General features: G+C 38.5%; 4 protein-coding genes across 8 annotated transcripts in view; 3 read left to right on the top strand and 1 right to left on the bottom strand.

Moving 5' to 3' along the window:
* Window positions 1-14284, bottom strand: part of LOC145488855 (polycystin family receptor for egg jelly-like) — a 30423-nt gene extending 16139 nt beyond the window's left edge. The window contains exons 1-3 of one of the 3 annotated variants that reach the window (XM_081467679.1): window positions 13549-13735; window positions 4745-4815; window positions 1-2056 (exon numbers count right to left, since the gene is read on the bottom strand). The exon at window positions 1-2056 is cut by the window's left edge and continues 1426 nt beyond it. In XM_081467679.1, the coding sequence (XP_081323805.1) occupies window positions 1-2043 (2043 nt within the window). In that variant the 5' untranslated portion in view covers window positions 2044-2056; window positions 4745-4815; window positions 13549-13735. Of the gene's footprint in view, window positions 4816-13548; window positions 13736-14196 lie in introns of those variants that run through there. The other 2 variants (XM_081467678.1, XM_081467677.1) reach the window with 2 other exon arrangements.
* Window positions 14285-22753: 8469 nt separating this feature from the next.
* LOC145488862 (U3 small nucleolar RNA-associated protein 6 homolog) lies at window positions 22754-48655 on the top strand. 3 transcript variants are annotated; one of them, XM_081467688.1, is made up of 23 exons: window positions 22754-23032; window positions 23529-23613; window positions 24293-24334; window positions 25039-25107; window positions 25237-25257; window positions 25889-25936; window positions 26962-27025; window positions 27905-28023; window positions 28576-28608; window positions 28778-28828; window positions 30078-30159; window positions 32303-32387; window positions 33397-33503; window positions 33662-33733; window positions 34464-34537; window positions 35155-35232; window positions 35648-35774; window positions 35977-36035; window positions 36567-36644; window positions 37691-37797; window positions 39087-39153; window positions 39667-39739; window positions 48579-48655. In XM_081467688.1, exons 1-23 carry the CDS (start codon window positions 22941-22943, stop codon window positions 48653-48655), a joined length of 1710 nt encoding a protein of 569 aa, XP_081323814.1. In that variant the 5' UTR covers window positions 22754-22940. The 3 variants fall into 3 exon arrangements, with proteins under 3 accessions (XP_081323814.1, XP_081323813.1, XP_081323815.1); XM_081467687.1 differs by lacking the exon at window positions 48579-48655 and adding an exon at window positions 45254-48562; XM_081467689.1 differs by lacking the exons at window positions 22754-23032; window positions 23529-23613; window positions 24293-24334; window positions 48579-48655 and adding exons at window positions 24376-24645; window positions 45254-48562 and having other exon boundaries at window positions 24886-25107.
* Window positions 48656-49476: 821 nt separating this feature from the next.
* LOC145488873 (noggin-2-like) lies at window positions 49477-55308 on the top strand. The gene is made up of 2 exons (XM_081467700.1): window positions 49477-50019; window positions 53077-55308. The coding sequence occupies exons 1-2, from the start codon at window positions 49477-49479 to the stop codon at window positions 53341-53343; spliced, it is 810 nt and encodes a 269-aa protein (XP_081323826.1). The 3' UTR covers window positions 53344-55308.
* An 8103-nt stretch (window positions 55309-63411) lies between these two features.
* LOC145491087 (uncharacterized) lies at window positions 63412-65426 on the top strand. Its single transcript, XM_081470221.1, has 2 exons — window positions 63412-63911; window positions 64927-65426. Exons 1-2 carry the CDS (start codon window positions 63440-63442, stop codon window positions 65421-65423), a joined length of 969 nt encoding a protein of 322 aa, XP_081326347.1. The 5' UTR covers window positions 63412-63439; the 3' UTR covers window positions 65424-65426.
* Window positions 65427-68169: the final 2743 nt, after the last annotated feature.

Here is a 68169-nt window from a genome sequence, read left to right on the forward strand (position 1 = left end):
TTCAGTTGCATTTTGCTGTACATTGGAACTGTTTTGTGGTGCCAAAGTTGTCGGTGCTAAAGTTGCATTTGGCTGTACATTGGAAGTAGTTTCCGGTGCCAAAGTTGTCGTTGCTAAAGTTGCATTTGGCTGTACATTGGAAGTACTTTCCGGTGCCAAAGTTGTGGGTTGTTCAGTTGTATTTGGCTGTACCGAGGAAGTATTTTGCGGTGTCAAAGTTGTAGGTGCCAAAGTTGCATTTGGCTGTACATTGGATGTGCCTTGTGGTGCCAAAGTTGTGGGTTGTTCAGTTGCATTTTGCTGTACATTGGAACTGTTTTGTGGTACCAAAGTTGTCGGTGCTAAAGTTGCATTTGGCTGTACACTGGAAGTACTTTCCGGTGCCAAAGTTGTGGGTTGTTCAGTTGTATTTGGCTGTACAGAGGAAGTATTTTGCGGTGTCAAAGTTGTAGGTGCCAAAGTTGCATTTGGCTGTACATTGGATGTGCCTTGTGGTGCCAAAGTTGTGGGTTGTTCAGTTGCATTTTGCTGTACATTGGAACTGTTTTGTGGTGCCAAAGTTGTCGGTGCTAAAGTTGCATTGGGCTGTACATTGGATGTGCCTTGTGGTGCCAAAGTTGTGGGTTGTTCAGTTGTATTTGGCTGTACAGAGGAAGTATTTTGCGGTGTCAAAGTTGTAGGTGCCAAAGTTGCATTTGGCTGTACATTGGATGTGTCTTGTGGTGCCAAAGTTGTGGGTTGTTCAGTTGCATTTGGCTGTACATTGGAACTGTTTTGTGGTGCCAAAGTTGTCGGTGCTAAAGTTGCATTTGGCTGTACATTGGAAGTAGTTTCCGGTGCCAAAGTTGTCGTTGCTAAAGTTGCATTTGGCTGTACATTGGAAGTAGTTTCCGGTGCCAAAGTTGTGGGTTGTTCAGTTGTATTTGGCTGTACAGAGGAAGTATTTTGCGGTGTCAAAGTTGTAGGTGCCAAAGTTGCATTTGGCTGTACATTGGATGTGCCTTGTGGTGCCAAAGTTGTGGGTTGTTCAGTTGCATTTTGCTGTACATTGGAACTGTTTTGTGGTACCAAAGTTGTCGGTGCTAAAGTTGCATTTGGCTGTACAGTGGAACTGTTTTGTGGTGCCAAAGTTGTCGTTCCTAAAGTTGCATTTGGCTGTACATTGGAAGTACTTTCCGGTGCCAAAGTTGTGGGTTGTTCAGTTGTATTTGGCTGTACCGAGGAAGTATTTTGCGGTGGCAAAGTTGTAGGTGCTACAGTTGCATTTGGTTGTACATTGGATGTGCCTTGTGGTGCCAAAGTTGTGGGTTGTTCTGTTGCATTTGGCTGTACATTGGAACTGCTTTCGGGTGCCGAAGTTGTGGTTTCTACAGTTGCATTTGGCTGTACAGTGGAAGTGTTTTGTGGTGCCAAAGTTGTCGGTGCTAAGGTTGCATTTGGCTGTAAATTGGAAGTAATTTTTGGTGCCAAAGTTGTGGGTTGTTCAGTTGCATTTGGCTGTACAGTGGAACTGTTTTGTAGTGCCAAAGTTGTTGGTGCTACAGTTGCATTTGGCTGTACATTGAATGTACTTTCTGGTGCCAATGTTGTGGGTTGTACAGTTGCATTTGGCTGTACATTGGAACTGCTTTGTGGTGCCAAAGTTGTGGGTTGTTCAGTTGTATTTGGCTGTACACTGGAACTGTTTTGTAGTGCCGATGTTGTGGGTTGTTCACTTGCATTTGTCTGTGCAGTGGAACTGTTTTGTGGTGCCAAAGTTGTGGGCTGTACAGTTGCGTTTGGCTGTACAGTGGAACTGTTTTGTAGCACCGAAGTTGTGGGTTGCACAGTTGCATTTGGCTGTAGACTGGATTCTAGATTTTGTGAAGCTAAAGTTGTCGGCTGTCCTGTTGAATTCACTTGAGCTCCACCCAAGGTTGTCGGGCCTTCTGTTGTTTGTGTTGAGAACTGCTGAAACCGTGCTAACAGGAAAATTACCACACTGACAAACTGTGCTGGCCTTGATCTGAAGCGCCCCATTGCTCTGAATGGAAGCAAATACATTGATAACAAGCTTCTGCAAAAAAGCAAGAGCACGTATATGTACTTTTTAAGACAGCTAAACTGTTTTAGACATTGTCAACTCTCGGATGATGATTCTCGAGCGATTAACGCATGAAACAAAGTGGAAATTTGTGAGCTAATATTTTTCTTGACAATTGATTAATTTTGTATATTGAAGTGATGACTTTGTTGACGAAATAAAGTAAAATTTCACGTAGGGGCCAAACCACCCCCCAAATGTTTCGTCAGTTCTTGGGTATTTCACATTATTTCGTATTACTTAAAAAGTATTGACTCTTTCTACACCAAACTTGGCAGATGAGCAGGAGACCTATTGCCAATTATATTTACGTGAAAAATGTCACTAAATGTCAAAGTTGTGACGTCACAGTGATGACGTCATGTTTTTGCCACTTTTGAAGTTTTTAATATGCCTATTTTTTACAATGTGTTCGAAAGAGCACATCAAGGGGAGTTGAAACCTGAAAAAATTTTGTCCATATCACAAAAATTGAATGAAATATGGCATTTTTAAATATGAAAAATAACTCTGCAAAATATGGGGTCCCCCCCTTGAGAAAAATCCCCAAATTGGAGCCGTAATTTTGTTCTAGCAAATGCAGCTATGTTGCACATGTGATGTGCCAGATGACTAAAGCCAAAATAAAGAAGAAAATCGGAATGAAAAATTATCCCTCTAGTGTTATTGCGTTAAAATTAGTTTTGTTACGTCATAACCTGTGACGTCACCCGTTTTTTTACTGTTAATACCATCCTAACAAAGCCGAAAATCAAATTTCCAAAACCATACGATTTTTGACAACATCAAGCTTTCTATTTTTCTAGATTATTAACCTTCCTAGAATAAAACTGAAAAAAAAATAAACCAGAGAGACTGAATTACGAAGGACAGTATGATTAAGCAAATTCCGGGGGGACAACAAAAAAATATTTACTTTACCATATCTCAAAAAATAATCATCATAGCAAAAAACGGTTTCCGGCATTTTACTCCTCAAGTCAAGGCCTTTCCAATGGCATAATCTTTTTATCAGATTTCACAAAAAATTATAGCACGTTTTGGTGACCTCATCAATTATGACGTCATAAGCTGACGTTTTGTCACAACTTCCAAATTAAAATAAACTGGAGAACAAAGAAAGCTCATCTGCCAAACTTGGTTCAGAAATATATAAACCAAGCAAATATAGCCTTCATGAAACATTAGGGGGGTGGTTTGGCCCCTACGTGTTACTGCTATAAAACATAACATTGTTGTTAAATGATTTTACTTCTCTGTTTTTCTACGTAGATCTTGCCTGTTTTAAATCCTGCTGCCTGTTTCCGTGGGCACGAAAATAACGAGTTGTTGGCGCTCTAGAGGGATTGCTGTATGAACGAGGGACCCTGGTAGATGACGCAGGGGATTTGTGAATACATTAGGCAACTACGTACAATTAGGAACAGTGAATTCACTGTTATTTTCTCTTTTCTTTCCTTCGCTTTCGCGATTTCATTCGTCTTCATTTCACTTCCTGTACGTCTCTATTTCAACTCAGTTCAACGCCTTGTCGGCCTCGGTATTTATCCAAACAGGGCCTCAAGGAAAGGTGTTTCTATTTGAGTTTCGGTAAGACATTTACCTTAGCCATCCTCAAATGATTTGAGACTTCCGATCTGCTATGCTAATAATCAGCTTCTACCTTCACTAGAGCTCCATGGAAACCATAAATTAATATCACGTAATGTGGTTTGCACTCCCTATAATTTACTGCTTCTCAACTTTGGAATTCCTTTCCTACCATTCTCACTCACTATTTCATAAAGCCCTTTAAGAACTCTATGCTCGATTGATACTTGGTTAGCCCAGCGCACAAAGAAATCCTTTTCTATCATAGCGAACTTCTTATTAATGCTGCGTGAAATTGTATTTTATTGGAATCATCCACTAGATTACCCTCAGCAGCCTCAACTTTATTATATATATTGCCTGTGTTAAATTTCTAATCTGCGTCCACGGTAAAGCGGAGCTGAGTTAAATAAATTATCTTTCTGTGACTGAAGCAGCAGCTTGTTCAGTTGGCGTACGTGAGTGACAGACAGTCGACTTTAACAACTGATTAAAGATGAGAAAATCTGAGTCAAAAATCTGCAATTCAGTCAAAATAGCACCCATGAAAAGGACAGCTAGCAAAGTACTAATCCGGCATGAAAATGTAAATTTCAATTCAGTGAAATTTAGGGTAATAGTTTCGTTCGATTCAGTCGCTTCCAACTAGAATGGCTTAGCCGTCTTTGGCTACAGTTGCCATGGAACCAAAAGCCTCTTGTGCGTGGCTTTCCCGAGAGAGGGTGCAATATTACTTCTAAATCAAGACAACGAGGATTCATATATAGAGATAGAAACACATTAATCAATCCGATAACGATGTGTCTGCGTCTATTATAAGATTAACGCCTCCAGGCAACCATCTTTACCACTCGACAGCTCGGGCTAGATAAAGTTTGCCGCGTCAATCGGTATTGTGACTTACTCAATAGCTAATAATAGCGTTGTGTCTGTTTTTCTCAGTTTTGTTGTACCCTTTGCAATATGTATGCTGGCTAATGTTAACAAGAAACCCGAAGCAATTCAAGCTATTCCCAATATTAATCACCTATCAGCTAGCTAGCACCTCAAAATGTACTGAACTATACTCACGTTATAATCGCGTCATGATCAGTGATTCATTTTTTCCATGGTGCGGACTGGTCTTCTTTCTTCGTTAGCGGCTGAAGACAGAAAATGAAAAATTGCTTCATCGGCAAAACGTTGCTTTAACTAGGCAATATTCTAATATCCTTATTTCTGACAAGAGAGCCGTATGTTTTAAAAGCCAAAAGGTAAACGACCAACGAACGTTGTCTTTGCCTTTCCTGAAGGAACCCAGGTCATTTAATCAGCCAGATAGACTTCTTGAGAAATATTAATGTACTCCGTTATAAACCCTGCTCCTTATTGTTAGAAGGTGTAGATTAAAAACCTGCCATTTATCAATTGATTACTTTTCCGTCTTTAAATTATGCTGAATGACGGCAATGGCATAATCAATTGAAGGCAAATCTCAATTAGTGCATTAAAGCTTCCTTGATTGGTTGCACTATGTCATTATTTAAACTGTGTGCGCAAATGTACTTTTTTTCCAAGCATAGGTCTTAATTGAAGCCATTAATTTTTTTGTCGGTTTTTCCTTTTAGCTCAACAGCTGGGTGTAAAGAAGGACGTATTTTAATATACATTGAAACTATTCCCTGCTTCATGTTTATTTTAGACAGAAATCATCAAGTATTCACGAAAACAAAAAATAGTCGTTAATTAACAATTGCAACGGGCCGGAGTCAGGCGTCGGATGATGGCCAGTTTAAATCAAACATACATGTACTTGTATAAACAAACAACAACAGAAATATACGATTGCAAATTGCTTTATTAGGCAGAATGCACAAACTGAGTCTTTATCTCCCGGTATCACAGTCAACATATCTTGTCTGATCGCGTAAAAGACTGCGTTCGAAAGATTAGAGCACTTTAAATTTTATTCCGTAAATGTAAAATGAACTTGAAATGATTTTAACCATGTCAAATTCAAATCAAATTGGCTTTTTAAAGCCACTGAACTTAGAAAATAGAATGTGTGTATAAACAGTGGCTATTTTGATGGCGGCGCTAAGTGATTATACTCCTGTATTGTGGGTTTCTCAGTTTCTGCCTTTGTTTTTTGGTCCCTTTTTTGATGCCAATATCAGTTATTTTCCTCACTTGCATTTACTTTCTGATGGCCTCTTCTTCTTCGGTCTAGCTTAATCATTGTTTCTTGTGACACAAGAGAGTTCTAACCCGGAAGAGGGGGAGCAGGTACTCCGTAAATCTTTGGGTAGGGGTGTGCTGACGGGACCCTGAAACGCTTACCCTATACTAGAACACGATCACCTGTTTTGCAACCCTATTCTAGACTAGGCACTAGAAACCCCCACCCTATACCAGACTAGCTATTTCAAATGCAGAAAATTTATCACTCTTGTGGCCCAACATACGATAACTAAACCAATTATCTTACAGGGTGACGTCCGAGCTTCAGTTTGTAGTATAGAACCCCGGGTGAAGAACTCTGTTCTAGACTAAAGTATTTAGACATTGCTCGCGTTTTCTGGTAAATTACACCCCATTCTAGACCAAAACTGTCTGATTTCTATACCCTATCCTAGACTTAACTGCCTGAAAACCATACTCTTCACAGCGGAACATACCCATATAACTTACATATGGGAGTAAACCCCACGGGGGGTTCTGACGCTCCATCAGTAAGGGTTGTATATCTTTGATGAGGTGTGATTAACAAACTGACGTCATTTTTTTTTTTTTTTTGCGTCTTTTTGCGTTTTTTGGTTTGAAAACTGCTTGGTCAAATTAATTTATTCTCAGGACTGAATAACAATGGCTGTTAAGACTAACAATACCTATTCAAGAAAACCTCTGGGTTGTAAGATTTTTGATAATTGCGGCGAATTTCAAAATCGATCTCCCAGCCGAGTCATTAGCCCAGAACACGCATCGAACGGGGAAGGAGAAAACGCCGGGAAGTAAATGGCGAAGCAGTTTGGAAGTGGAGAAATATTTGCGGGTCGGGAACACTGTTTGAGTTAATTAGTTCATGCGAGTAATTGCCCCTTGGCTGCTAAGGTTTTTCATGAAGTATGCCTTTATGTATTCTAAATTATAAAAGCTCGATTTAAATACTTCTTTGATAATTAACCTGCCCACTACATCAAATCAACTGTTACATTTCTTTAGTGTGGAAGAAAAAAATTAATAACCGCTTGAAATTGCTTACAGCAGACATATATATATATTTTCTTTATCATGCGTTGTGGAAACAAAACGGTTTCATTTAGGTGAATATGTATAACAGATGCAAGATCATGAATAGTTAATTGCTTGACTGTAAACACCTAAAGGTCCTAAAGGTGCTTCAAAATGAAACTGAAAACCGGCAACTTACAATGACTGAATTAACGTCTGAAGAAAGGCACTAAGAATACAGAGCGGACGCCTAACTATTTAGAAAATAAACTTTTCAAGGGAGTATTCTTTGACTAAGCATGTTTTATCTACTTTTAAGGTTTCTTTAGATAATTTTACAATATTGTTTGGAAATTCGTCGAATTTAAATCCACTATATTATGTTCAGTTAGGAAGTAAATAGGGAGGACTTGCAACTTATAGCAAAAAGCGAATTGACCTATTTGAAGGGCTAACATTCAGCCGGAGCGAAATGTCTGGAATCAAGAATTAACGATTAAATGCGGAATTCTTCATTGTACGTTCTAAATAATCTGACTAAGCAATGTCAAACAGCAGAACTGCGAAAAATATTGAGCTTTAACGCTACGTTTGCCCAGCTACTGATTAACAGTATCAACAACTTTTAGTTAACATGTACCTCTCACCTTGTTTCGGTCTATAAAGATTTTTTTTCAAAGATTCATGGTCCTGTAAAACGACTTGGAATTTTTGGAGAACACAAACTAGATGATGACACTTTACAGCCACAAATTTCAATAACAAAGAAATTGTGGTTAGGTCAAAATTTAACTTGTAGATTGAAATCATAATAATAATGACACTGTCTTCAAAAAATATTACCCCGGTAACACATTAAGCCTCCAGAAATTTTTTTCATGACACCCCATCGAATATCACAGAAGTTAATCGGTTCAAATTTCATTTAAGCATCATTTTCTATCCATGACTTATTTTTACAACTGGCTAAGCTGCGTTTATAGCCTCGACGATCTTTCGTGCTGTGTATCTTTGTCTTACAGTTTAACGTGTTGAAAATTATATTATATTTCCTATATACATGTATTTTTTTTGGAATTGGTGTGTCCAAAAACAGAGATAATTTACACAAAACGGGTGTAAGTATGTGAATGCTATGGAACTACACTCTTTTTTCATATAAGAATACTGTTATTTTATAAGAATACAGAGGCTGAAATTTGCGAAATTTTAAGAATATTTTAAGAATAAACCTGAGATCGGAATTTTGAAAAGAATATAAATTTGTGTGTTGAAAAGTTAGAAAACTGCAATTATATGTTTTTATAACATAGCGCGCGCGCTAGTCCTACCTAATTCCTATTGAGCCATCATGGACGAAATCTCTATGTACGCACGGCCGTGCGTATATAGCATGACATGTGCAGTTTCAATTTAGCTTGAAAATTTCCGTCTAGTTTAGTGCAAGTTCCTTTTGTTGTTTCGGCAGTGTGAAGATTATTCTAAACAATCCAAACCCTACTTCGAGCCTTTGACTTTTGCCAAGCTAAGATGTTTACTTAAACTTGAGTATTTTGACTTTGTTTGTCTACATTTTCATTGAGTATTTTTGACTTTGTTTACCTACATTTTCGTTATAATTAATTCGAAGAAGCGAATTTTCCATTGAAAATTTTGGAAATCAGATTAACCGTTTTCGTTCGGCAACTGTTGCTCAACTGATTGTGGCTTGTTAGGATCCCAGTGATCTTTGTTTTCCTTCTCCGTACATAGGATAGGATGGGATGGGATGGGATGGGGAGGGATGGGATGAGATGGGATGGGATAGGAAGCCTTTATTTAAACACGATGAGTTTTACTAGTAAAGCTAAAAGCTTGTGGGGTCGTGTATAAAATAAAAGAAAGACTTAATAACAATTTCATAATAAGTAAGTGAGAAGTGAGAACTTTGTACTAACCAATCACGAATAAAACATGTTTTAGCGCCCAAGTTGTTGTCGTCAGGTTATAAAAGAATTGGTTCATGCAGTTCTGTGCGTATATCGAGTTATGGATGCGCCTGGGAGGTATGGAGAGCACTCGAGAAACTAGAGTTCCTCTCCCCTGCATCCTCCCCCTAAATCCGTCCCTGAACTGTTATGTTGGGAAATTGATTTTTTGAATGTAAGGGACAAAATACATCATTTAAAGGCGTTTTTATTGTTGCGGCCGAAGAACTGAAATACGAGCAAACTTTCATGCTGCGGAGATGAAATATCTTCTCTTATGCAAAAGAAAAACAAGCATCTTGAGAGAGATGCTAAGGGCTTATGGAAGAACATATAATTTGCATGCTTCTTTGGGCTTTTAATGCTGCGTGTCCAAATATTTACCTAAAAGAAACAAATGGATTTTAGGATTGCTAACTGGACGAATTTTAAGCATCAGTTGTCCTCGGCGCTTTTGGGTTTTATATATTTAAACTGATATCAGGAGCCAAAATCGGGGACGGAGACCGTAAGCGCGCGCCATTTCTAGTATCGTGGCTGTCCCTATGATATGGGACATTTTTTCTATTTTTAGAACAAGTTGCGCCATCCCGTGCGGCACACGCGTGTACATGCTGCGAGGATTTTTGCGGAAGTAGCGCGGGGGAATGGCGTCCGAAATTCCCGAAATGTTTGATGCTTTTGACCAAACAACTCAACACGCTCATGTCTGTTGGAATTTTACCTCAGTATTATCGTCGTAAGCTGCTCCAGTTTGAGTGTAGTAAGACAGTGTCGAATTTAGTTATGTCCCTCTTTATATCACTGACCAAGTTGTCTTCTGTTGCTTCTTTTACAAGAGCTCCACATTTCTCAACTCTAAGTTTCACATATGTTGAAGATTAACAGCTTTTCCGTAACACAGCAAAAAACTAGTTGGATATGTTTGGATATAGCAGCGTTTCCGGACTTCAAAGTTTGCCTCCTCTTGCCACACGCTTGCGAGGATTTCGTCAGTGTATATCTCGACCGAAAAGTAAAAAAAAAATAATTGCAAGTTTAAGTTTCGCCTGAATTGTAAGCAACGTTGGATGTTTTATCAAGGCCCAATAAGTGAAGATGAAGTTTATGTCTGTAGATGTTGCTCAGTTTTGTTTGTGTAAAAATCCAATAAATTGTCTGTTGTCGAAGAATAAGAATGAGAGCGTCCGCCGATGCGTGTTTGTACAGTCAGTAAAACATGACAAATTGGACTTCTGCACTTTCGTGTGAAAACGTACATCGAACTCTTATAATATCTCTAGTTTTTAAATATGTTTAAGGTTGATAAATGTTTGAGAACAGAGTAAAAGCTTAGCTGAAAATATGTGAATACAGCAGAGATAATCAGCAAAGTTACGATGACGCTTTCTTTAATCAACTCGAATACAAACGATTTCGATTTATTTTGTTGGTCGGGTTATCAAAACTCCTCGTCTATTTTATTTTCGCTGCGTAAAATTTCACTATATTAAAGATACACACATGATGTTAGTAGCCTTTTGGCCTTGGTGAAAACTGTTGCAGCATCTCAGCACAAAAGACAGCGAAAGAAATCTTTCTCAAGATTTGTTGACAATTGAAAACACCGACTCGGATTTGAAACTGCACGCGCTGCATTATACAAATGAGCTATTTGTACTCGTCAGACTTTTCTTTCAAAAACTTTTGCAAACCCGCCAAACAAACAGAAACAATAAGAAACTATCAAAAACAGGGTTTGGTTATGATTAAGCATTGTTTGGCCAACTCACAAATTAACTCGATACGAGAGTAAAGAGTTTTCTTACATAACTTTTCTTTACAGAACAAACGCAAAATCTAATTACTCGTTCAACTAGCGCAAGCAGATATAGACCTCATGGACGATTCTGACGACGAATGCCAGGTAATTCATTGCGTCTCCTTTTTTGACCCCTGATTTCTTCAACATCTGAGGTGTTTGTCTAAGCATCATACAGTTGCTTATTAAGTCATTATTCATAGTTTGGTCCCTATTCCATCTTTATGTTGCTATTTATCATCCCCAGTTTTCGCACCGCTCCGCTAGGAACGCCTGGCACTATGGCCCACGAAGTACAGACTCGGGCCTTTCCGGAAGCCCGAGTAACTAGCAAGTTGTCATTAATAAACTAGTGGTAATCAAAGATTTATAGAGCAGCGCGTTCACGCGCTGTTTTCGCATGTCTGGTTTACTTTAGTGGTGTTCGAATGACTCGATAGAAAACTAAGTTTGATCGAATGTCAAATAACGATCTGCACGTGAAGTTGAACTAGCGATGAATCGATTATAGCCTGCGGTAAAGGTATTTTTAATAATTAAGTATTAACTTGTACTGGACACTAAGAATTCAATTTGAGATCGCCAACACTTGTAACAAATATTTCTAGAGACAATAAACTTTTGACCAGCGACCCCGCAAGACAGCGGGCGCGTCGCCAAATGTTTTTAAATTTTGTGTTTGTATTTGTTTACACTGTCATCAGAGGTCGAGCAGTCCGAACTAGTTTAGACAAGAAACTCGATGCCGAAGAGTTTCTATTTCTATCTCATGGAGAAACTATTTTTTCATAAGAAATCGTGTATACGCGTATCTTTGTATTGACGTAATGAATTGAATAAAGGAATCGCACTCGTGTACCCATACTTTTAGGTCTGATTAATGAGTTCGAACGCTACCACCTTAGTTTTCTGTGAAAAACGAAATCTGGGAATAAAGGACAGTCACGTGATTAAACTGACGATGAACGGCTGGAAGGAATGGCTTAGTCTTCTTAGTTGCTAGCCTTCACTCATTGCAGTCACTTTCATTTTTCTTTCTTTTTTCCTTTTTTTATGTTTTTGTTTTGTTTCTATTTTCCGAGCTGACAACAGTTTATATTTGTTTGATTGTATTTTTTGAAATTTTATTTTACATGTTTTTGGCCTAGTTATGATAATTATTCGATGTTCTGGGACGTTCCGGAATGTTCCGGGATGTTCCGGAATGCTCCATGTTCCTGGTTTTATCGACGGCCCTTTTATCCATCTAAAAATTATTTATTCATATACACGCGACCATTTGAAATTCGAAAGAGGGAATTCTCACGAGTATCATCACATGGTCTGAAATTGGGCAACAAACCACCCAAGGTAAAAAGGTGTATTACTTCTTTGTTAGCCTTTGAGAAAGTAGATTTTAGACATTTGAGCAGATGCGAGCAATTTGACGACTACAGTTTTGACTGGCTTTCTTGACAGCTGGCACTAAACTCGTTTCCTTTTTTGACAGCTGATTTTAGCAACATTTGACGGTTCACTGTTAACCACATCGAGACCGTGAAAAATATATCAAGTATTTTTATGCATGAAACAAATAACAGAAAAAAAAAACGAAATCAATATTCCTCAATATCGTGCTGTGAAATTTCGATAATACCTGTTGCAAAGTTTTTGTGGTACACGTTTTTCTTTTTTAATCCCGAGCACGATCCAGCAACGAGTTTGTTATTTTGCGTGCGTTGGCCAGGCCTTTGACAAAAGCAAAGATGCTTGCAACCATATCGAATGAAGAAGTTCCGGAAAATATCTCTGGGTGCATAATGGTGCTTGGGGCTAATATTCTCCGGTACAGCATGTGTGTCAGGTGTATAACATATGCAATATCACTGAGATTAAAAAAGAATCGACGCATTTTTCTGACACCAGTAGCTTGTGAATTAAAATTCAGTAATGCTAGCGTAAATACATACATAAGCATACATACATATTGAAGGTACCTAAATGTTTTTGGTGCATAATCAGCTTCCTTAATAAAAGTGGCATTACAAAATTTTCAGCAGTTGACAGAATAACTTGAACCTAAGTTAACTCCTTCCTTCGATAAAATTTTTCATTGTTCCTGCGTACCGACCACGTTCGTGCATGTAGGTGTTAGATGTGAATCGAAAATAAAGGTAAACGTTGAATATTGAAAAAAAATTTGCGGTAAACTGACTTGGTTACTAATTCATTTTGTAAAATACAGGCCTCGGATATTCAGTCAACCTTCAAAATCATCTCGCGAATACTTTTTTTTCAGTGTTTTTAAGAAGAAAGAAAGCTTTATGACGATTGTGAAAATTTTACAAATCTATCACATTCAGAAAGTTTCTATGGCCTAACATCACAATCGTTCCTTATCGAAGCCAGTGAATTTCCTGGTGCACGCTAAAAACTAGAACCACATGCAATCGCAGCGCGAAACAGATAGTAAATACATTAGGGTGTAAATAGCTTCTAAGTAGTTTGAGGGCATGTAAACTCAGTTGTTAACTCAGAAACGAAGATGGAACGACCCTTCAGTATACTCTGCTCCGTGGAGAACTGATAAGAACGTTATTGATTTCTTGGAAAGAGCTGCTCAGCTGCTCAAGATATGTTTGTGTGATCTGGCAGAGCCATAACTCTTTATCACAGCGGAACATTAACAACTGTAAATTTGTAGTGAGGCCGTTTTCATTCAGTGGACTAAATTATATGTTGGGAAAGTGTTCAACACAGTTGTTTTTGCTTCATGTTAGATCGATATAAACGTAAGGGTACTGTTCATCGACATTAACGTCCTATTAGGTTTTTAAACCTAAAATCGCTTTCTAAAATGTTTTTGCTCTGCCAAACTAACGGGTAACTAGGAAAAATATCAGTTTCCTCTGACCCACCTTTCAAAGGTTTGTTGCACTGAAATACAACCACGGATGAGGTCCAAATTTCACAAATGTAGGCTGAGCGGCCACCAAAACACTGAGTCCACTGGTACTAATCAAGTTTTAAAATCCTGTGTCACCGTGACACAAAATTAATGCACGAGAATTTTGTGGAGACACTTAAACGTGTCTTGTGAGTGATTAAACAAGCTCTCTTTCCTTTTAGCATTGACAGAACAATGAGTGTGTTTGTAGTGCACAAGGGTGACTGGAAAAGCACCTGCTGTGATTAATATTAATGCCATATGAGACAAATTAACGCACAAAACATCGGCACCAAATTAGAAATGGATCGTGTAAAACTTCAGTCTTTGTTGCACATAACTACGGTTTGTTTACTAATAAGTAACTGTTATTGTAACATTTGCCCGCTGTATGTGAAGTTTCCAAGTTGCACATTATGATTTTGTAGGCAATTTTCAAAGGACGACGATACGATACACGTATATTGACATTTGATATATGCAATCATTAGCCAATTTTATTAGTAGAAGGAAGGTACATTGATCATGAGGCGATGACTGTGACGTTTTGTTTTGCGAATGACTCAAAATTAACCATGGCATGATCTGAAAAAAAAAGTCAAAAGTAAACTGTTGTAACCTTTTCCGTTGCCTTTTCCATTGCTGATTCATAGACAGTATGAGGTCGCTGGTTTCAGGCTACTTCTCTGGGAAAAAAGAACAGTGAATCATTAACGAAGGTAGTAATTATGCAAAAACAGCTATGCAATGTTAAAAGTAGTTTTAAATTGTTCGTTTGTCAAACAGGCGCCTTTTGACAGTCATTAGTAATATTAATATTAATATTGTTTATTATTTATTCATTTACACTTCCTTCTTGATGCTGATATCGTATTTACGTTCGTCATCTTTGGAGAGCTTATTTCGCACTCAAGATTGAAATACAGCTCAGAATATCGTATAGTTCAGGTAATACTGGTACACTGGTTTTACAGTTAGGAATATGGCTGAAAATGACGACTTCAAATCGAAACTAATATCTCTTTGCGCTCGAATGCAGTCGTCGGGAGATAGATTTTCCTACACTCTTTTTTTTTTTTATAAGAATATTGTTTTCCGGCCGAGGCTGAACATTCTTATTTTTCCGCCGATTTTAGGTTGAAAATATTCTTGTCGATATTCTCAGATTAAAGTGCATGGCATTTATGTTTTCGAATGTATTTGGTGTCTGTATGGTGTTAAATTAATTTTGGAGCCAGCCTGCAGGTATCAAAACTTGATATCACGCACGTAATTTCTTGCAAAAATGGTATTAGCATCGAACATACGGCATGCAAGTGCTGTTTTTGTTCCTTTTTGGCTAGTTTTGCCGTTTAGAGAAATGAATAACCTCATACAGTTTAATTAAAAATCATATAATTGTATTGTATTTATAAATTTTCAACACACAAAATTATATTCTTAATTTTCAAACTCTCAGCCTCGGGTTTATTCGTAAAATATTCTTAAAATTTCGTAAATTTCAGCCTCGATATTCTTATGAAATATATTCTTATAAAAAAGAAAGAGTGTACTTGTCATCAGTTAACAAATATTCCACGATCGCGCGTTGGAAATGAAATGATAGCTAGCCAATTACGAGGGAGGTGACGCCGAGTTGGCTATAATTATCTCATATACAACAACGGCGAGTGAAATAATTGTTGCACTAAAAACGACCCCAGTATATATAGAAAACTAAAAAAAAAAAAAAAAAAAAAAAAAAACAGAGAATAAAACGCCCAAAAAAATTACCCTCACGCTTACCAATTTGTAGCGTATGGTATATGCTCATTTAACGTGATGGCTAAACCAATGAAAAATCTTGAATTGCATTATCCGACGATCCAGTTTTTTTTTTATTAAATCGTGTAGAAAATAGCCCAAAACAATACGCACGCTGATTGGTTTAAAATCGTGTTCCTATAACTCGATAGAAACACAGGACTAGCACAAGGTGTTGACGTAGTGATAGCGCGAGCAAAGAGAATGAACATTTGGATGATCAAAGTAAAAAGGTTATTTTTTTTTTCCGTCGTGGGACTTTCGAAAAGAAGTAGAAAACTCGAAAAACCTGTGGAAACACTCGCCTATTGGCTCGTGTTCCCACAGCATTTCTCGTTCTCCCAAACTTCCACTCGTGTCTCTATTTAACAATTAGATCATGAGCTCGAGATTTCTATCGTGTGATAGTTGACGATGGTGCAGCCCGAGCCAACTATCACGTGATAGAAATCGAGAGCGGATAATCTAATTGTTTTGGTATAAATCTACTAGTCGTTCAAAATTTTCTCTAAATCCTCTTCACAGACACATCGAAAACGCAAAGAAGCGGCCGTCAATTTGTTAACATGGGCACACTGCTACGCTACTCACTATCTACAACACAATAGATAGTGAGTAGCGTAGCCAATCAGGGAACTCCATTCGTGATAGAACGTTTGTAGAATTATACTAAACCTCGATGGAAAGACGGGGCATGTTTTCTATTTCAGCTGATACAGAGCCATTCAGTGACGTTACCACTCAAGGCTCCTTGAAAAAATCCCGGTCGAATCCCGGGCAAAAAGCCAGGGCACTACACCGGCGCCAGATAAGAACGACTTTGGAATTTCAATCTAGCTGCTTTCCGAGAATACTTTGCTCCTTCCTATGGTTCACCAATTGAATAGTCGTCTACCATTAAGAGACAAATGGGGAAAGTTTACTGTAAACAGTCTCTCTGTTTTTCAACGCTCGCGAAAGGCAACCAAGGCGAGCCAAACGAAGAACAGATACTCCCTATCCCGTCAAGTCAGCCCGTTTTGCGATTCTATCAGCGTGTTCAACGGTAGAATAAAAATACAAGAAAATAGAGGGCTGTGAACAGTCTCTGTGAAAAGTGATGATCAAATCAAATTATATTCCAATCTGAAGGTCCCTATACGGACGGCGCAATACAAAACTAGATTATTATCATGAGAAATGCTTTCCATTCTAGCTTGGTCAGTCCTCTGTTTGTCCAAGCTCTGGTTTAGTTTCCTACCTATCTTTGTAATCCGCGTGCTTTCCTCTGGACTTTTTGTTTATGCACTCATCAGCATTTATTAGTTATTTATACTTCAAATTTGCATCTCTTATAAGACTTGCACTGAAGAAGGCAGAAGTTTCTACCGAAAAATGTCTGTTAAATTCAAAAGTGTCGTTTTATATCTGCGATACATTTATAGTAATAATTGACAACATGTTTCATTGTGTACTTACTGAATCGTTAAGTCTGACGGGCTACCGCTAACAATCTCTAGTTCTTTCACACTGGATGCCTGTCGGTTGTCTTTCTCTATGATAAGCTTGACATCACGTAACCGTGAAATGCTTATGTACAAACTCAGATCCAACAATACCGTGCATGACGTTATTAGAACCCAGTTTGCCGACACCTGTTACATAGCAGCTGCATACACCTTATTCCAAAATGGCCGCCTTTTTTGGTATTCTTTTGTTTACTTGCAAATTAGCCCTTGTTGCCACGTTCTTAAACTCGAAATTCAAAAGAATATTTTCCCTTAATTGAGGCAACAAGGGCTAATTTGTAAGTCAACAAAAGAAGACTTAAATGACGGCCATTTCGGAATAAGGTGAATAACCACATGGACCCGATTGCCCAGCTAGGAAATACCATAAAATGTCGCTTATAAACCTCCCCCCGGCTATAGGCCTATCTACCTGTAAAACAACAACAAAAAACACCCATCCAATTTCGATCAGATGTGAGTCCCTCCGTTTTTAAGCCCATCTAAAGGCACTGAGCAACGACTCGATGCATATCGATGTAATCATATGTCGTTTTGCATATTTTCAACTCTGTCCAATTGGTATCTTATTTCCTCCCCGTTTATGGCTCCTGATTTCCTTCAACAGTAAAGTTTTGTTACTTTTCGCAGGCACATTGTTTCCAAAACCCATAACAATATTTGCTAGTGTTAAGCTTGAAAATAAAGATCCATTTATTTGTGAATTCGTATTGCTCAGTTCCATTGTCAGCCATTGAAGCACAATTTTGATCTTGTCCTATGGGTCAGCGGGCATTTGCGCTCTACCCGAAGCCGCGCCCTGAGGATTTGTAACTTGGGCTGATTGCAACCCCTTTTTTTAAACCAAACAACCAAACAAAAAAGATATGAAAGCTCGGAAAACGGACGACAAACGCCTAACAAAGGACTCACATACATGTGGATTATATTGTAATGCAAATGAGAAAAGTCAACCAAAGGAAGGGCTAATGACTGTACCATTAGTAAAAATCCGAAAACGGTGTTACAAGACAGATTTTAGGCACCAATAGGGAGTGGGTATAATTGATATCAATTATTGTTTTTGGTAGGTCTTTCACTGCCTGTTTTCCAAAGGCAGCTCTATTCCAAATTGGATTACGTAATGGGTTTTCCCAAAGATAAACACTATTCTTATGCGAAAACTAAGTTGTTTCAAGCTGGCCACGTGTCGGTAAACTAAAAGAATATAAAATAAGTAGGATTTCTTTGTTCATGCAAAAAGGAGAAAATTGGAAATAGTTTATAGGCAATCCAAGAGCTGAATGATGGAGGAACTCCGCAATGCAGTAAACTAAAAGCGTAAAATGAAATAATTTCTTGAAATTGCAACCCTTTAAGAAAAATGCGAAAGCTCGACAAACCTACGACAAACTCCCGACAAACGGCCGAGAAAAGGCTTCACATGCATGTGGATTAGAGAAAAGTCCACAATGAAGAGGCCTGTTGACTGAACCATTTAAATTAGTAAAAATCCTAAAACGGTGCTACCATCCGCAGATATATAGGGCCATAGCGAAAAAAAATATGACTGAGGTAATAATCATGGTTAAATACTCTTCCTAGGCACTTTGAATGTTTACGATGACTATAAACAACACAGACGACAAAAAAACTGACTGAGACAAGTGCCTCGGTTTGCCTGTTACTAGCCAAGTCTTGATATGATTGACAGCAGTTTATTATTTCTGGTTTCGTTTGATTCAACTCAGCTCGCAGTTAAAAGATTTCTCACTGAGCTCTTGAAAACGGCAGCTCTATCTACTGAAAGTTCATAATAGAAACGATTACGTAATCGGGATTTCTCAAAGATAAATTCTATTCTTATACGCGAAAGCTAAGTTGTTTCCAGCTGCCCGCGTATCGGTAAACTAAAAGAATATAAAATAAGTACGATTTCTTTGTTCGTTCGTGCAAAAATGAGAAAATTAGAAATAATTTATATGCAACTCAAGAGCTGTATTCCGATGGTGTTAGGAGAAGCCAACAAATGAGGTGTTTAATGAGGCAGGTGAAACTGATCGATAGTTATTCGAGTTTGGGTTAAAATATTGAGCGTAAAAGGTGATACTTGAGCAAATAGTTCCTAAGGAAAGAAATTACGCTAATTTCCTATCCTACAGCTGCGAAACACCTTTTAAGACTGTATTTAATATCCTAACAAAGAGTATAATTATGCTCAACTTTTTTGTCCTCTTTAAAAGCATAAGTTTCCCTGGGGATAGGGGGTTACAGTTCTTCTACCCTTAAACTGTGTTTCTTGATCATTTTTAACCAACGTATTCAACCAACGTTCACTTAATGCATCGGATTTTTTGAAACAAAAACTGCTAAGAACAAATACAGCAATCAAAATTTCAATATTTGTTTTTGTAGATTTTTGGTTACTTTAATAAATTATCCAAAAACTGATACATCAAAATTCTCAAACGAACGAAATACGAAAATTCCAAACTATAGCTCAAATTACCTCAAAATATACTTCTAAAACAGCGTTAATTGAGAATCAAGTTTGCGTTTCTACTCTTATACTGGCTGTGACATAGTTTCTCGCTTTTACTTAAATTAACTCCGTGACGACAGCACATCTCAGGGGCCGAAAAGGTAGAATGAACTACACGGGTGTAATACATAACGTGCTGTACTAGGAATATGTCCTTATTGCTTCGAAATCATTTTGCAGACCGACACAAGCGTTCTTATGTCACCATTTTCATGCGCCTCCAATTTATTGTCAAGCGCTTAGCGCTTTGTACTCAACGAAGAGCGTATATGGAAAGCCATAACTTTCTTATGTGGTTGTTTATCATTATTTGGTGTGGTTTCTTCATAATGTGTTGTAGCTACTTCATTACGTTGTGTGGTTTCTTCATTATGTGTCGTAGTTACTCCATTATGTTTTGTGGTTTCTTCATTATGTCTTGTAATGTAGTCCTGACGTGGTGCGTTTTTATCATGATGTGGTGTAATAACTTCATTACGTGATGTGGTTTTATCGTGATGTATTGACGTTGTTAAGTTATGTCTTGTGCTCTTGTCATGATGTAATGTGGTTACGCTATTATGTTGTCTGGTATCTTCGATATGTGGTTTGATCATTACGTGCTGTGGTTTCGTCTTTATGTCTTCTTGACCTCACTTCCGATACCAAGCTCTAGTACCCAGGCTTCTTGCTATCACGAAATAGTTGAACCGGTTTTAAGATGGGTCCCAGTTCCTTCTCTTCCCCGGTGTTAAAGACAACAAAATGGCGAGAACAAGCAACGACAATTTGTCAACTATACTTGACAAGATGCACCTTGGGCTTCTTTAATATTGAGAACTTCCAGCTTGAAAAGCTAACTGTGGATCAAATATGTAAGCTATCTTCTGAAGAAATGGACCCTGAACATCTAGGTCCTTCGACGTAGACGGCCTTTCTTCCTGTTTTCGACTCCTTCATGATCGACCCTATGAATGCTGTCACTGAGCCTCATCCTCTGAACCTTTATTTTCCGATCTGCCAGTATTTAGCAGTCCCTCTCCACAGGATGGATATTCCCTAGTTATTTCCTCTACAACTTCATCAAGCTGACCCTCTGTTTTTTTCTGTGAGCTGCAACTGACTGAGGCCGTAACAACCCATTCTTCGATAAACAGTACTTTCTGAAACAGAAAGTAACGACGCAATGTCTTTAATATTAAAGCCATCCTCCAGGTACCCCTCTAAAACTGACTTAGAAATTAAGTTTTCAGGAGCGCCACAAACTTGTTTTCCTGGTTTCCTCGACGGTGGATTGCTACCGTAGCTTAAACACTCTAACCTTAAATTCATCCCTGCGTTGCGATCGTTCACACCTAAAAGTTCCATTTCTTCAGAAGATAGCTTACGTATTTGATCCACAGTTACCTTTTCACGCTGGAAGTCCTCAATAAGATGACCAAGGTGCATCTTATCAAGTATAGTTGACAATATGTCGTTGCTTGTTCCCGCCATTTTGTTGTCTTTAACGCCGGGGAAGAGAAGGAACTGGGACCCATCTAAAAACCGGTTTCACCAGTTCGTGATAGCGAGTGAAGCCATAAAAAAGACATAAAGACGGATCCACATCACGTAATGATCAAACTACAAAGCGAAGATAACAGACAACATAACAGCGTAACCACATTACATCATGACAAGAACACAAAACATAACTTAACAACCTCGATACATCACGATAAAACCACACCACGTAATGAAGTTATTACACCACATCATGATAAAAACGCACCACGTCAGGACTACATTACAAGACATAATGAAGAAACCACAAAACATAATGGAGTAACTACAACACATAATGAGGAGACCACACAACATGATGAAGTAACTACAACACATAATGACGAAACCACACCAAATAATTATAAAATACCACATAAGAAAGTTATGGCTCTCCAATAAGCGTAGGATGTGTTTTTAAAATTTCTGCACAAATAAATAATACAAGCGAGCACAATTATCGCGATCTGCTGATTTTGCAAACTGTCCAAATCAATATTTAATTTCGATATTGTGCATATGAACAAGCAATTTAGACAGTTTCATGCGCAAGATAGACTAATTAACAAAATAGGTAATTAATACGCCTTCATTGCTCTGACTACTAAATTAGACTCAGCTTGTAGCCTCGCAGTTCTCTAATTTTTTCTTATGTAAATTGTCAGTTCAGGCCACAAGTACAATTGAACGAGACCGGAAACTTCACAAAAAAGAATTCTTGGCAACCAGGAAAACTTCGAAACAACCTGACCTGCTCTTTTCAGCTACAATATTAGTTTTTTTGTTGTTTTCTTCAATTTCAGGTTACCGTGCGCAAACGATTTCTTTTTAGCAGCTTCACCTTAACTTTACCAAGGGAAATTTCATCGTTTTATTTTGAACGTTTTGTTTGTAATTTTGGTGGGATATAATTTTTGCGGTTTTTTTCCACCATCCGCAAAAAGTTTCCGCAAAAGAAAAAGTTCCCTCAAAAATGTTCTCCCGAAAAAATTTCTTACATGTGATGTTTGTACAGTCGAACTTCCGGTTGCGACCACCTCTCTTCAGCGACCACCTCTCTTCAGCGACCAGTTTTCCAAAATACCAAAAGTTTCCACCACCTCTCCTCAGCGACCAGTTTTCCAAAGTACCAAAAGTTTCCAAGTCAAATCGCTATATTTGGAACCTCTTGTAAGTGACCACCTCTCGTAAGCGACCGCGACCACTTTCAGAGCTAATAGTTTGAAATTTTTAACCTCACGTAAGCGACCACTTTACAGATCTGACAGATAATAGAGCAGAAATTGGATAATAATGTGTTGTAATAATGTGTTGTTTTCAGAGCTAATAGTTTGAAATTTTTAACCTCACGTAAGCGACCACTTTACAGATCTGACAGATAATAGAGCAGAAATTGGATAATAATGTGTTGTAATAATGTGTTGTTTTCAGAGCTAATAGTTTGAAATTTTTAACCTCACGTAAGCGACCACTTTACAGATCTGACAGATAATAGAGCAGAAATTGGATAATAATGTGTTGTTATTATCGCTTTCGGATAGTTCAAGAGACGGAAATTTCTCAATAGGAAATACCTTTTTTCTCGAAATTGACTTTTTTTTTTATGAATAAGCCTCTGCAGTTACTATAAGCTAATGAGGTAAAATTTTGACCCAATATAGTCTAAGTTCTCGTAAGCGCTTACGGGAGGTTCGACTGTGGAGTAAAATTTTTTGAAGAAAATTTATGCGGGAACTTTTATTTGCGGAACGTGGAAAAAACCGCAAAAAAACGCAAAATTATTGCGGCACGCTGTGTCCATCAAGGATGCGCCAGCAGTCAGTTAGTGCCTTGATTTTTCTAGTCGGCGCCTACCACTTCATATAAGTTGACAACAAAAATCATATCCTTGTCAGCGGTGTCTCAAAGAAAAGTGTAGGAATTACACATGGTGGACGAAGTGAGAAGCTTGGTTCAGATCTTTACTCCTAGAATTTAGAGTTGTGCTTCTTGTTGCACGAGAGTTTCACGATGGCAGAATATGTTCATCAAAATCTGGAGGGCATGTTGCCTGAACTGGAGGAATTGGAGCGGATGGGAGTGTTTTCAAGCGATGAAATCAGGTGAGGAATTTAACATGTTTATTTGAATCGAATAACGCCATTACTGCATAATTTGAAAGCGTTGTTTTTACAATACAAGTAAAGTTTGTCTTTCCCAAAAGTAGAGACAAAGTAAGCGAGGGTTTGAAGTTTGTGTCGTTGTTTACTAAGCTTAATATATTAGCTTTCTATAAGCTTATAAAGCTTATAAATAATTATTACATTGTAAGGCTTCTGTTGTTGTCTTTTAGTCTGCTTTAGTATGACTTGCATGATTTCAGTCACCCTTTGGGTTTCAGCATCTTCATCGGTTGAAATCAGCGAGTCAATATATCATGGTTCAACTTAATTAAACAGTGTAACAAGCACTTGCATAGACAATATGATCATCTTATGCTGCAGATAAGACGAGATAGAGGTACAGATTCCCAACCTGGCTATACTGTAAAATTTCAATCTTCATAAAAACACTGAGAACTTAGGTAAACCATTTTGCTATGATAATATCACTATACAGGACTATCATTCGAAAGAGAAGAGAGTTTGAATACCGCTTGCAGAAGAGGATTGTTCAGAAGACAGATTTTCTAAGATACATGCAGGTATTATGTAGATTCCATGTTGTATAGACATTTTATGTGGTGGTCTGACTGATATTTCTTTTGCTGTAAACCAATAGATTTCATTTACTCTGATTTAAATGCATGTCTGTGCCTGGGCCAAGTTGGTCCACAGCCCAAGGACTGTCGTTATGTTTTGAGTCACCCCTTGCCTTGATCTTCATACTCATACATGTATACTGTAACTACCCTGTTACTTTAGTGGTGAATATTGCATCACCAACAGTCAAGTTCAACTGTAACATCAAGGGCCCATCAAGTATACTCAGCCATAATAAGGAGTTACCGGTTAGGGCCTTTGATGACAGTCTTAGAACTGGCTCTAACATGTATCTTAGTTTCTACAGTCATAGCATGAAGTGGCTAGAGATTCTTCTATCTGCAGTACATAATGCAAATATTAAAATAATCAAACTAAAGTGTATCAAGGTTACTGTAGTGTGCATATACAGTAAGTACTGCCAGTAATAACTTTAAAAATCTTCAGATCTTTAGAATATATTAAGCAGCTATGTTGCCATGCAACTGATGAAGAAACTAGAAACATAATAAATGAATATAGTCTCAGCGTCCCTTACTTTCAAGTTAGAGTTGTAATTTCTGACAAAGTGTCTTAGTTATTAAGTATTCTTTTGCTGGTTTTGTTTTCTGTTCATTATAGTATGAGATTAACCTGGATTTGCTGAAGAAGAAAAGAAAGTTGGTAAGAACCTAAGTTGCATAACATATGAATTACATTTTTATTTGCAGTTTGTTGCAAACATATGTATACATGTGTGGCTGCATTCAAGGTTTGAGGATAGAGGACTGAATTTGTTTTTATATACTTGTAGTTGCACATTATATATACTTGTTTTCTTGCAAATATTCCCCAGTTGATGGTAATGTTTTGTAGCACATGTGTATATAATACAGCTCTCTTCCATGGATCATTTCTACCGACACGTATAAGCTATTTATGTTCTTTTTTGGGTATGGGTGCTAAAGTACAATGTAGAAGTTGTGTCACACAGGGTAGACTACGAGTAATCCCTCTTTCGCTTAGTCCGTTGTGCGTAACGCGAAAGAAAACCGCGAGAAGTACAACACCTTGTCAACGCTCCTAACATAAGCCAATCATATTTTTGCATTGTGAGAGCAACGCATAATTCAAACTCTAGGGCTTAGGCGGTAGTCCCTCCTTTTGCACGCTCCTCGCCCCCAGGATTTTGCGTGGCCATTTTTTTCTCGCGGTTTTCTTTCGTGTCACGCAAGATGGACTAAGCGAAAGAGGGACTACTCGTAGTCTACACACAGGGAATTATGATTATGTACAAGTGCTGTATTCCTGTTTAGTGTCAGTATGTTTCTATCAGATAATACATGTGCATGGTGTACATGTATTTCATTTTAAATGTTATATTTCAGAGACTTGGTATTAAACGGAATTTACATGGAGAGCATGCGGTATTGAGAAGAATGCACAGTCTTTTTCAGGTAAGTTTAAGTTTACCGGTAAATCAAGGGAGACGCATTTGCCTCATGGCTAATGCTTGTTTTCATTGCTATATACATTGTATATGTTATTATGTGTTCTATAATTCACTTTACTGTTTTTCCTTGCAGAATGCCTTGAAGAAATTTTTGGTAAGTGCCATATTTACTTACTTACAATACATTATATTTCTTACTTACACGAGGTAATGTAATGTATTGTAAGTGATATATGTTAGTAATATAGCATATTTTAAGTAACTCAGTAATTTTATGCAAGGTTTTGGAAGTACTGTAGGTAATGTGGCGTATGTAGTAAGTAGAGTACTTTAAGTAGGTTACATGTATGCAAAATAACATTTTGTAAGTGATAATTGTAAACTCAGAATTTAGCAAAGTATAAGACGATTTTAGTATTGTGTTGTAAACTGTAAGTTTTGTAACGTAAATATTCTGTAATTGTATTGTAATATGACAGAGTAAATAAATTAAAAAAAAAGTGCCACATTTTGACAATCATGCTTCCAATGTTCCATCTACATTTCTTCACAGGTCTACAAGTGACTTATTCACTGATACTGACTGGTCTAGTAACTCAACTGATAACTTGTTGGCTCCTGAGAGCTCAACTTACTTTAATATGTTTTAATCCCTCTATCTAAGTAGCCTAACAAATGGTAAGTGGGAACTTAAATTGTTACATAAAGTACATGTAGATTTCCACAGATCATACAAAAATGTACATAATTATATGAAATTGTATTGTTTTTCTTTTTGATCCTAGGGGGACATCAAACTCTGGATTCAGTACATTGAGTTCTGTAAACACATGGTAGGAATTTAATTACATGTAGTATGTGTTATTTTGTTTGTTTTGTAATCTAGATAATATTATATTATTAAAGAAATAGAAAACATGTACCATGTTTCTATCGAGTTATACATGTAGGGTGAGTGGAAGTTTGGGAGAACGAGAAATGCTGTGGGAGCATGAGCTGCAGGCAACTGTTTCCACAGCTTTTTTGAGTTCTCCCAAACTTTCATGAGTGTTTCTATAACTCAATAGAAACGTGGAGAACATGTTTTATATTTCTTCTAGAAAACACCGCGACAAAAAAAGAAAAACAGCTTGTTTACTTTGATCATCAAAATGTAAATTCTCTTTGCTTGCGCCATCATCATGTCAACAGCTCGTGCTAGTTCTGTGTTTCCATCGTGTTATAGAAACACGATTTTTAACCAGTCAGCGTGCATATTTTCTTAGAAGTGAAGTGAAGCCTTGGAGCCGAATGGCTCATAGCTACCAGAGCTTATCCCGGTTTCTGTAGCATGAAGCGGCTAGGAGTATTTCTACTCCCTCTGGACGGGATGCTAGTCCATCGCAGGTCACTCCCCCGCAATTTGTTAGGTGTCCCCAACAATTCGCCAGTACCCATTTATACTCCTGAGTGGAGAGAGGCACTGTGAGAGTTAAGTGTCTTGCCTAAGAACACAACACAGTGTCCCCAGCCAGGGCTCGAACCCGGACTGCTCGCTCCCGGAACGAGCGCACTAACCATGAGGCCACCACGCCTCCCTATTTTCTTAGGGCTGTTTCTAATTTAATTTTGATTTCAGGCTTTGTTCATACATTCATGAGGATTAAGTTCTCCCTTGCTGGCACCCTATATGTAGATATTTTCGATGCAAATAACTTTCAGTTGTTATAAATAAATTTAATCAGTCTTTTGAGTCGCATTGCATGCACATCTGTGTCAAATATACAATCGAACAGTCAAGTATTTGTACTTTAATTTCAGCTACTTACTGTTATTCAAATTGACAATTATACAAATATTTACTGTCTCTTGTTCTTAGGGGAGTGTAAGGATTCTTGGAAAAGTTTTTGCCAGAGTTTTGCAGTATCATCCAAACAAACCAAGTATGACATTGCTTATAGTACTATACAACATTTGATACATGTGCACTGTATTCACTAGTTACATGTATAAGACTGTTGTTTATTAGTGGATACTGGCAAATAAAAGACAGCCATTTTTTTTTTCTAAACGTATCATTTTGATAACACTTGTAATGAGAATGGGGATAAAAACACAGATGGCGTACTTTTTGGTGTATAATTTCTCTTTTCTTCTCTAATATCTTGCTGTATTTTAGGGCAGTATATTATACATGTATGGCTAGCTTTACTATAAAATCACTGGGAAGATTTTCAATTTCACAAGGTGTCCAAGGGTCACTGATTTTTTCTAATACCAATGGGGCTTAAATAAAGTAAATATTGCTAAATGCTTCTGGCCATGACCTGTACTGCCTGAAAATCAGATTGAAGTTTTTGAAGTTTGTGCAAACCTTTTGTTTGAAAATTTCTCATGGTTACCAAACACTTTGGAAGACCAGTGCACAGTATTTCAAATTTCCTGAGTATGACATGAGAGTTTTGAAAGTGAAGAATGATCATTGCAGTAAATTTTCCAATTTAAGCAATTGGAAAGGAGAAGCCTGAAAAAATCAGGGCTTCAACGGGATTCGAACCCGTGACCTCCGCGATACCAGTGTGATGCTCTACCAACTAAGCTATGAAGCCACACATTGGGAGCGAGGTCAATTTATTGAGTTCATATCTTGCGTGAGTAGTGAAATGATGTGAAGTTTATATGCTTATGTGAAGTTTATATGCTTAAATTGGAAAATTTACTGTGATGATCATTCTTCACTTTCATCTACAACCACAGTTCGTATATGAATTATTTCATATAAACTTCACATCACATGAGAGTTTTGTTTGTCCTGATTTCAGACCTCTGGATTATGGCAGCAAAATGGGAGTTTGAAGAAAACAAGAACATTCCTAACAGTAGATCGTTATTACAGAAAGGACTGAGGGTTAATCCTTCTTCACAGAAGCTTTGGTTGGAGGTAATACTACATTGAACACAAGTACAATATTTATGTGCAAAAAAAAAAAAAATGTCAGAGTACAGTACCTGTACAACATGCACCTGTAATGTAAAGGTGGGCTGTCAAGTTAGACATCTGTTTTTTAAAACAGGTAAATAGTTTAATTGAGACACAGCTGTACAATCATGTAGAGCAATTTTGACTCAAAATATTTTACAGTTGTCTTTTGTCTGTCCTGAGGAACAGATTGATTTAAATAGTTATGCCATAATTAATGTACCAGAGGGAGATCCGGGAAAGGGGTTGAGGGAGTTGCAACCCCCAAAATTTGACTTCATAGGGTTCGTGCATTCGCATGTTTACTTGTTTTTCTTCTGAATTTTTTAAGTCAGTTTAGCGGATGTGTTATTGTGACTTGTCCCATATTCATAATAATTATAATCAGAACAGATGGCAAATAAAACTCAAAGTGCCATATTACAGTAAAGTGACTACAGTACATGTACATGTTTTACATTGTATGATGCATGCCAGTGGTCTCTTTTTTTATTACGTGCTTGTTTTCTGCAGTATTTCAGAATGGAACTCCTTCATGTTGAAAAAGTAAGTCTGACATTATAATTTATTTAATAGCTTTAATCTTTAAGCTGTTTACTTGTAATACAATGTACATTGTAAGCAGTTAATGCACATCCAGTCATACAGTAAGGAGATCTTAAATGTGGCTGTCCCTGGCTCATGCACTTTGCTGTTATTTTTTTTTCTTTGTTAGATTCATAATAGAAGGAAAATTCTTGGATTGAGTGCAACAGATGAGGAACAGGTATGTACCATTGCTATCCATCTCATAGACAGCAGTCTGCCGACCGGCTGACAGCAAAACGCCGACTGGTTAGCTCAGTGGTAGAGCACTGGACTAGCGTACGGGAGGTCGTGGGTTTAAACCCCGGCCGGACCAACACTCAGGGTCTTTAAATAATTGAGGAGAAAGTGTTGTCTCTGTAATGACATCTGCAAATGGTTAGACTTTCTAGTCTTCTCGGATAAGGACGATAAACCATAGGCCCCGTCTCACAACCCTTCATAATTAATTCTGTGGGACGTAAAAAACCCCTCACACTGATCAAAAAGAGAAGGGGATGTAGTTCCCGGTGTGGTGGACTCTATCTCTTATCTGATGGTTAAATGCTCAGAGATATTAGCTGCATAAGCTACTCTGAAATCTGAGGGTAAATATTAAGTTATGTATGTATGTATGTATGTATGTGTAGCAGTACACTCAAAAGAGAATTATTGGAAGTTGAGAGAGTGTCAGATGTAACTTGTATAATTATGTCAGAGTTTCTTGAGACACATAAAACTTGTTATGATTTTATTACTGTAACTGGGAATGGTAGTTTGGAAATCAATGTTTGTCAGCTGGCAAATTGAAGCCAGAGAGAGGGAACCATGCTGCTACAGTACATGTATATTTATTCTATTAAGAGATAATTTGTATTGGTTATCAAATGGTGCTGAGCTTGAAATTAGGCATTTCCTGGGCATTTTGGCAAAATTCTTACTACAGTTCAACCTCTATTAAACAGCCACCCTCAGGGAAATGGATAGTGGCTGCTTAAAAGGGGTTGGCCCTTAAAAGAGGTAAAAACAATAGAAAAACCCTCACTGGAACTTTGATTACTGGCCCCTGATAGGGATTGCTGTTAATAGGTGGCCGCTTAATAGGGGTTCGACTGTAATAATTTTTCGAGGCTTTAGGTGATATCTACCTTCACATGTACATGCAGTAACAGTCATCATGGGGGAGGGCAGAGGAGGTACGTGTAGGTTTATCCTTTCAGGTACAGCATTGTGGGCCTGAGGCCAAAGTTTTGTAATCTTTGTTAAACTGCAGTAAAAATATATTTGAATACCATTAAATTATGTATGATCTATAGACATTAATTTTCTTACACTCGTGTTCATGTAACCACCCATGGGCATACTGACTAAATGATTACTGCATCGAGAGTCAAATTGTGTGGTCTTAACTTTTGACTGGTCAACATGTACTCTTTTCATTAATTTTCCAGGGAGAAGAACAAGTCACTGCTGAATTTCTGGCAGGAAAAGTTCCTGAAATTGTTTACAAAAAGGCAATACAGAGTATACCAGGTGCTGTTACATACACAGTATTATTATATAGACATGAGTGTTTTACTGGAAAATACACCACTCGTAGAATTCATACAAAACCACATCCGGGACTCGAGTGGCATATTTTCCATATCCTCATTAGTAAGGATATCAATGATTTCACTGATATCAAGTTTGTCTCTTAAATTGTTCTTAAATTTGTTCATGTATCATCGAAACATCTTCGGGTCTTCCTCAAAAGTCTTTGGCAATCTTCGGTAATCTTCGGCAATCTTTGGAAACTTCCAGAAAATGTTCGGCAATGTTCATGTGACCTTCGGATGAGTTTTGGAGAATCTTCGGAGATCTTCAGAAAGTGGTCAGAAATCTTCGGAAAATCGTCAAGAATGCCGTCATCAGTATGTCTATATAATAAAAAGAACAATACACATTAGCTCGAAGATATGAATTTTATGTTGTCATGGCAAGGACAATATCTCATGAGTGAGAGCAGCAAACGAGTGAGATGTTGCTCTTGCCATGAAAACATAAAATTCATGTCTTCTCGCCATCGTGTAATATCCTCTATTTATTGGTCCGTAAGTTGTTAGCAATGTTACATGTACAAATGTAGTTGCTAGGTGCCATAGACAGATTCGTCTCACGTGTCTACATACTCGTTGCTACCCAATTCAGATCATGTGATGATTCATTTGGGAAGTTACAATAATAATTATTGACCTGTTTGTACATACTCGAATACAATCAGTTACGTATGGCAAATTGCATATTGTACAGTTGTAGCCTTTGAATCCATCTATTGACTATTAATTATTTTTTACAGCTGCACTGCAACATTTTAGAATTGATGGAAAAACAAACAGCTAATGTCTTTCTATAGTTAGTCAAAACTGTTTGAATGGAAATGTCAAGAATTGTTACAATGAATAGTCAATGAGTAATGTCATGATGATACTTACATTTATTTTTTTCTCAAGCATCTGAGCGGGCCGGAATCCTAAATCCTTGAATTTGATTGCCTAATCATACACACGTGACCGGTCCAGCTTTTTATGATATGGCCCACAGGCCACATTTTTTCCCTGCTGCTTAAATTTTGCTCCTAAAAGTTAGTGGCAATTTTCAATCTTTTGCCTTTTTTTACACATCCATCGACGATTAGTCAGCGTAAGTTTATCTCTGTTCAATTTAAAATGGAAAGGAAAGTCACTGTAAGTAAATTCAATTGAGTGTTTTGAAGTTGCGAGAGTTGCTTGGTTGTTTGTAGCTTGGCGCTGTAATGGTGCATAATCCTGTGCTTCTCTCGCCATAAAATTTGAGTCAATTTCAGTTGAGTTTGCCTCTCTGATCGTTGCTGTATTTAGGAGAATTTCTGTGGAATACACTTAACAAATTTCTTCACTTTCTGCTATTCAATTTATGGTAGAAAAGTCTGATGTCAAGTGAAATTAAAAGCAACGACTGACAGAAACTGTTTTTGTAGTAAGACTTCGCACGAAATTTCATGCCACGAAAACAATTTTGGAGAACTTAATTGGTGAAATAAATGCAAATAACATAAAGTAGTTCGAAAAAAAATATGTTCTTCAATACATCTTTCTTTGTCTACTATCTGACTTGCTCGCTGCCAAGATTTTTTACAAATTGTTAGTAGACGGTGTGCAAGCCGATTCAATGATATGAGCTGTTTAAACAAACCCATTTGTAATCTGTAAAACCAATGTACCGCAGGAAAAAAAATAAACATGTTATGGATAGGCTTCAGGCTTGAAAATGCTGCCTTTGACCTGCGGCCTCGGGCAGCATTTTCAAGCCCTCTGTCACAGTTTTTCACTATACGGACCTCCCACCTGGCATATAACATATATGTATTTGTTTTCAGTAATCTTAAGTCAGCCATTAGTCTTTGTTTTGAATGTTCTACATCTGTAACACAGCTACCGTATGTCAAATCACAACTTGAGAAATTATATATAGTTGTAAAAAAAAAAAAAAAAATAATAATAATAATAAAAAATAAATAATACGTGTACAGTGTACGTCCATGGTTACCCATTCACACTTGCCTGGCTGACTGTAAGGGTATGGCAAAATGTAATTTTCTCGAAATATAAGTAATATATTTAAGTAAATGCAACCTTTCTGTATTGTACTTTTCCAGACGACATCAAATTTAGAGTATCCTTCATTGAAGTTTATCGCTTGTTTGAAAATACAAAGGATGGCATTGATATGGTGTATGACAGGTACTGTCTACATGGTTTCTGCTTCTTTTTTTTCACTGTTATCGCTACTCTAACACCTTGACTACTTTATCAGTATTATTTTTCTATAATAACCATTAGTTGACTACATGGAGTTAGTAAGTCAAGACTTTCATTTCAATGTGACCAGGATAGAAGACCTGCGTGAAAATCAACTAAGGCTGATGTTGCTTCCTCTCTAAATATTGTAATTTATTTTATATGATTTATTATTATCAATGTTCAAATCACAAGTGTAGCTACCTCTCGATGTACATGTAAATTAACATACATGTAATGATTCCTTAAAATTCAAAATAGTAAGGGTTTGTGTGGGAACATAATGCTTGCCCAAAATATTGCAGAATGTTAAAATTACAGTACATGTACTCATTGGCAGCTGCGGTCAGTACTGCATTTAGATTCTCTTTTCTCTGATATCTGTTTCAGTCTGAGTTTTGTGGGTTTAATGTCTGCCGATTTTAGCCAGTTTATTTGTGTGACATGCAACTGTACAATAACAGTTGGGAGCTATAATGATTGTGAGACAATTTAGCCCTACAGAGAGACAATTCTGCCCCTGGTGAGACAATTCTGCCCCTTGCAGCCACAAGATGGCAGATTGTGAGATTGAGAACTTTTCATTACTGTCAGGGGATAGTAACCTTTATATATGCACATGTGTACATTACAGCTTTGTATAACTGTAAACTTGGTCTAAATCAGCCCACAAGTCAGAAACAAGGAAAAAAGAGCAGATCATTTTGTGGTGGGATCTAAAATTTAAATTGTGAAAATGAGAATGTGAAAGGGGCACAAAACAGCCCCATCGGGAAGAACTGATTTTTAATTCACCTCACACAGGTGGACTTTGAAAATCAACATCTGCAGAGGCATAAAACAGTTAAATCAACAGTAGCCCCATCAGGGAGATGTTTACTTCACTTTACACAGGTTGTCTTTAAAAAGTGGTAGCTTTTACATTGTATGATTGTCTTTTTATGCTAAACAGCTTGTTAAAAGACTTTCCTACCTCTGAGGAGGTCTGGAATTTAGTGGCTCGTCGAGCCATTGATGAAGCCAACAGTCAAGTAAAAAAAGGAACAGCTGTAATTACAGGTTTGTGATTCTCATCTCAAATATTTGTTACCACCAATAACGGAAAGTTGTATTACGTCCTATCATTGCACAACTTCCTCTAGGGTTTCATCAATGTTACCATGGATACTCATTAGTAATCAGCTGACCTTGCTCCTTTAAATTGAAAATCATTGCAGATAGTCAGTGGTGTGAGCTTGAGACAGAAATGAACAAGTTGTATCACCAGGCAGTGGAGCAAGTCCCAACAGGTGATTGTTACACCTTTACCCTTGATATGTCTTAACCCTCTTGCTATTGCAACCAGGTCTGGTACTCAGGGGTTTATAGACCAGTTAATGTTTTCTCCTCACCTGCGGATTGCATGTAGCTTCATTACCAAGTGCCTGTTCGCGGCTGATTGGCTTGCTAGCAAGAATAATTATGCTGTGCAGATTGTAAGTCACTAGCAGTCAACTCCCGCATAGTAGACACCTCACCATTACAGACACTGCTGCAGGAGTTGAAGTTCTGGCAAAGACAAACTACTGAAAAAAAATCTTGGTACTTAGAGACTTCGCCAGTTAAGGCTGGCTTTCACTAGTGCACAAGCATAGGCAAAAGCAACATACACAGGATGGAGTGAGGTGCTGTTAAGTAACACATTTTGTTGGGAATCGTATAACAAAAGGTGCGAATTATCAACATTTTACTGCATCTGCGAATGTCGCGTATGCTGGGTACAGTTGTATACTGTGTATGTTTCTTTTGTGCCAGTGAAAAACACCAAATAATTGTAGTTTCTAAGGTGTCAGGTTTGGGGGGTTGACTGTATGTGGTGTAAAATGTACTATCTAGAGATTCTCGACAGCGATCATACATGTAGTACATGTTAACAGCTTGCAGGGAAAGTTTTAATGAAATAAAGCAAGTTTACTGAACGTAAAAGAAACTGCTGCCATTATATTAGGTTAACCGATTGTTTGATGTTGCTTCCAACAGATAAAATGTGGCAATTTTATATCAGTACTTGTATGGAATTGATGGCTGACGGCTCCCATGGGCAAGCAAAAACGGTATGTTCATACATACACTATAACTACATGTAGTGTTTTTTGGTTTAGAATTAAAACAATAAACTTTGTGTTGTACGTGTAGGCAAATTTAGGGTTGGTGCTCAAGTGCCTCCAAAGACCTTTTAAACTCATCAACAATCGATGAGCTCGGGGAATGGTGCCGTCACCCTGAAAAAAACAGTGGAAACGCAGGATGCGGGATAAGCCAAGCTGTAAAATTGCGGCGCCCTTGCACAAATCCCCTGGCCACCCCAAATTCACTGTGAGGGAGACTGCTGGCCAGCAATCTTGTTTCGTGTTTAACTTAACCTAAATTACATTTAGCCACATTTAACTTTTCTTCATCATGGTTTTGCACCATTGCTGTAAAAACTTTGTATTATACATGTAGACAAATTTTAGGGTTGGTGCTCAAGTCTCTCCAAAGACCTCAGTAAGCTTTTATTTTTTCCACTTTGTCATGGTTTTGCATCCTTGTCGCAACCAACATTGCTTCTGTTTCTGAACTTCCTGGATCTGCGGCTGATAAAGTTGTTGATGCTAAATGTATTTGGTATTATGTATTTTTCCGACCTGTTCATTAATACATATATCTTTTTGATGATTTTGCTCCACAGAGAGTGCAGAATGTTTTTCAGTTATTTTCAGAAGCAGAAAAAGCCAAACTTCTTAATGAAGATCTTTATAAAACATGGGTGAGTGGCAAAGTGACCAATCAGCCATATCATTTCAATTTTTTTAGTCCAGTTTACTTGCACATGTATGTATTTCTGAATGATGTACTTGCAGTACAAATTAGATAAATATCTAGAATCTAGCTCTTTCTGACAGTTACATGTACGTTATGAGGACAAGGTGTCAATAATAATGAATTGCAGCAGGTCAGAAAATACTTCTAAGGGGCCTCACCAAATATTGATTGTTGAAGGTTTTGCAATAATCTGCCAGGTTACTGAGTTAACCTTTGAGTAATTTTCACTGGAACACTCCCGCTAGGAGAGGAAAGTTTGCAACACTTGGTATGAATACTTCGCTTACTTTAACAAATTATAAGAACGTTATACCTTTATTACTTTTCAAGTGTTTTACATTCATATGGTGTACATGTAGGTCAGCGTTCTGCTTCAAGCTGCACGGCCGAAACAGGCCTTGTCAGTGTGTAAAAGAGGGACCCAGTCATTTAAAACCTCAGTGAGTTTGTGGAGTGAATATATGAGATTACAAGTCCTTAATCAAGGTAAGAATGACAAACGTCTGCATTTGAAACCGTGTTAAATTTATACATTTTTACAATGAGAGGAATTTAATAGCCAGAAAAATGTATGTGTACATGTAATACATACACCTCAGCTCTAGTCATCTTGCAACCTTATTTGTTCTGCTTCTTCTGTTCTCTGAAGTTTCTGGAAGGCTGATCTGCCTTTGATTTTCGTTCACAGGTAAACCAGAGAAGATTCATAATGAATTTTCAAACGCCTTAAAATGCGTGGATTCCAAGGTAAGAAAACTCAAGCCTGGAATAATCGTTTGGCCTACAAAGTAATAAAGGTCCTTCCAACAAAGACTAGCCTGTGTAGCTTGGCGGTTTATGCTCTCGCGCTCAAATTGCTTAAAAAATTGCTCAAAAAATTGCTCAAACCTCCGAGCTACGTAGGATAAACAAAGACAGACAAAAGTCTTGTGGTACATACACATGTATAAGCGTGGAAGAATCTGGATGCGGAGTTGAATCGTCCAGAGTCAAAGCCACTTGGGGTCATTGCGTTTTAGAGTTGAAATTGAGGCGACACTTTACTTTCACAGTGCCTCTCTTTACGCGGGTGTATATATGGGTACCAGAGAACTGAAATAGACAAATATCCCATCCAAGGGGCTTCAGTTTCATTACTCCAAATACAAGAATGACTACTGTTTACTAGGAAATTAAAAAGAGTCATATATGATGATGTTCAAAACATTGCGCATAAATTGCTACATGTACCTGTGAACATGGTAAGTTTATAGATGTTACTTCCTACTTGTTTTGTAGGACTCACTGTCACTGTGGACTCAGTGGATAGACTGGTGTGTCGCCAGCAATCCAGGACAAGTAGAAGAGGTGTTTGAAGTAAGTTTACTTGTTGTTGTGTCATTTGGTTCGTTTGTACTGCGGCTAGGGCTGACGTGATATAATTAGATGCAGCCTCGTTCCCAGGCACTCTCATATTCCCTCCTGGAGGCCTGGGAACGAGGGCATGCAGAAGAATGGCAGACAAAGTTTTGGTCTCAGACGAACATGACCTACTTGTTCATAAATTTCTAGAGCAGTGCTTTGTTGTCTGTTACAGTATCAGGGTTGTACCATATGGTTAGTCCAGGTAATAACATGCTACCGGACGATCGGTGCTGTTAAATCGAGAAGATGGGCGACAGAACAGGTCACGGTTCTTTTTTCTGTGATTGTTCGAAATGAACGTACTTTGTAACAAAGTTTTGTTAACGTTTTCATAGGAGGGCAATTGGTTTTCACAGGCGGGCAAATTGCTTTGAACTAAACTCTCTTCTAGATGATTTAAACCAGGCCGGTAAAATCCGGCCCTTGAAGAAACCCTTTGTGAAATTGTTTTGCTTGGCCATAGTTAATAGAGGGAAAAGCTAACAAACAGGCCTAGATTTATGGAGGTCCTTGACCCTGCACATCTTTTGTTTTATGCTCGTCGAGTATGCATGCATTACATAATCGCAATGCTTCTTTTGGTTAGTTGTAAGAGCACACCTAACCACCTTTTGCATTTTGCCAGGCTTTGTACAGGGTCACCCCCAAAATAACAAACAAAAACATACAGCAAAGAACTTTGCTAAGTTTCCTAACCATTTCCCTCAGTTAACTATGGCTTGGCTAAAGCATTTTGTACTAGTCTTATGAATAAATCAATTGGAACTTAGTAAACGGAACTAAGAGAACTCAACTTGCTATAGCCTTGAGGACGGAAGTTTTCGCAGGCTACCGTTTAACTTGTAGGAAATTAGATATTGGCTAGTCTATCATTATCGTAGTTTGGATTTGTGTTGCCTGGCTTCTCCATTACCATATGTAGTCGTTTTGCACAAAATAAAGAGTCGAGAGACGGCCATACTTTTACTAATAGTTCATATACTTGTGTCTTGTTTCAGCTTTCGTTAGAATCGTGTCTCGACATCAGGACTCCACTGAAGGAGAAGTATGTCGAATGGGCAGTCACGACAAAAGGGATTAAAAAGGCTAGAAAACTTTACAAAAGGTAAGAATTTTTTTAATAATAATTTTAATTTACAAAACATACAGTTACTTGCATTGGTTATATTGCAGGTCTTATTACAACACTCGACTTACAGAACAATACTTACGTTATAAGTTAATAAAGATGGTGAATTTTAAGCTCGGTAATGAAATGTGAAGGTGAATTAATCAACATGACACGAGCGTGGGACAAAGAAAAATTCCGAGTCCCCGACAGGAATCGATCCCATGACCTCCCGAACACCGGGCGGACGCTCTATCCACTGAGCTACGAGAACTCATGGAGAGCAAGGTCATTTAACTGAGTTCATATATGATAGGTGTCCTGCATACTGCTAGGATCAACGCTATCGAATTCATCGTGAGTAGTGATAAGTTAATAAAGATGGTGAATTTTAAGCTCGGTAATGAAATGTGAAGGTGAATTAATCAACATGACACGAGCGTGAGACAAAGACAAATTCTGAGTCCCCCGACAGGAATCGAACCCATGACCTTGCTCTCCATGAGTTCTCGTAGCTCAGTGGATAGAGCGCCCGCCCGGTGTTCGGGAGGTCATGGGTTCGATTCCTGTCGGGGACTCAGAATTTTTCTTTGTCCCACGCTCGTGTCATGTTGATTAATTCACCTTCACATTTCATTACCGAGCTTAAAATTCACCATCTTTATTAACTTATCACTACTCACGATGAATTCGATAGCGTTGATCCTAGCAGTATGCAGGACACCTATCATACATGAACTCAGTTAAATGACCTTGCTCTCCATGAGTTCTCGTAGCTCAGTGGATAGAGCGCCCGCCCGGTGTTCGGGAGGTCATGGGTTCGATTCCTGTCGGGGACTCAGAATTTTTCTTTGTCCCACGCTCGTGTCATGTTGATTAATTCACCTTCACAATACTTACGTTACTAGCAATAGTGTTACTTACGCTGGCAACACAATACTCTATTACAATTGAATACTGGCATTGCAGAAAATATAATAACTTACAATACCGGCTACTTACACTACCAACAATACAAGACTCTACTTACAATAAGTACTTGTATTACTTGCAGAACATATATTTACTTACAATACTTACATTAAGTTACGCGAAATACTAAGGTAAGATATCGGTTTGTGTCTTTGTGTACGTGGTGTGTACAAGCCGTAAATTTTACTGCCTTCCGCCTAGTGTTGAAAACACTCTTACATGTAGCTCTCAGTAGTAAAGGTTGTTTTGATGCCCTTAAGGGTTATGTCAATGTTGACTTGATTTTGTTTCGACTTTCGTTTTCTCCCTTTTAGGCTGATTCAAGCACGACCTTTTGCCATTTCTTTCTTTCGAAAATGCATTGATTTAGAACTAACACAGGTAAGCGGGTCAAAAAACTAAAAATACAGCTAGTAATGACACCCATTTTTCCTAATGAATGCAACCTGCTTGTTCCCAGGACTTTAACTTACTCCGAAAGAATGAGTTAAGTTGACCGCGAAGAGAAGACTGGTGTGGAACCTGTCTTATACGTCTCTCTACAATTTGAATTGACAGCAAATTGGAGTAACCAACAAGAGAGCGCACTACAAAACCGAATGACACAAGCTTTTAACGTTCTGGTAGCAAGCAAAACAAAGATTGGACATCAGTAAACTGTTTTTCGTTCAAATGCAGCTGCCGAAATAAGTCAGAATAAAACATGTTTTCCCATGAAACAAAACAATGTTAATTTAGGCATTTTTTTTTGGTGGGTGAACACGCAACTGTTTTTAACGTAAAATGAAATCATCGCAATGTGATTCTTGTAGCGTTACGCTTTACAGGATATTCTAATTTGGAGCTATGATTTATACCACTTTTAATCCTATTGTCCCTTATATGGTTACTCAGGTTAAGCCCAGTGTTAAGCGCGCCCGCGATCTGTACGAGGCAGCTGTAGATCATTTTGGGACTTCTCATCCTGGTGAGTGTTTTGTTTGCAGGGGAGGGGTGGGTGGAGGGTACAGAGAGAGCTTAGAAACTTACGTAAATAGACTATTTTACAGTTGTGTGCATAGTTACCTGGCCTATGAATGCAAGCGAGGCTGCAGGTGACCTTGCTTTGATACAGACCTCTCTGCTTTTCTCATTTAAATGCCAAGTAGTTAACATAAGAACAACTTTATTTACACAACAAAAGCAGCGAGGTCTTTAACAAAGCAATGTCACCTGCAGCCTCGCTGCCATTCAAAGGCCAGGGGCCCGTTTCTCGAAAGCCCCGGAAACTTTTCGGGCCCATAAAGCCAGTTTTAGTTCATCTGTATCTAAAAACGGAGAAGTGTATACGCCTGAAATTTCTTGTATGAAGGGAACCTCTGTTCATATTAAGATTATGTGGGCAAAACAGCTCTGTAATCGTTAAGTTCGAGATTTTGTTATGGCTTTCCGGGCCCGAAAAGTTTCCGGGGCTTTCGAGAAACGGGCCCCTGGTCACTGAACAGACAACTGTAAAATGGTCCGCTGACAAATAATGTATTCAGTCAGATGCAAGTCTTCTGTCGCAACTTAGAGAAACCTACCCTCCACGTGCCTGTTTTCGCTGTAATGTTTTTCTAATCACATGCAACGAGACTTTCACACGCATTGTCAGTATATAAAGAACTCATAAGAATCTGACTGGTAGTTTTACGAATTTGAAAATGATGCCGAATGAGTCATCGAAACGCCTTTCGAAATTATTGTCGCTAATTTTTATTCTTAATTGTTTATCCAAAGCTTCCGTTATTACAACGTCTTTGTAAAAGTTATAAGTTCGGTGCAATACATTTGTGTAGGCTTGCGCTAATAAATGTGTTGAAAGGAGAGAACTCTTGATTTATAAGCGATAGTTTTAGCGGGAACTGCGCTTGCGCTGTACTTTTGATCGCTGATACAGAATAACACGTGCGTGTTGTTCGTAAGTGAAAAAATAGATGTTAACAGCACAATGCTGCATGCTGGGTTTACACAATGATTGACAGGTGCCATTTTATGAGGTCGACTGTTAGTAAGACAATTTGTCTGACTGAATGAAACGCAGGCAAAAAAAAAAAAACTCTGATTTGAACGTTCTTCTTCTTGTTAGTTTTTTCCCCAGTGATTTGCTGTGACCAATGACATCAATACTTCGTGTTTTCGCTTCGTTTTGTCCTTAAAAGGCTAGTTTTTCTCGGTATTTCTGTGATGAAACTTACTCAGCATGGCAGCAGTATATTCTGTCAAAACATTTGTACAATTTCCGTCCTTGTCGTGTATATTTTACATCACCTTATTTTTGTCTGGCTCGGTGTTTGTTTGTGTCTTGCACGTGCATGTATTGTGCGGTGTATACACAGCTTGTGCCGGCTGTCTCGTGAATCACTGTGGGACTTCGTACCTATGTCAGTTTTGGGTTCCTGTCTCGTCGAAGGAGGGCACGGTGGTCAAACGATTTGTGCCTCGGGCTATGAAGTCAGACTGAATTGATCATTACACAGAAGTGTTGTGTTCTTGGGCACGACCGGCACGCAATTCATATAGCTTCCCACGAAACCTAGGTGTTAAAAAGGGCTCTGCCGTGTTGTTGGGTCAACCTGAAAAAGAACAAAAGCTGGGAGATGTACACTGTAACAGCGTTTTGGCATTACGTGTATATTAAGGAGGAGAGACTTGATATGATTTTTTGTGGTACCTTTTTTTTATGGAAACCGGGATTAGGCGCCAACTCCGAGAGCTCGCTTCCTGTCTCGTCTCATAACGCGGAGAACGCGAATAAGCAAGAATAAATGTATTATTGTTAACCGTAATAATGGTAGTAAACGAAAAACATTCGAAATTGCACGAAAAGTGCATGTATGCATTTTGAAAAGTTGTTAAAAGTCATTCCATTATCTCATGGAAGAGAAAGTAATTTTGACGAAAACAAGTTTAATGAATCATCACGTGAAAACACCAGTCATTTGACGTATTTCTCTACGGTTTCATTTTTTTGGATCGCTGTTAGTGTCAATAGGAGATTTAATGGTATTTAATGTGTATTCATAGAGTTAATCTTGTTAGCTTAGGTGGAAAAATCTTGACTGAAAAAACCGAACAGTCAGTCAATTTTTTAACTGGGGAATTCTTTCTTCATGACGGATCGTGAAAGATCAGATCGGAAAAAAATTAAATCCGCAAAAATATACCACAGTCAAAACAAACTTAATTTCTAATGCGATAAGCTTAAGGTGATGGGTTGATTTGTGATAACGTCACGTAAACTGAGGATTATGCCCGGGGATTGTGCGTCCTAAAGAACTTAGTGGCACCGAGAATTCCTCGTAGTAATTATTCGTGAAAAGAAAGCCAAAACTTATTAGACAAATCAAACGATATGAAACACAGAACCAGTTGTTCAGTCGTTGAATTAACAGAGCAATTCTCAAACATTGTTGCTGTAAAATACCCCGAAACCCAGAGGGGCGGGGGGCGGTATTCCCTATAGTGGCCCATACGGGAGGCTCCGCCCGAAAGGGGTGCCGTATTCAGGCCTCAGGTATATTAAAGCGGGGCAGGGATTTCACAAGTTGAAGTATATGAATTGGTAGGGAAATCTGTCATTTAGTTATTTAAAAGGACCTTTAATTATAATATTTCGAACCGGCGCCTTTTATGGCTGTATCATTTTAGATATTAGGCACTACATAAAAATGACAAGACGACTTCCTTTTCTGGCGATTTATTCTTAATGCGAGTCAGTTGTGAAAGCATGTGAAAGGAGTACTTTTTTCAATTAAAGGTATACGAAAGAGTTACCTTTTCTTTCAAAATGGTATACAAAAGGGTAAGGGGTTGGACTTCGCGACGGAGCTTTCTCGCATAGAACTTTGTAGAGCAGTCCCCCCTGGGAAAACACAAAAGTACCAAGGATTTCTCAATCGCATAAAAAGGATATTTTTGTTTAGAACTAAGTTTAGATTTAAGCTCCTTGGGTGAACATTCGGAGGAGTTTTATTATGTAAAGGATCTTTATGTTGGATGTTAAGCAGATGGATTTTCGGTAGGGGTCTTAGTTAATTGCTATGAGGTAAATTAAAGTGATTTCGATGGATTCAAAGGGAGTTTTCAGGAGGTCACGGATCGGCCGTGTCCAACAGTTCAGCTGTAATTATCACCTTTGTGCTCACAACAAGATCAGAGTTAGAACCATGAAATTGTTTATGTCTATGGGTGAATTTTATGCCGAGGCTAGTTTCGTTGTGGACTAAAACAAAAACGTAGAATTCAAGAAGGACTGATTATCTGGGGTACTAAGCCGTTCAATAATGGTTGCTAGACCCATTTTGTTGGCTGTTTCCGTAAGTTAAGGCGGCTGTATAGATTTTTGAGTACGAGAGAGTCGGTGCTACAGAACTGTTAGCTTGTGTTTTGTACGGCTCGCAATCTAAAAGCGAGTAGAACTCTGGTTAACAACAATTAATATCTAATGGGTTACACATTTGGTTTAGAAAAACTGGAACAATCATTTGCAAACGATATAATTATTTAAAGGAGCTTGGCACGGGGTTAAACTGTCCATTTAGCCTTTAACTTTAGTGAGTGAGAAGTGCGCTTTCTTTTTTGCTCTAGGTATTTAGTTAATATGTCTTTTTTTATGTCCCTTTGCTTCTTTTTTTCCTATTTTGTAATCGGCTCACCGTAAACGGCTGGATGGCTTTCACGACGTAGCTTTTAGTAATACTCCACAACGTCATTCTTTCAAAACATTTGGAGCAACTATTAGTGTATTTCCAGAAACAGAGCAAATCGAGGTTTGAAACAGCAAATATATTTTTTTGTTACATTAGACGTTCGATGAAGTCAGAGCATATTTAAATGGCTAATTTAGCACACTGCCCCCGAGGTAAATTTAGCGATTAAAATATGCGCCATTTTATTTTTTAAGTCAGTATTTTTTCCATTCTGGTTTTTGTTTTCAAGTCTTGCCGTTTTAGCGGTTTCAGGTTTGAGCCGTTGTTTTCTTAGCCTTTGTTAAGCCTATTACCTTCAAACACTTTCAAGACTTTGTCCGTCTTTTTTTAATACGCAAAAATAATAGCGTGGCTCTAATCCCCATCATTACACACGATTGTGGATATCGGTGAAATTTTTTTTGATTTGTGGTGTAATCCTTGTGAATGACCCTGTTGTCGATTACGTAAGGAAAAAAAAAGGGGTTTTTGCCGGCGTTTTCTGGAAAAAAATCTGGTAGGCATTGACAGTATTTTGTTATTTGTGTAAGAAATGATTATTTTTCCCCTTTCATCGTGTTTTCCTAGGTGTGCATCTACAGTATTGTTGTCTGCTATCGCTTTGACGCGCTGCTTTCAGCGAATTTTCTTCAGTTTCTTTTTTCTGGTCTATGACTTCGTCCAATTTAGCAATTTGTTTTCCCCAAGGTCAGCTCAATGCAGTTCATTTTCACCCTGCTCATTTTTTGACAATTTATTCTCTTTCTTTGACGGGTTAGTATTTTTGTATGGTTGACACGTATTAAGAGATTTTATTCGAATTGCAAAAAGCGCAACTAAGCTTCTTTGGTAAAACAAAAGGGATTCCGAATGTTCTTTGCAAAAATTGGATAACGAAGAGTAAAACTGTAGAGAATCAAAAAAGGTTATTCGGTGTTCTAATGTTCCAGGTTCGAAATGCAAAGCTCTGTTAAACTCTTGTTCATCAGCTCCCTGTTTTGAATTCAGTTCCAAAATTTGAGGTAACTCTGCTGTACGAATACGAAACCTAAGAAACGATGTGCAACTGATTTCAATGGAATGTGTTTTGCTGTTTTTTTTCTCCTACTTGATAATGAAGTAAACAGTCTGACTAATATGTTGAAAGCGTTTAATCCGTTCAGGGATTCTCCAGTCTGCTCTACCTATGGAAGCAGGGGATTGTCGGGTGAATCCAATTGCGGTGAAAAGTACCCACATTACCCCGTATTTGAAGCAGATTCTGTTTGTAGACTTTCAGGAAGGACATGAATGACACCCAGGGCAGGAAAAAAAAATTGAAATCCACTTGCCCAGTGGGCCAGTAAATTTCAGTTTTCACTTGCCCCTACTTAAATACTACTTGCCAACGTGCCGGCCAGTATGGAAATCAGAGGACAAACGTGAACAAAGTATGCTTGGATTCCTAACTAATCCATGGTTTCAACCTAATGGTTAACTAATCTTACAGTCTTAAGCTTTGAAGTAGTTTCATTTATCGAGCTGACATTTTCATTCAGACTTGCAAGACTATTGAGGCTAATAATATTATCATTTTTCATGTGCCCACCGGGCCACTGAACTTCTATTTTCACTTGCCCAACAGCAAAATCTACTTGCCCCGGGCGATCGGACACGCTTTTTTACCTGCCCTGATGACACCCGACCAATGTCCAAGAGACATTATGTCCCGTGTCCATAGAGAAGCGAATCATGATTACTGTAACACGCTGTGTGTTTCTTATTTCTCCCAGATCTGTGGCTGGACTATATTCGCCTTGAACTTCAACATCCTTGTGGTAAACTAGACACCGCTGGAGAGCTGTATTGGCGGGCAACCAAGTCTCTTAACGGGGAATTTACGAAGGAATTTGTCGGACTTTACTCTTTGCTGCAGGCGGGCCGTGTATAAATTAAATAATAGGGACCTTAAGCAATGACGACGTCTGGAAAAATTTGGTTTATACACTCCTTTTCTCTCCCATACCCAGCTCGTCGCTGGCCCGCTTTTTCGATCGTCCCCACTGACCGAGAGCCGGGAACTGGCCACAGTTATCTAGATCTGTTCAATAGGCCGATCGGTCTAAAAACCTGCTAAAACTAAATATGGAATGCCAGGGATAAATTTCAAAAGGAAATACGAAAAATTAGCCATCGTGGCCCACGTTCTCCAAAATGCTCAGAACTTGGACATTGCACGATGTTGTGCAGAGGACGGCTAGGAAATGTACAAAGACTTACAACGTACGTGCACAGCCACTGTTCTGCTCATTTTGATGCCGTTGTTGTCGCCGTTCCGTTGCCGTTGTGGTTTGCTTAAGCTCCTTAATTGTTTTTTCTTAAAATACACCGAGGTCCTCTCTCACTTACCAAAACTGAGATGACAAAATCATCAACTACGTTTTGAAGTCTTGAATTAGCAAGAAATAATCAGAACTAACATTGTACAAAAGAGTGGCGGAAAAAAAAAGCGAGAATTGTAAGGTTTCTCACCTTCACAAGCCAGAAGTACAGGCAGCCAAAAGCCTTGATCTGGATATCTTCCAGCTCTAGGCTAATGATCTGACTCACGGATAGCTCAGACATCTTATAACATTTAGCTTGAACTTTTCAAGTTCGCCGTGCCTAATCCGTCTTCATCTGCGCTATTGTTGTGCACATCGTTATTGCATCAGATTTTACGTGACCTCCTCGGTGTTTCACCTTTTAAATAATTTGAGTGTCTCTTTATTGAAAGGGCAATCCCCCGGATGGTATATCATGTTTTCATAATCGAGGCCGGGAGCTTATTAGCCGCAAAAGAAAGCGACGATGACTAAAATGCATCGAAATTGCACCAGAGTGACAATTTTGATTGCTTGATTTTTGTCGCAAAGTCAAATTGGATGAACATTAATCCACTCCAGTCCTCGTAATCCAGTGCTTCTTGTCCAAAATTCTTGTACTGTTTGGCTCTTCAAAATCTTTTTATCCAATTTACTTATTTATTTCGTGGCATTGGGTAATATAATATGAAAATTACGAAGGAAAAGTTTCTATAATTAGCTGAGACTTATTATTTTGTATATTATGAGAATATTTGGTGACATGCAGCTGTAGGTCAGAAATGTTACTGTTTTAACATGTATGGACGATGCAAATGAACCTCAAATACAGTTCTATTTTTGAAATACCAAATTGCATACAACGTTGACTGGTGGTGGTGTGGTTATTCGCGGTTCTAGGTCAAACAGTTGAATGGCTCGCAGAGCCTGGTAACTGTTGATCCGCCCGAAAAGCTCAAAGCTTCCTTGTCATCAGCAAGCTGCCTAAGACGATCGAAAACACAAGTGGGGGAAAATAAACAGGTACAGGCGAGCCATGCTTAGAAATGTTGCATGGTCACATTAATACTTTAGCTCGAGAATCAATGAAACCCTTTGTAATGGCAGACAAAAAAAATGGATGTTGCCTTCGAGTCCGTCATAGTCCCTTGGTGTTCTAAAACCATTTTGTTTTTTATTTGTTTGGAGTCATACTTAAAACTACAGCCGACGTAATCCAGTGGAATCTCAATTTTCGGAACGAAAATTTTTTTTTTCCTTCATGAGAGCAAAAAGAGTACTTCCAATAATCTGAAGATTTGTCTGTACGTGACATTCCTGCTGTAGTTTAAATATGGCCAAGACAAGTGCCAAGAAAGGGCTACTAGACTTCCTCAGACTCCTCTCGTAACATTCGCGGAGGCTTTGTCTGATTTTTTTCAAAAATTAAAAAAAAGTGGATTGTGCCAACGGGAAACAAGCATGGGAAGTCTTTACAGTGCCGAACAGTGCTGTGATCCAGACAGCCTGAAGACGTAATTATGAATGCCAGCCCTGCGGAAACCATTAGTCTTGTCTGTTTCGGTGTTCTCTCTCAGGTCACGGAAAAATTCGACTGCGCGCATTCCGCACTTCGTATTGTTTTTAATAGCTCTCTCAGAGTATCTTCGCAACCATAAAATTGTGCACTGGTTATATGAGAGTTTTTTCCCTTCCTATCAGAACGTCGTTAGGCTCGTGTTCCGGCGATTGTGAGTACGGGCCACCACCCTCAAGTTCATCAACACCATCAAGTTCATTTATCAATGTCTGTAATCTGAATAAAGTGTGGATTTTCTTTCAGTTTTTTTGGAAATTGAAAATGAAAAAGGCTGGGTTATTTTTGTGACCTTTGGAATTAGAATGGACTTAGTGGAATCACGATTTGAAATGAAATCGGCCCATGTGAAAAAAAAAAAAATATATATATATATGAATAATCATGTTTTGACACAGAGTTTCTATTTACCCAAATGTTTTCACCTAAAGGCGGGACTTGTGAGAGAGTGACTTTTTGCGGCGGAGCCGGCATTTAATGTCCTCGCGAGGACATAAAATTCGCGAGAGGCAGGGACTTCCTCGCGGCTTCGAATTCACCGCTTTTGTAAACGGCTTCGCTACCAAAAAAAAAATTACTCCCGCGGGAAATTCCGCCAGCTGCGCAGGCTGCTTACTATGAATTAAAGAGTTCGCCTCGGGCATACAGTCCTTTTTGGCGGGAAACCATTTAAGTCGCAAGTACCTCACAAGTTTGCGCGGTTTGTGATAGACGCGCAGAATCCCGGCAGAGGCGAGATATAACATCTGCTACCCAAGCTACCTCCCAAGGCCCAACGCGGGCAAACGAATGTAGTTTTGGCGGGAAGCCAAGCGGACTTGAGTTATACGCTCTTGTCAAGAACTGTCTTTCCATTCTTTGAGAGAAACGTAATAATCGCATTAATCAGTTGGTGTAGGGTATAATTAGCCAATGTTTTCATCGTAAAACGATGCCATCTGTACTCCTTAACACCAAAATAATTTTGTAAATTGGATGGATGTAGTATTAGTAGAGATATGAGCCACTGATCTTTTAATGATATCATACCCAATAACGTTCTCTGTTTACCTTTAGCATTCCTTGTTACATTTTCCCAGTTTTGAAGATAAATGAGTAAAGTATGTGAAACAGTGTAACAGTTAGACAAATTCTAAAACTTTCTTCACTTTCCCTTTATGAAAATGGCGAAAAATCAAGCTTCTTCGTCTCGTTGGAGTGTTGAGTGGCTGTGCGTATTAGCCTCTTTACGTGCAAGCATATCCTGTTCCGCTTAATTTCTTCGCGTGGGTAAGTCGTTTTTGTGTTGTCTTGGTGCAAAGTGACAGCTTATTCTTGTCTGCCGAAAGAAAGACAAAGCAAGTTTTCATTGTCTCGTTAACGTCACAGTTACATCTCGGCTAGATGCAACATCAGAATCATTCAATACGCAAGTGCAATTTTTTTGTGGGGGAATGGTGACATCCCACTGTTTAATAATTTCAGCTGTATCATTTTTAAAGGTTTAACCACAGTCTGGTAATAAACAAAGTACTTCGCTAATGATGGTAAGGATTTAAGAATTGAGACTCAAACTAATCGCATTTCCATTTAGTTTACTCGACGTCTGTAAACGAATTGCAATATTTACAAAGCACACAGATAGCACACAGCTATCACTGAGAACTATGCGAGGCTTTAGACTCCTGTCTGATACCGCAGTTTACGACGTTTTCATCATTAATCTTCTCGATGCGAATTTTTTGGAACAGAAACTTGGCCAGTCTTCAAATTATGAGCTTCAGACTACATTACGTACTCGAGTCTCGCGCCATCGGGCGCACATTATATACTTCTATCACACGAAGTCAACACAGTGCCAGAATTGAATTCAGTCCGGCCGCGGGGTCAATAAAATCCCGTCTTTGGTCCAAAGAACATTTGTAATGGGAGATATTTTGGATCTTAATTTTTCGTCTAGCGTCGCGTCAAATGTTATTTAGTGTCCAGTGTCTGAGCGAAGCGTCCACAGGGTGTAAGGAGGTAAACAGAACATTTCTGAGCTATAAAAGCAAATCGGGCCTAAAGCATTAGACATTTGCTTCTGTAAGCGTAAAGCATGAAGACGTTACTAATCATCGCGACAACTTTGCTGCTTAATGCGGCGAAAATTTCGCAATGTGTTCACGCTCGGAACTTTAAAGGTGGTAGCGGTGTGCACATGATTTACCCACACGAGGGATCTCATCCTAAAAATGACCTAATAGGCAGTGGTCTGCCATTAAAGCCAGTTGAGAGCACTCAACCAAAGAGCATAGACGACTGCGAGGAACAACTTCAGAAACCGAGCGAGCGTGATTTGAATGAGAGGCGACTTCTCAAACGCCTTGGAGGCAAGATAGATGAGCGCTTTTTGTCAGTGACTGAGCCCTCGCAGATGTCCGACGAACCGATCGTGCAACGAGTTTCACTGCGTGGCATCACGACCGCAGAAAAAAACTTTCTCAGGCAGGTTATCAGGAACGAGACTATACCTAAGATGGGTAAAACGTCCCTATCTGTTGAAAGGTTTTTGATGAAATGGCTCATTCACAAATCGGACTGTCCTGTGGAAAGAACTTGGAAGCACTTGGGAAACTGCTATTGGCCGCGGTGGATCTCGGTAAGTAATTAGAAAAGGCTTGAAATGCTGTAGAGCCAGCTAAGCAATTCATTTTTGTGCTTTAATGCTTAGGATCCCTTTCTATGTCACCAATTGTGGCGACTGACTGAAACCGCCAGCATATATGAGATCATAAATTTTTGGCCTAGTGGTATGCCTCGGGCCATTTTTCATTTGAATGTAAAATTTATTTTTGGCTTGAGGCTGTAGCCGTTATTTTGAAATGTTGCCATGTATAAGAGCTCTTCGCGTACGAGTTTTCCAGGCAAACCATCAGGAGTCCGTTCGTTTTATTTGAAGAAAAACAGACAATTGTCGATGAATTAGAGAGGAAAGGAGAGCAAAAGCCAGCTTACTTTGCATGTTGGTGCAGATTTGCGTGTCAGAACGATAAAGATTGGATTGTAGCCTAACACGACTCAATCTTTCATAAACAACTGCCTGGAAGTGTAATAAGTGCTGCTTGTATTAAAGCGATTTAAATGTAGACCAGACGCAAAAAGCACCTGTCGAACCAAGGTCAAAGATTCACGACAGAAATAATATTCTGTAGAAAACTGGATCATATGATACACTTGTATTAATCACAACAATAAGATTTCATATGCTGTTAATATTTCGAACTTCAGTATATGAAAAATGTCAAAAAACAGCCCTATACAGCTTGAGGTGGGAAGAAAAAGAATTGTTGCTGACTCAGCTGCATAGTAGTAGAGTGTAGGCATTCAAGTATTTAGAAACGTCAGCGGTTTAATTAATTGGGACTACTGAATTAACTCGAACAAAGCGGGTCTTTAGTGGTTGCACTCTCGTCTGTCATGAGCAGAACAATCGACCGTTTAGTCGTTAAGAGCCGGGCCTGTACGCTTTCACTTGACTCTTGAACCCAGCTTTGCAAATGACACAAGCCAAACAATGCGTGGCTGTTGTATAAGGATCACAGGGTCTTAGGAACGTATTTGGTCGCTAATTTTCTACATCTTGGGTTTGAATACCGACAAAAAAAAAATGAAAATCGTTTGTGGTCATCGTTCCCGATGTCGAATTTAGCTGGCTTTAAAGTCAGGTTAAACGAAAACAAACGAGAGATGTAAAAAAGAGTCCAAGAAGAAGAACCTGATCAACTAAAAGTATGCAGGTTTCTTTTCGGTCCGGTATAGCTCAGTAGAAAAATACTCCCAAAATAATCCCAGGAGTATAAAAACAACGTAAAACAATGAACAAACAAAGGATTTTAATGTCGATAGCGGAGTAATGCTTAGTGATACAAGTCAACTTTAGGCTTCCTTGGAACACCGGACTACCATTATCTACAATTTATAGTTTTACCAGCGTGCCCTCCTGCGCGCTGCGCATGTAATTAATTCAACCGGGAAATACTTGCGTCAAAAAGTTTCTTTTCTGAACCGAAAAGAGATATTTAAGAACCAACGTTCTGTCGAAGGCGAAAGTTGGAGTGTACTTAGCCACAGCAATTTTATTGATGGTTCAACCGTGAACTGTGCCTTCCTCGAAAAGTTATTTTTATTGTGCACTTACTGTCTTTATTTGCGTTAAGGTAACTTTCAACAAAAATTCGCGTTCGGCTCAGTTTACCTCTGTACGGAGTAGTTTCAGGTATTGACTGCAAACATACCACAATGTGATCCAAGAACGAAACAGAAAGACGATCCGAGCATCCCTAGCATGATTTGGCAGCCATCAACACATATGGATATATCTATCAGACAGTTTCAAATGACCGCTGCTTAGACATTCATACCAGACCCTGACAGAAGGAGCCAGACCAATGTTATCTTTCTTACCGGCTTAATCAAATTAATCAATTACGCTTAATACCTCACGTTCTATAAATGAGCTTAGTGGTATTCCGGACCTTAACGTGCTCTGAGTTTCCGGGTACCGATTGGCAGGACATTAAATTGTGCCTTTTCAAATTTGTGGAAATTATGCTAAACGGGCCGTTAATGTTTTTGTGGCGTTAACGAATTCAGTGAGCCTGAACAAGCAGTCTGACAAGAAGAAGCAAAGACCCTGACAACCAGACAAGGGTTGCAAGTATGCGCTTTGCAAAATAACTGACAGAGGCCACGTTTTCATGGTCAAGGCATTTATCGAGTATGGCAATCTACGATTAGCACAGTCGCGTCTAGAGCAGAAGTCGTCACTAATGCCCTTTTGTTGAGAACACGTCGTTTCTGATGCGTTTTGATCTGCCGTTCACACTCAAACGACCCAAAATTCTCATGGTGTTCATGGAAAACGCATGCATTTGAAGCGCTGTCCGCTGGAGTGGAGACATCCGAAAACTGAGCCCTAGCGTACTGGCGTGGTTTTTGAATTGACGGAGGTTTCCAAAATGCTGACGTCATTCACATTATGTCCGCATGCGCAAATGACATTTGTGGTGTTTTCCTATAGCATTTTAGCATAAGCGTTTTCGAGCAATTCAATGTGGACAGCGTGAAATCAGTTCAAACGGCAGTGTGCTGATGCAGAGTTTTCGTCTATACGCTTCATCGAAAACGCAACGTTTCAGAAAAGCATTACTATGAACGGGGCCTTAATGACTACTTTCTTCATAGCTGCTATGTAAATCCTTAAATAAGGAGATCAGTGGCTTTCAAATGGTATATTGTAAACAGGCGGAGAGTCTTTATTTGCTGATTTAAGAAAAACTGCCGTTCGCCTTAGGGGATAAAGGGTTAAGTAAACCGGAAACATTTTCTCCGACGTGTAGGTGTAGAGAGAGGGTCAAACTCCGAAACACACGCTAGAGTCTTTTAAGAACTTGTTAAAACATTCCCTGTCATAAATAGAGTCATGTTATGACGTCATTCTGGAAACATTACAAAACATAGCGTTCATTTTGCCAACGAAATATTTCATGTTGAAAGAATCCGTTTTGATCCTATTCCATTTCACGCATTACTATATTTCCTTTAACCCTTCTCCAAGTTATTTTTTTTTGCGTGAAACTGACTAAGCAGAAAGAGTTTTCAGGCTGCTAAGTTTACCTTAAAATAATGGATTAAAGAACGTAGTTTTCCTTCGCAGATGGGCCGCTGTGTAAACAAGCAGTGCTCGTGGCCTCATGGGATGTCGTGTGTTCCCTCTGATCCAGTCTCAGTGATGATGCTACGATGGCATTGCCGCAAAGTCCGAGACGGGCGGAAAGGGAAGAGACCTGGGGCCCAAGCTTCAAATATATCTTGTCGGTGGTCGAAGTTCCGTTATCCTATAATTAATAATTGTACATGCAAGTGCAAAGAAAAGCCTCATGTTTCTGAAAGACTGTTGCCAGTGCGACCTCTTGGAAATTAAGTTAAAAGGTAAAATGCTCTAAGTGGTGGTATGGCAACCAAAACGAAACTATACTTCATTCATCCGAAATATATGTAAAGCTCTATCTTTTGAAACTGATGGCCTCGTAATGCCTAGCAAACAGTTAGCTCCACTCCTTATACCTCGAGCCTTCCAGGAAAGGTGATGGGAACTGGCATGGGGTGGATGAACGGAGACTGGGGACTAAGACGGTGTGCATTTCAATCTTAACAGTATAACATAAACGATACTTTTCCAACATAGCAAAAAATAACAGATCTGAAGGGAATGCGAGAAAACAAAACAAAGAGGCAGACGAATACTATTTTGTCTTTTGCTGCTGCAGTACATGGTTGCAACGAATTTGTATTCTCTTCAGAAATATTCTGTTAAGTCTCTGACACTTTGCAGAAAATCTATTTATGTCGATGATTCTGGATAGCCGTTTGATTCATAACACTTTGACAAATGAGGTTCTAGTTATTTCGAATATTGCGAAAGAACATGACCTGAAAAGATTAAATGATTGCTTCGAGTTAGCGTGAAAATCCAGGCATATCATATTCTGGTTCGAGGTAGCGTTACCGAGGGTCCGAGGTATCGTACGTGGCTGACCGTAGTTAGTTTAGTTCAACACGGCTTAGCCACTGGATGGCAGTGATTTTCTCTTGCCTGGTGCATAATCTTCGTAAAATCCTGCGTCGTAGCTCCATTTTTTTTTTTTAGAATACCTCTCTTCTCTACCCCGTCCTCTTCATCTACTGCAGTCATCAGTACAACTGGAAAGAAACGGAAACGACGGGATTATAAAAACATTTCAAGATTTCTTTCTTCAGATCGACTGAAGAAATAGCGCTTAAATTTATAGTGAAGTGGAAACGTGATACAGCCATAAACGAGAGGTCGCTCGAAAATTGAACGTTGTTTAAAGAGGCGTGCATTCAGGAACGTTTCTGCGTCGTGTCGGCTTAAGCTCCTCCCAAGCTCTCAGGTTATAAGCTAACGCAAAGACCCCTAACAGGCTTACAGCAGGATTTTGCGATATTTATAAATGATTTAGTGGGTGCCAAGCACGTTCGTTAGGAGGCAATCTAAATAAATAAAAATCGGCTTAAAAGTAAAACCATTTAACTTTTAGTTGATATAGCCTTGTTAACTGCTACGATATCTTTGGCCCCCCCTTTTTTTTCTTTTAGATCACATTTCGTTTTTATATCGCTAATAAGATGACATAGACCTCTACAGAGTCATTATAGAGTGATACAATGTCAATTTTATAAATTGACCTCGTATACCATTTTATGGTATTTTACAATGGTTGATCTAGAGGCCAGGAGGGACCCCGTTAATAGAATGTCAGTGCCGGAGGCCCGAAAATCCCCTTTACTCTCACAAACAGCTTTGAAAGTGAAATAAGCTTCACCCAAAATCAATCTGTCTTTTTTTCAGGAGCCAATAACTCCTACTTCTTTTAAATATAAAAACCACATTAACTCCAACTCTTCCACCCTGACCCTCCTTGTGAAGGCCCCTAGGTCCGCCATTGCCCTTTACAAAGACTAAGTTGGATGCGTGTCGTTCAAGTGCTCTTGAAATATATTTTCCATGCGTCCATTGTAGCTTATATTATTCTATTTTTAGACACGAGTCTCCATGAGTATCATTTTTATCTTATGTGTTTTGATTGTATTGCGTTCTTGTGTTTGCTTACGTTATGTACCTGACTGCCTCTATATGATTTTGTTGTAGTATTGCTGTGCGGTCGTTCTATCCCATAACATGGTTATTTCAGGTAGCCAATACTCTTAGCTTCCCTAATTTACTGACACGATTTGTAAATTACGAATAAAGAATGGGTAAAATAAAGCGTTGTTAATTAGTTGTTGTTGTTGTTAAAAAGAAAGGAGGTAAAAGAAAAGGGGCATTACTTGGTTAAATATTCAGAACAGTCATTTATTCAACTTGTTAGTAGTATAAGGCCGTCTTGCCTGTTTGGTTCTTTATGCTGTACAATAAATTCTCTATTGAACAAGTTTGTTCTATAAAGATGGCTGCCGATACTGGCGTCTTTTTTGGCAATTTTTTGAGCCTCAACTGTTCTTGGTCCATAAACAGGCAAAAAAAAAAAAAAGAAAAAAAGAACTTGGTCATGTCCAACCTTTCTCGTTCATGGAAACTGGAAAAATTAACGCGACCCGAGTTTAGTGACCAGTGGTAGTTGTTGAATTAAGGCCGCTGGCGCTTATTGTTTCTGCGCATCCTTACTGCGCACGCAAATTCACACGCCACGTCATGCATGACAGCGCGCGCTAAGTAATAAAATGAACAATGATAGGGCAGATGGCCATTGCTATAGCTTTGCCTAGATTTAACGATCTTGGACGTTCGGTGACCCATATTTTTCTTTCCAGAAGCAGAGTTTATTTACAATTATCTCCACATTGTCCAAAAATGAACAAAAAATTAATGTGGGAAGTTAAAAAATTTTCAAGATTTCTGTTCGCGGGACATCAAATCCTGCCATCTTGCGGCTGCAAGGCGCGTGAAACTATGGTCGCTAAATGCGAACTTGTTCTTTAAGGAAACTCACCAGTTGACTAAATTCACTTAATGGGTCCACTTAAACAATATTTAGCAGAGAACATTTTACTTCAAAGTTCTAATTGCAATATTTTTGGGCTTACAGACACTGTGGCCTTATTTGCTAACGAAGCCCAACTTTTTTAGATTTAAGGTGTCTTTCCGGTCATGTTCTCTCCAAAACGAAGTCGGTGACCCCCCATTTTTTTTACATTTCTGACATAACTAACTCATCATTTTACAGTGGTAAGTGTCTTAAGATGAAGAATGTGAATTCCACCTGATCTCACTACATGTGTCAAAACTTAACTCAGAGATGAACCTATAGCTTTACAGTGGAATACAGAAATAAAACTTCAACTGAAAATTAGCAGCTCCATATCATGTTCACATACATGAACATGTACATATAGAGTAACATCAGTCCTTTACCTTGGGACTACAATTAAATGAAACTACTATAGAACCCATCACAAGGGAACACAAAAACAGAATGTGTTAATCTGTCTCTATTAATTGAATACAAATCTTGGAAAGTTGATTATTCGAAAAAGTTAGTTAGTTAGTTACTTAGTTTTCCTAACTGTTCCAGCTTATGCCTGTTGAATTTTTATTCAATTTTTAAAATGATTGTTATCATGCTGTACTTCTACTACATGTGTTCTGCTGCTGTAAAAATTATGTTATTTATAACTCAATTAAAAATATATAATCTGCGTGTATAGGAGACTTTTGGCTACAAAAGCGTTTACGCGCTACATAGCTTTACTAACGCTACTTAGCGTTACGCTACTTAATTAGCGTTACTTACTAACGCTACTTAGCGTTTATGTGCTACAGCATGGTAGTCAGTATTTCAGTGGACTTAATAAGAAAGAAACTGTTCCTATTAAAAGCGGTGGTCATATTGATTTTATTATGTAATAAATAATTATTTATTATAAAATGATTTTACCACAGAACAAATTCAGCCACATAAAGGGTTGCAATTAGCAACCTATGCATCACATTTGACCAAAATATGTTTATTTTCCCGTTTTTGACTGCAGTACCACGAAGAACTCTACAATGATCAATTTCTCGTCTCTTTTTATTCAACTACCTTTTCTACATTCATCCAGTAGGCCATTTCCAAGTTGCCTTTTGCCTCTGTGCCAAAACGAGTCTAAGTGCGAAACCATTCATACGACTTCCGCCTACAGGTTCATTTTCGTGCAAATCAAACTCAGTTTTGCACGACGACTCCTTTTGAAACTGAGGCACAAAGAAACATTCATCCATGAGCTGGCTCACAGGAGCCTATGATTTTTACATTTCTGACATAACTAGCTCATCATTTCCCAGTGGTAAAAGTCTCAGAAAAAATCAGTGTTGGAAAATTTTCGCGCGAACGTCCTTAAATACTTTATTTTTAGGCAAAGCGCTTAAAAAAGTTCTTCATGTACCTTAATTGTCTACAATTCGCCCCTGTAGAGTCCCAAGGTTGAATACTGGCTATGTTCACCTTCTTGGAAAGGCAAGGATGAGGAAGTCCTTGCAGAAAATGGCATAGATGCCAAATGATCAAGTTATAAAGACGGAATAATTCTACCGATTAGGAGATACCCACAAAAGACACTTTAAAAGTAGAAATCTTGAAATTAGTTGTGCTTGAATTGAAATGAAGTGAAACTCTTCAGCATTGGTCTAACCCTCTAGTCTTGTTACTAAATGAAAGCCTTGCATGTTGTGGGTAATACATGTTTGGAAATTGAGACCGAATTGATGTTAAACAAACTGATCAGATTTTTTTTTGATATGTTTATATTTGTGGCTTTTACACAACTTTCTTCCTATCGTATCACAGTCCCAATGTTGCCAACGAACAATCCGAGCACGCCCTGCGTGCCTATCTTGGCAAACGCCTGACTGCCTTCAGTTTACAGGCCTTGGTCCGTAAAAAGCCAACACAACTGAGAATAAGACACGTTGTCCATTTAAAACGTGATGATCAATTTCAAGATCCCGAAGACAGATGTACAGCTTCTTCCTCGCTTTTGTTTTAAGAATATCACAAAGGACTTCAAGAACCAACTTCTTGAAACTATTTAACGAATTTTCATGCGAAAGACCTTTACCTTCTTCTGGAAGAAAATATCATTTTACGAGTACGAGTGAGTGCGTGCTTTACTCGAGAATGTTTTTATTCATATTATTGTATGCTCTATTGGTTGACGCACAGAAAATCTCTATGAAACATTCTGATGCAGCAAAACATATTTTCCACAATGGAATCCCGATTTTACGGTCATCGATTCAACGATCAACATTCTTTGTGTGAGTTCGTTATATAGTGAATGTACTGTGAAGGTCTCAGTGCATATGATTAAGAGAAAAAAAGAATCGAATTTACAATCCTCAAGAAATGCCGTGGGAAACTGGATTGTTTAATTTAAGAAATGCTCTTCCAAAAACAAAAAACCAACACTTAACATTCAGTCTGACTCCATTAAAGCAAAACTTTTTATTTGACAGTTCAAGGGCACCACGCTTGGTATTTTTATTTTTATTCATCGATTATTTTTATCTCTTAATCACATGCACTGAGTCCTTCACACGTACATTCACTATATAACGAACTCACATAACGTATCTTATTTGAATTTGAGAATGATGAATATCGCTGGTTTTTATTCTTAATTGTTTATCGAAAACCTTAGTTATTAGAACATTCTTTGTCCCGGCAAAATTTACAGCCGAAATTGTATGGCTTTGACTGTTGACGGTTAAAGATAAGCCCCCTTTTTGACGGTTGACGGTTAAATTTTAGATCATTTGACGGTTGATGGTTAATTTTTCGAAATGAAGTTTATAACATGAAATTAGAGTGCAAACTTGGCTGTGATTTGTCACAAATGGATACAATTTTGCCCATATTTGAATAGGTTCAATTAGTCCTATAATTTGTGCATTAAAAAATAGGTCTTTGGTCTTCAACTTTTCCTTTGTTACCGCTGGACGCATTAAGAGGCCCTGCGCCTAAGAAACGACCGATGATTTCCGGCTAAAAAATAAAATCGGCCGATTTTTATCTCCCAAGTAGAGGTTACCGAATACTATTTAAAAATGAATTTCTTTTGTTTCAGTTTAGCTTTAAACCAAAAATATCGAGCCGCAAACTTTTTCCGTCTGATAGCAGCAAAATCAGGCCGAAAATAAGCCCGCAAAATACTGTTCAGAAATTACTATCGCAACGCAAAATAATGAGAAAACTACACAGTGTTGAAGAAAAAGGCCTTTTAATGCAATATCATTCGATAAACATCAAAAAACTGCCTGAGAGATTAAAAAATAACGTTTCAAATGTTGCATACTAAATTAGATGGAGCGTTGGAGCTGATTTTAAAATAATTATTTCTCAAAAGTCCAACGCTTTTGAAAGCAATCACAGTGATGAATTAGACATTGGAGGGATACACATCACGTTTCTGGAAAAACATTTTTCGGCCAAAGTATATTGACCTTGTGCAAAACGTTCAAAGTTACCGTGTTTACCGTTATCCTGTTACTTCGGCGAAACACTTTTCTTTTGCCAATACGGCCGTGGATAGCGTGTTAAACGCCACTTTAAACCTTGCTAGGCATTCAAAGACCATCCTGAGTAGAAGGACGTAGAATTGAAAGAGACAGGAAGATGAAAAATACACAGAAAAAGAAAATAACTCGAAATTACCATCTGCTAACGAAAGTTGAATCTGGAAAATGTCGTCGCGTGACAGCGGCCATTGACGTCATTTGTACAAATAGCGGCGGAATGCAAACGAATGCACAAATAGGGAAACAATTTTTCCCGGCCAGAAAACGTTTAGTGGAACAATGTTATGTTATTTTTCACCAATGATGGTCACTCAAAGAGAAAAACTTCCCCAACCGCCACACCGTTTTGGCCGCAGCATGATCTGAGTTATGGGGTCACGACTGGATCCCTAGCCGCTGACCGCCCGAAGGACATTGCAGACTCGTTTTCCCACGCTCTTGCGACTTGACGTGACAAATGACGTCAATGGCCGCTGTCACACGACGACATTTTCCAGATTCAACTTTCGTTAGCAGATGGTAATTTCGAGTTATTTTCTTTTTCTGCGTATTTTTCATCTTCCTTTCTCTTTCAATTCTACATCCTTCTACTCAGGATGGTCTTTGAATGCCTAGCAAGGTTTAAAGTGGCGTTTAACACGCTATCCACGGCCGTATTGGCAAAAGAAAAGTGTTTCGCCGAAGTAACAGGATAACGGTAAACACGGTAACTTTGAACGCTTTGCACAAGGTCAATATACTTTGGCCGAAAAATGTTTTTCCAGAAACGTGATGTGTATCCTTCCAATGTCTAATTCATCACTGTGATTGCTTTCAACAGCGTTGGACTTTTGAGAAATAATTATTTTAAAATCAGCTCCAACGTTCCATCTAATTTAGTATGCAACATTTGAAACGTTATTTTTTAATCGCTTCGGCAGTTTTTTGATGTTTATCGAATGATATTGCATTAAAAGGCCTTTTTCTTCAACACTGTGTAGTTTTCTCATTATTTTGCGTTGCGATAGTAATTTCTGAACAGTATTTTGCGGGCTTATTTTCGGCCTGATTTTGCTGCTATCAGACGGAAAAAGTTTGCGGCTCGATATTTTTGGTTTAAAGCTAAACTGAAACAAAAGAAATTCATTTTTAAATAGTATTCGGTAACCTCTACTTGGGAGATAAAAATCGGCCGATTTTATTTTTTAGCCGGAAATCATCGGTCGTTTCTTAGGCGCTGGGCCTCTTAATCGCCTGCTACCGAGACTAGAAGTCAAAAGACTTGCATAGTCTATAAATGTATTTTTGTGGCATATCAAAACGATCATTTTTGAACACCATACACACCAAACATTTCGTAAACGGTCAATGCCAATTTCGCGACACTTGGAAATTTTTTAACTATCAAGGAATTTTTCTCTACGAAAAAAAAGAAAATTTGTAAGTGACCACCCAGTATCGAACCCGAAACCTATGTTTCCTAACATCCCTCTTCTACCACGACACTACGCAAAAATTAATTATAAAAAGTGACTTTCTTAAATATCAATGATAATGTTGCCCCCCCAACCATCAAATAAAAGCTAACCGCAAGCAAACCAGTGTGAATATGAACAATCAAGCATTTGGCAAGTGCGTTTTACTCAATCAACAAATTAAAACCAGTTTCTACCTTGTCCAGGCCTATACTAAAGCAGATATGGCATCGTCCATTCTGAAAGGCTTGGTTACCAATGATGGCATCGACCGTTTACGAAACGGAAATCAGCAGCATAGACACCATGCTTTAGCCGCAAGGGTCGCTGAATTGTACTGCCAGGACGCCGAAACCCCCTTCACTCGACAAAAGTTTCCCGCCTCAAGATTCCTTTTACCTTCTTTGAAGGCCAGGGAAAGTTCAGTGAAGCCTTTTTAAAATCATTCAAAAGTCAAGTAGCGGTATTTTGAAGGTCCTCCCGCTGTAACCGAATGAACTGGGTCTCGCTGAACAAAGTATAGGTATCAAAGGTATTTTTGATTTAGTTCGTTTCTACGACTTTGCTACTCTTGGATTGTGTAATCCTTGGTAAAATTATATAAGGTAAATCCTCTGAGATCCAACATATAAACAATGTTGTTGCCTTGATCCCGTCTCAGATGAATATATCACTTTTGCACTTGACAGTATTATTTAGCTTTGTATCGCATTCAGTCAAGCACTCTAGTTAGGTTTCATTAAAAATAATGCATTGCAGCCATCAACAGTGCCAGATATGTTTTCGTGATTATCTCTGTCGATACCAAAAAGTTTCATTGGGATAGCAAACGGACAAAGAAAGCTAAGATTGTCTCTTTCGCTTTCCCTTAATTCCCTAATGTCAATAAAGCAGAACTGAGATCCATCCCGTTCAAAGCAATCAGAGCTAAAAAAGAAGTCTACCTACTGACACGATCTTACAACTATCACCTGTAAACCTTAGTTTGTTTCTTTTATCTTCGTTAAAAGTTATAAAGATCAAGATTCGTGGCTGATTTGCAAAGGAAGTGATTATTTTTTGTTTATGTGATTTTAAATGAAATTTACGCTTTATGTCTTTGAGCAGGTGAAGGTTCCTTTTTTTTTTTTTTAAACCTCACTTTCATTCAACTTCCGTTTTTCCCTAAATTAGTGTATTCCGGGAACAAGATTTACTCCGAAATGAGCGCTTGTGTGGTTATTCCAGAACATACCCTGTTGCTTTGAAGTACGACTGAACAAGTACGGATATTTCAGAGAGGTATGAGAGTGATTTTTTACTTTGGTAAGCTCAATCAAGGAAATGGTGAAACTTTAAATTAATTGTTTAAGGCCGAATCATTTCTTTCCAAAGTGGTTTCTAGCGGCGTTCTCCTGCGAGAATATGAATATATGAACACATGAGCATATGATCGGCACTCGCACGGGGATATGAACAAAAACAATATTTTTGCTCTCAATATTTATAATGGCTTTAGATATCTTATTTTTCTGAGTGATGTTCCCAGGTATACTGCTCTGAAATTATCGTATGAGTTTTGAAAATTAAATGTAATTTATGAGATTTTGGGTTTGAAGTAATTCCGAGAAATCGAGGAACTTCGGATCGAAGAGATTGCTGAAGAGATCGTCTTGTTTTGGAATTTTCTTTCTTGTTGAAAGATCAAGCGTTGTATTGAGTTGTAAGCAAGGTTCGAAAAACGGTCATTTCATGCATGCGTGTAATTTAGATTTGTTTCCAGGAAAACCGAGTGATCGACTTACTTACGCTAAAATTACTAGATGTGTGAGTGAGTTTTTGATGAAGCAGGAAGTTCGACATAATTCCAAGAAATCGAGGAACGTAAAAGTAATTGTTTCATGAATAATACATATCTCCTAGATATGGCCCTGTTTGTTTTATTATATTATATTTTTTTCACAAACTTTGTAGGGCGAACACTGAGCGAAAGCAAACCATTTTAGCCAAACAACGCCGGATTTTCGTCTAGTGAGAACGCGGAGTCAAATTTCTCAGTCAAGGCAAGTTATGCATGCTCGCATTAATTGGAACCCTATTCGGTGAAACATTTATTATGTAAGAATCAAAAATATTGTTTTTCTGCTCTTGTTTCCTTTAAGTGACGTCGTTTAAACGTGCGGTTGCTTTCTGTGGCAAGAATTGTTTTCTGGAACCCACTGAGTGTCTCCTGAGTTGGCAATGTTCTGACGGATTCCTCGAAAGATGTTCTTTAATTGACTTTAGTTTTGAATAAATTAGTACGTGTATTTTGTTCGTTTTGAAAACATTCAGCTGGTTTCCCAACGAGTGTTCGTCAGTAAGATTCATTATTAAGATCGAGAACGTTTGGTATATCAACTGATATGCAAAAAGGTAAGTTTTGAAACGGGAAGGTGCTTGCCAAAGTTTTGGTTTTTGCATCAGAACTATAATGGAAATATGTTGAGCATTTCAGATCGATTAAGATGCACTTAACTGCCTTTTATCTACCTAAATCTGAAAGAACAATAATAGTGCAAGAGTACTATCGTATAGAATTAAATGGGAAAAAAAGCAAATCTAGCTATTTAATTAAAACAAACTTTCCATCTTCACACAGTTTTGCTAGTCTTGAGCGTGAGATGGAGGACCGAGCAATGCTAGCGACATTGGCTTTTGAAGCCTCAGCAACCTACGAACAAGTCCGGCCGAGTTATACAGTTGAATCTGTAAAGTTCCTCTTGAAAAAGCTTGGCATCCTAGAGCAGGAGAGAGTGCAACCCCTCAGTATACTTGAATTAGGCTGCGGTACAGGAAAATTCACTCGAGTTATGATGGAAGTGTTAGAGGGTGTCGACGCACGGGTAATAGCGAGTGATCCAACTGATACCATGATACGACAGTTCCAAAGAATTTTGCCTAAAGTCGAGGTGCTCCAGTGCTATGCTGAGAACATTGGTAGGTTTGCTTTTATCTTATTTATGTCACCTTACAAAAAAACAAAAAAACAAAAACAAACAAACAAACAACAACAACAACAACAACAACAACAACAACAAAAACAGAATCGGAGCATGTTTAAGGTCTCTGCACGGTGACAAGGATCATCCGACAGTTACTAGCTAAACTCAGTCGCGGAAGCATTCCGATTGCTTTAAATACAATTATGTAGTTGGATTCTTGCGCTGATCATGAATATGATTGTCGAAAGAGGATAAGAAGCCTTAAAGTGTTTATCTCAAATACTTCAAGAACACTTGAAATGATATCGGGGTTAGGTTCACACGATTTGAATGAAAATATGAAAGAAACTTTTTACAATAAAAGCAGAAATTCTCGTGCGCTCATTGGCTAATTTTTATTGTCAATGAACGAATAGACACATGATTTATAATCTATGCGATAATTTATTGTAAAAACAAAAAGACGTCAGTTTATTAAATATGTATGCAGACACAGCTTAAATTTTCCGAGCTCTCGACCTTCAGGTTTCCATAATATTAAAATAGAACTCTAGCATTATTAAGTTATCTTTAATCATTGAACACGTGTACTTGAAAAAGAAAAACCTCAGGACACGTTACAGACCTTAGAGTAGTTAAATTATGTTAGTTATTTGCGTAGATTTTTATGTGTAGATGTATTTATAAGTTTTATAAATCTATTAGTACTCTATCTCCCTATCACGGATTTTCGTTCTCTGATTGGCTACGCTACTCACTGTCTATTGTGTTGTAGATAGTGAGTAGCGTAGCAGTGTGCCCTTGTTAACAAATTGACGGCCGCTTCTTCGCGTTTTCGAAGTGTGTGTGAAGAGGATTTAGATAAAGTTTTGAACGACTAGTAGATTTATACTAAAACAGTCAGACTACTCGCGTTCGATTTCTATCGCGCGATAGTTCAGTCGGGCTTAGCCATCGTCAACTATCACATGATAGAAATCTCGAGCTCATGATCTAATTGTTTAATATAGCTCTTCCAGACTCGAGTGTTGATGCAGTTGTGGCAGCCCACTGTTTCCACTGGTTTGCAAACCAAGATGCTGTGACCGAGATATACCGGGTATTAACCCCTGGGGGATCCCTAGGAATGATCTGGACCATCCCAGATGAGTCGGTTCCTTGGGTGAAAGATGTGTCAACTTTTTTTCGCCCACTGGAGGAAGACTTCAAGTGCACTACTTCTAAAGAAACCATGGGGAAAGTTTTTGAAGAAGTTAGTGAGCGCTTTACTGTCGAGAAGGATTCTAGTGTTAAGATTTCGTGGCAGGTTACCTACGATGGCTGCTACAAGTGCTTCGCTTCAAAGGGCATTTTGCAAAGTAGCTCGGATGAAATCAAAGGACAGTTTAAGACTTGGTTCGATAATGTTATGACAAAGCATTTTCCTGTAAGGAAAGAAAACCAGAAGTTCACTTTTCCTTTAGTTTTCTTGATCTGTTGGTGTAGAAAAATCAACCACGAAATTTAGGTTTTTGTGGTACATGAGGGAGATAAGCCCCTAAATGGTCGGCTTTCCTTATATTCACATCGTCTTCCAGAATATTTGTGAAGGTATCCCTTGTTTATTACATCACGGTCAACCCAAAATCCTATAAAAGCGTGTGCATGACTTTTTGTTAATTTTGCAAATGTCCAAATCAATGATGTATTTAGATATTGTACAAATAAAAATTTAGACAGTTCCGTGTGCGACATAATGATAGTTTTACTGCAACCTCAAAGCTTTACGAATACACCGACGAGAAAATAACACAAAGTCTATTAAGCCGTTACTACTTATGTCAAGTTGTGTCTCAACTAGAGTTCGCTCCATAAAGCCCAGCTTAAAGGAAACTAAGAGCTTTGGAGTCACTCCAAGTTTTATACTGTTAATACTTAGGACGCTTAAACGCTTCGGACGCTTGAAAATTTCGGACGGTTTTATTTTCGGACACCATTTTTGTCGGAAATTAAAATCGTCCGAAGTTTTTTGCAAGTGATATAAAAGGATTTAATGCTGCCCAATTTGGAAATGATTAATTGAATTAAAAAGGCAATTCCTCTGAATAGCAAATTGGACTCGGCCTACGGCTTCGTTCAAAAAATTTGGCTCTCGTTGCAATTTGTCTTTTTTTTTCATTCAGTAACACAGTAATTACTTTCAAGCTATATTCCCTCGCAAAATCTCTTAGTCACGATGGGGTAAGATCGTCTTAGGACGAGTACAATTTTCGGATTTCAGGAACAAAATACGGAAAACCGAAAACTATTGAATTGTTTTGCACTTTTACCTTTTAGTTGAACGTTGAATAGCGATTTAAGCCTTGAGTTTACTCTGAAATGTTGCTTGGAAGAGCGAGTAGTCATTAGGCCCTTTGCACGATCCGGTCACATGGTACAAAATCACACATGCTGGAACGCAGGTTGCACAGTGGGAAGTCCCACTGTTCAACATGCGTCCCAGCATGTGTGATTATAGTAATACGTTCTCTTGCGTGTTATTTCTCCACTTATTTTTCTATTTCGTCTTGCTCACGGGCGTCATTTTTATTGTTGTGATGTATTTTGTTTCTGTCATCGTGGAAAGAACCCAAACAGTGCTCATCTTAATAAGGAAAATTTCCAAATAGCCCCGTGCATTTTCATGTACTACGCATGGACTCTATTTTAACGGAATATATAAAAACAATAGCCTCTATTTGGCGCGAAAATATGCTCGGATATTAGGAGAAAACGTGGCTTATATGGGACTGGACCAATCAGAAGACCGGATTTCGCCTACGTGACCACTGTCGATCAATCACATTGCAGGATTTCAATTAAGATAGCGGATGAGGAAAATGGTACTCCCTCGGCCAACCATTTGGACCAATCGGAAGGCCGGATTTAGCCCACGTGACCACTCTTGACCAATACGGATTTCATCAAAGATGGTGGAACTGAAGATTCGGCCCTAGTCTCCTTTTAGGGAAAAGTCCCGGTCAAAATCTGCAACCAATCAGAAGACTGGATTGGGTACAAGTGAACCAATAAATGATATGAGCAAAGCGAGCACTAATTTTTGGGTGGGCAAACGCCCTACGCGACTGTACTCGCTCGCGTCAGCCTTTACCGTTGCTTGGGTCAACCTTTACTTTCGCTCGCGTCAGCTTATTTATAAATCGCGTGCAGCGACTTTTTTCGCAGTGAAAAGCTAGCCAATTAGATTGCAGGTCAGGTTGAATGGACCAATCAGAAGGCCGGATTTGTAACCACGTGATAACCAAGATGGCGAAAGCTTAAAATATCAATTAATTTGACCAAAAAATCGATTAGTTTTACTCTCGCTCGCGCCAGCTTGTTTATAAAAACGCGTGCAGTGACTTCCTTTGCAATGAAAAACTAGCAAATCAGATTGCAGGATTCGGGTCACGCTCGCGCCACCATTTACTCACTCGCACGTGCCTGTGTTCATCTCGCGTCAGCTTTTTACTCTCGCTCGCTAACACGCTAATAAAAATCACGTCACTACAGAAAAATCAACTCTAAAAATTTACTATTGGGACGTGTGCCGAGTCCTAGTGACTGGCGCCCAAAAGATTAAAATAAAGTTTAGTGTGTGCGTTTTACAGAACAGCAAACTTTACTTTTCTTGGTGGTGTACGCGTAACTTTTGGGACTCCCCGTGACGTGGACATCCCGGTTGAATCCGTAAGTACTGGGTTTCAATTAAGTCAAAATGGCCGCCAATAAAACATTTGAGAAAAGCCGGCGCAACGTAAGCAAGCAGGCTCTAATTTTTGGGCGGGCAGCACGCTCACGTGACGAACCAATGACTTCCGTGGAGGAGGATACCCTCTTCCTTTTGCTGGTCGCGTGTCAGCAGAGGGGGATACTCCCATCCCCTGTTCCTCTCGCGTCGTCTGATGGCGTCAGTTTTTTTCTCTCGCGGCAATTGCCTGTTTTCATGTGACGTCATCATTTTTGGTCAGCATTTTACTGTCCCCCTTGTTTGTTTGTTTTTTTTCCCACGAAGTCTTTGTTTGATCTGTTCCTTGTTCTTGGCATAATAGCCTCTCCAATATTCGTTTAACCGTTCCCTGTTGTTATGTCCAAGGACAAATAGACGAGCATGGAGGCTATTGCTGGTTTTCAGTGTCACGCAATTCGAAATATATCAAAATAAAAATCAAAATCGGTCAATAGATAAAGTCCAGAATCTGGGAAATGAAAGAAGGTAAATATGCAAAGACTCT

The sequence above is a fragment of the Orbicella franksi genome, chromosome 6, assembly GCF_964199315.1.
Source record: "Orbicella franksi chromosome 6, jaOrbFran1.1, whole genome shotgun sequence".
NCBI lineage: Eukaryota > Metazoa > Cnidaria > Anthozoa > Scleractinia > Merulinidae > Orbicella > Orbicella franksi.

Excerpts from the sequence above, each read along its gene's own strand:
- LOC145491087 (XM_081470221.1), top strand. The coding sequence starts at position 63,440 with ATGCACTTAACTGCCTTTTATCTACCTAAATCTGAAAGAACAATAATA. Across the intron at positions 63,912-64,926 it reads GTGCTATGCTGAGAACATTG|CTCTTCCAGACTCGAGTGTT; the intron begins GTAGGTTTGCTT and ends TGTTTAATATAG.
- LOC145488873 (XM_081467700.1), top strand. The coding sequence starts at position 49,477 with ATGAAGACGTTACTAATCATCGCGACAACTTTGCTGCTTAATGCGGCG. Across the intron at positions 50,020-53,076 it reads ATTGGCCGCGGTGGATCTCG|ATGGGCCGCTGTGTAAACAA; the intron begins GTAAGTAATTAG and ends TTTCCTTCGCAG.
- LOC145488862 (XM_081467687.1), top strand. The coding sequence starts at position 22,941 with ATGGCAGAATATGTTCATCAAAATCTGGAGGGCATGTTGCCTGAACTG. Across the intron at positions 28,609-28,777 it reads AACTCCTTCATGTTGAAAAA|ATTCATAATAGAAGGAAAAT; the intron begins GTAAGTCTGACA and ends TTTCTTTGTTAG. Across the intron at positions 33,504-33,661 it reads AGGAACAGCTGTAATTACAG|ATAGTCAGTGGTGTGAGCTT; the intron begins GTTTGTGATTCT and ends AAATCATTGCAG.